General features: G+C 37.8%; 4 protein-coding genes and 1 long non-coding RNA gene across 6 annotated transcripts in view; 3 read left to right on the top strand and 2 right to left on the bottom strand.

Moving 5' to 3' along the window:
• The first annotated feature begins 3005 nt into the window (after nucleotides 1-3005).
• Nucleotides 3006-15971, top strand: LOC115918535 (replication factor C subunit 4-like). Of its 2 annotated transcripts, none has more exons than XM_030982057.1 (11): nucleotides 3006-3090; nucleotides 7461-7563; nucleotides 7893-7971; nucleotides 8897-8976; nucleotides 9468-9587; nucleotides 10510-10579; nucleotides 11286-11359; nucleotides 11664-11784; nucleotides 12778-12903; nucleotides 14074-14199; nucleotides 15122-15971. In XM_030982057.1, exons 2-11 carry the CDS (start codon nucleotides 7463-7465, stop codon nucleotides 15290-15292), a joined length of 1068 nt encoding a protein of 355 aa, XP_030837917.1. In that variant the 5' UTR covers nucleotides 3006-3090; nucleotides 7461-7462; the 3' UTR covers nucleotides 15293-15971. The 2 variants fall into 2 exon arrangements, with proteins under 2 accessions (XP_030837917.1, XP_030837919.1); XM_030982059.1 differs by lacking the exon at nucleotides 3006-3090 and adding an exon at nucleotides 4878-4919.
• A 1780-nt stretch (nucleotides 15972-17751) lies between these two features.
• Nucleotides 17752-26912, top strand: LOC582242 (FAST kinase domain-containing protein 1, mitochondrial). Its single transcript, XM_782202.5, has 7 exons — nucleotides 17752-17882; nucleotides 19903-22344; nucleotides 22790-22897; nucleotides 23530-23643; nucleotides 24085-24250; nucleotides 25715-25829; nucleotides 26493-26912. Exons 2-7 carry the CDS (start codon nucleotides 19962-19964, stop codon nucleotides 26718-26720), a joined length of 3114 nt encoding a protein of 1037 aa, XP_787295.3. The 5' UTR covers nucleotides 17752-17882; nucleotides 19903-19961; the 3' UTR covers nucleotides 26721-26912.
• A 6694-nt stretch (nucleotides 26913-33606) lies between these two features.
• On the bottom strand, nucleotides 33607-39339 carry LOC115922689. The gene is made up of 3 exons (XR_004063563.1): nucleotides 39186-39339; nucleotides 35574-35657; nucleotides 33607-34701 (listed from the first exon to the last, which is right to left on the bottom strand). It is a non-coding gene; the product is annotated as an uncharacterized LOC115922689 (long non-coding RNA).
• An 8227-nt stretch (nucleotides 39340-47566) lies between these two features.
• LOC755694 (DCN1-like protein 1) lies at nucleotides 47567-59147 on the top strand. Its single transcript, XM_030982056.1, has 7 exons — nucleotides 47567-47667; nucleotides 47782-47995; nucleotides 50649-50817; nucleotides 51468-51598; nucleotides 52335-52417; nucleotides 54713-54809; nucleotides 55415-59147. Exons 1-7 carry the CDS (start codon nucleotides 47665-47667, stop codon nucleotides 55489-55491), a joined length of 774 nt encoding a protein of 257 aa, XP_030837916.1. The 5' UTR covers nucleotides 47567-47664; the 3' UTR covers nucleotides 55492-59147.
• A 428-nt stretch (nucleotides 59148-59575) lies between these two features.
• The window catches only part of LOC115922489 (collagen alpha-1(IV) chain-like), a 25207-nt gene continuing 23834 nt past the window's right edge, over nucleotides 59576-60948 (bottom strand). Inside the window, exon 18 of the mRNA XM_030981416.1 lies at nucleotides 59576-60948. This exon is cut by the window's right edge and continues 1353 nt beyond it. The gene's annotated coding sequence lies outside the window, so the exon portion shown is untranslated.

Raw genomic sequence — 60948 nt, 5'->3', positions numbered from 1 at the left:
TCGATTGGATGACTGATAATAAGCTTTCTTTACACTTGGGAAAAACAGAAAGCATTTTATTTTGTTCTAAAAGTAGTTCTAAAAAGTCATTTGAATTCAAAGTGACACATAATAATCAAGCAATCAAGAGAAAAGAGTCTGTGAAGTATTTAGGCATTGAGTTGGCTAGCGCAATTTCATTTTCATCTTTAGTAGAATCAGTTGTAAAAAAAGCAAATTCTCGTCTGAAATTTTTGTACAGATATCAAAGTTGTATGGATTTAAAAGCAAGACGTACACTCTGTTTTGCTCTTATTCAATGTTTATTTGACTATGCTAACCCTGCATGGTATAGTAACATAAACAAGTCAGATCAAAAGAAGTTGAAGATTATACAGAACAAAATGGTGAGATTTATCAACTGTTCTGGTCCAAGAACTCATGTTGGCTACAGCGAACTTTCTAAAGCTGGTTTTCTTGAAGTCGACCAAAGATCAAAACAACTCGTATTGCATCATGTGCATAAAATATACCATACTAGGTCGAATCATTATATTCGATCCAACTTCGATCTTGTTACTGACGTACATGATTATAATACAAGAAATAGACGATTCAACTTTAACTTACCTGAAAGAGTAGGTAGTATTGGAAATTCGTTTTATTACAATGCCATAAAACATTGGAATTCCCTTCCCAATGGTGTAAAAGAAATAGGAAACTATGATCATTTTAAGAGGAAATTAAAGGAATACCTAATACTTGACAGTCAGAGAAGAGAAGTGAATGACATGTTATATGATTGAAATTTTTATTCTTCTGTCGGTTCATACTTTTTCATGTTGTATATACTTATGTTTTCGTACGTTATAGAATTTCTACAAATTCATCATTATTTTCCTCTTCTTCCTTCTCCTCTTTTTCTTCTTCTCCTTCTTCTTTTTCTTCTTGTACTTAATATCATTTCTATCATCAGTTTAATGTTGTTATTATTATTATCTTTAATAAGTAGTTCTTTTAATTTTCTTATCTGTCTGTAAATATTACTATTTTAACTTATTAATTTTATACATGTCTGTAAGGGACCCCACTGGAAATAAGCTCTCGAGCTTTCGTGGGTTATCCTGTTCAAGCTGACTTTTTTTGATCTGTTATTATTGTATATTGTTGTATGTTGGAAGCTTGTCGAATAAAAATCAATCAAATCAATCAATCAATCAATCCCCCTCTCTCTCTCTCTCTTTTTTTGCGGGGGGGGGGGGAGGCAAGTGACCCGCTCGGCCCCCCCCCCCTGGATCCGCGCCTGGTTAGCACACATCCCTTTCCCCCCCCATTTATTCAATTTGAAATGACAAGGAAAATATTTTACTTACTTTACTTACTTACTTTAATACACGATGTTGTAGGTCTACGATCGATGAGCAGGCATGATCCTATGTATATAATGGTTGGTTGGTTCTTCGTTTAGATGGCGCTCTTCAATCTCAAAGATTATTTGCGCCAGTCAATTTCGTGTATAGCTTTGGCGTGGGCTTCGGAAATCAAGCCCACGAGCGACTTTCCTTGGTGAAATGAAATTAATAGTGATATGGTTTTATATATAAAAAAAAAAAAAAAGCTGCAATATTAAAATTGCATAAAATGCACATAAAAGGCGAGATGGGAGTTAGTTGCAATTGTTCATGGAAAAACCGCAAATACTTCATTTTATATATTATTACAGGATCGACATAAGTTAAGGGGATCCCTGATAGCTTTAAAAGCTATCTAAAACGATTAGTATCGTATATGTAACCCAATAATTCACGAGTAAAAATTGGGTTAGACATCAATAATTGTTTCAGATTGGGGTTGTTCAATTTAATCCTTTCTTTTAAGAGACGTCTATCTTTGTCGTATTTTGTACAATAGAAAATAAAATGTTTAATTGTTTCATCTTCTTGACAAACTTCACAAAGACCAGTATCGTGTTGGTTAATTTGAAAAAGGTAATAATTTAAACTACAGTTACCTACTCTTAGTTGTTGTATCAAGCATTCTTCTCTGCGAGATAGGCCTTGTCTATGTATGGGCTTTGAAACGTCGCTATGCAAAGCATATAAAAATCTACCGTGTTCTGCATTGTCCCATTCTGCTTGCCATAATTTGTTATAATGGATCAAACGAGAGGCTGCCAATTCACTTCTTGTATTTGGTATAACTATGTCTATACACCTTTTCATGGCTCCTTTTTTGGCAGCCCGATCTACGATCTCATTGCCCCTAATATCGCAATGTGACGGAATCCATTCAAAAGCAACACAAACATCCTTAAACTGCAAAATATTAATTATGGATAAAATTTCATTTACAATAGCACATCTAATAAAGTATGAATCAATCATTTGTAAAGCTGACAAAGCGTCGCTAAAAATTACCACCGAAGAGGATTCAATAAAATTAATCCACTCTAGTGCCATTAGTATGGCCACTAGTTCTGCTCTCATAATACAGATATGGGATAATCTAAAAAATTTCACCACATTATAATGAGACACATAAAATGCGGCTCCTGTCTTCCCATCCTCGAGTTTAGAACCATCTGTATATATATGTAAAAACCCATTCCATGAATTTCCAATGCTATCTAGAACAATCGATTTTATTTCAAATGGAGGCATTTCCTTTTTTTGCACTTTGCCATGGTGTTCGAAAGACACTTCTGGTCGTGCTAACCGCCATTCTGGGATTTTCGGCAATAAGTTGGTTTGCCCTTCCACCACTACTTCGTCTCTAAAGGATCGCAGTTTAAAAGGTCCTTCTCCTATCTTCCATTCTAAGTTATTTAAATCATAGTCATCACCCAATACTTCTTTTGTTGGGTGGTTTAAAGTACTAGACAGTAAATAAACTCGAAAGTTATCATTTAACAACCTTCTACGATATCTCAGAGGCAGCTCCCCTGAAATAATAATTTGCCTGAAATAATAATTTCAGGCAGTGGTCTAGCTTAGAGGGCAGCATACACTTATTGGGCATATATTTTGATAATTTTCCCGGGAAATTTCTTACTTCTACTAAAAAATACGCAATTAGTCTACAGCGATTTGAAGCTTGACGTATTATTATTAGGTGAGGTCGAGTCAAACATGACATACATTCCATTGTAATGATTGAGATGGTTATTTTGAGTGTAATTCGTTTAAAAACGCATTTTAAAATTAACTAGATCTAGAGATCTAGATCTAGATCTAGACCCTTTCGTGTAATATTTTGAGGATCGGTCCCATATGTTGATATCCATGTTTGTCGTGAATGTTAAAGTGCTGTGAAACTGAAAGTTATGAATTTTTGAAGGTGCGATCAATCAAACACACATTGGCAGCTATGTGACGTATCTTGCGAGCTCCCCTCCCAATTGCCCTGTACTAAAATAAACTCAACAATGTATAGTCTAGATTCCCTAGATTCTAGATCTAAGCATAGGAAATTTAATGTTCAATCATTCATAATCATAAGATAGGCACATTCATGGGGCACTAGAGGGCGCTTTGCGTGCGTACGAAAATCTGAATGGCCTTGCTGCGGTGGGTCGGCAATAATCAGCCAAAACTTGGATATGGGAGGGTGGAAGGATATATCTTTTTTATAATGTTATCTGGTCTTACCCTTAACCATCCTATGTTTAATCTAGATCTATGTAGAAATAACATGCGAGTACGATAAGAGAAACATCGGGCCCATTACTGATGCAACTTTTAAAATATTAGCCTAGAAATGACCACCAAATGGAAAAAATTGACTTTTTTTCCCGACAAATCTTCATAAAATCTGATTTATAAACAAGTCACATCTAGGTACACTAATACAAATACGATTTTCTGAAAATTCAGGTATTCTTTTTTAAGTTTCTTTCAAGTATATTTCTGCGCATTGCAGCGCCAATGTTCTCCACTGCTTCAAAATCACCCTTGAAATTTTTTTTTTGCAACAAATTTGTTACAAGGTCCGCGAGTGTTCCCCGTTCCTTGCGTGTTGAAAGTTTGGTAATACATAGTTTACATTGACTCGCGCACGAAAAAATGGTCGAAAACAAAATGTCAAATGAAGAAATAAACAAGCTTTTGTATAGTTATAAGAGTTCTACCGAGGTTTCTTTGTCGATTTAATTTATTATATAGTCTCAATTAGAATTCAGAATTATCTCACTGAAAAGTTAAGAAACCGACGATGTTCTCGATCGTAGTTATTTTCATTTTGCCAGCAGCCGATCTAGCGTTGTTTGGGCAAAAAGCTAGGCCTCTGCCTTCCCATCGCAAACCTTTCCGAGTCCCGCTAAAATGGCGCGCTGCGGAGCTCCGAAGCTGCGTTGGTATCGCTGCAAACTCTCAGCCGGCTAGCTCCCCAAGACGGACCATTCGCGGTATGGCGAGATTGTGTGTGTGAGGTACGATTTTGGATTCGAGAACGCACGTAATGCAACCGTGCGCGTCATATTCAGCTGTCGAATGTCTACAACCAATTTTACATGTACGATTTTTAGTACAGATACTTGGTCAGTTTTCTTCTTATATCTTTGGTTTTACAACATTTAAAAATATAATTTCTTCAAATTTGCTCCTGACTCGGTTCAGACTAATTGTGTGATGTGTTTTCAAGTCAATTTTTTTTAATATATTTTTTTGCATGAATTTGCCTATCATAGATCTAATTCATACATTTAGAATTCACCCTAAATTTTCGGCGCTTGTTCAGAAACCTATCAAAAATTTGACCCGTAACTCCGGCGTGGAGATACCCTACTAAAACATACCAAAAATGAAGTAAATATTCATGAAATGTCCAAATAAAGATCATGAGTTAAATGTCATTATGTTTATTACCTGTTTCACTTTCATCAGTAGGGGTGCTGGTCCGAGAATAAGGATCGTCTTCATAAACGTGGATCGTCTTCCTTAAAGGTAAAGACCAGTTATGGTCATGCAATTGCATTGTGAAAGAAACGTTGTGGAATCGATCAGAAAAGGTTGATCATCTAGCATCTAGCATCTGCAAGGTTCTGGAATCATCAAAATGATAAGAAATTTGGCCCATTTTCCATAAAGTTACAAGCACTATACACAGAAAGATGTATATGGGACTACCCTATATCTTTCACAGATCATGAGAGAAACAAATTTACCAAATATATGAATTAGTAGGCGGTTTCCCGGCAAATTTGTTATTATCATGTATTAGTCAAAACATATTCTTTCACATGATTGGTAATGAGAGCTTCCATTTCATTTTTTGAAATTGGGGCGTTTCCAATACTGGTCTTTACCTTTAACACAGACCGATGCGTCTTCAAAAATAAGGACCGTCTACATTTTTACAGACGTTTCATATTTTTGATCGGCACATTGGCGATGCAAAAAACGGATTCTGCAATGATTTTCTTGATGCAATTTACATTGACATTGTACAGAGACTTTCACATTATAAGCAATAAGTCCTTGGGAAGACGAACAACCCATAAAAGTAGACGGTAAACTAGGGTTATTTTCCCCCGGGGAATCTATTTTTGGCATCGCCAGCAGGCCATTCTGTAACATGAAACCCCCAGAGCGCCGATGAAAAAAAACGTCCTCGAAAATGCAGACGACCCTTATTTTTGAGGACGCATTTTGTCCTCGTTTATGAGGATATCCTTGTTTATGAGGACGATCCTCATTCTTGGACCAGCGGCCCTACTGTTCATGTCAATTTTCTTGTTATTTTCTGAGTATTTTTCGGAAAAACATTGATACTAGTAATAGTAGACTTTTTCACAGGTTAGGTTTCACGGCAAATCAATGCACAATACAAGTGCATACTGATGTTGGGTTGTGAGCGGGTGCGTGCCTATGTGAAGTTTTCTACCGTAATGAGGAGCTGAGACATTACGGTAGATTAGGGTAGAGTGCCCAGTATTTGGTCACTTAAAGATAAACTCCAGTTCTGGTAAAAAAAAAGAAAATTAATTCTCACAGAATCAAACAAAACTTACACTGAATTTTCAAGATTACAAATAAATGACATGTGCCAAACTATTTTGGAAGAAAATGTATACTGGCTGAGTAATGAGCATAGAAAGACAAGAATATCAAGGTAGTAGTAGTACTAGCCTCGACACCATGTGTGTTGTCCCATATTTAGCTTTCTGTTTACAGTGCTTGTTACTTTACCAAGACTCGGTCAAATTTATTATGATTTTGATGACTCCAGAACCTTGCAGTGCACACCAATACTTACATGCTACATGATCAACTGTTTCTGATCCTTTCCACACCTTGTCTTTCACAATGCATCGCATTACCAGTACTAAAGTTTATCTTTAATAGGAAATCGCTAATATTTTGAATTCTTACTTCTTTTATTTGGCAATCTACCCATCAAAAGAAAAGAAATTTATTCCTCTAACAGGATTTTATAGTCACTTAAAATATAGAATGATGATAAGTGTGAGGGAATGAGAATTGGGTATGAAGCAAAATACTTCCAAAAGAAGACGGAGCATTTTTCTGCCCAGAATTCAGTCGCGCCGAATAGAATTCAGTCACGTGATTTGTGCGTGGTATCTCCATTGCCAAGGAGTGAAGCATATTTGCGCACAATTTCACACAATTGCGCGACAAAGCACTGAATGTCAATGCATTGACCGAATACTGGACGAGCGATACCGCATGGCAAGGGTATCGTATAAATACCTCTTGCACATCTGCAAGTGCGTCATTTGCAAATTCGCTGCAATGGAGTAAACACGGAAGTGATTCTCTTCACACACATACTAAATTCATTGCGACAGCACACGTAGTTGTTTCGCAATAGACTTCTACATATGGCTATGCATGTTAGCGCATGTGCTAACAGAACGCGGAAGTGCAGAAAGTTGTGCGACACTGACCAATTTCGAGCTAAGTTGGAGATCTTTCCGGGGCCCTAAATCTGATTTAATTTTGAGAGTTAAGAAAAGTTGTTCAGCTGCCTGATTTGTGCAAGTTTCGGGGCTCATAAATTATTTTTAAATTGTTACAGCTGTTGAAATGGCTGTCTGACCGAATACTGGGCACGCTACCCTACTTCACACAATTTTTTTAATTAGTTCTTCATATTGTTGCAAATAATTTTTTTTTTTATAAAACCTGTGCATCGATAAGTAAGAAAATGAAAATTTATGAAAATTTTTGTAGAGAGCTCTGCAAATTTGAGTACGTCGCACTGAATCATGACAGTTTTGTCAATTTATTTTCTTCACAAATGACAACTTAAAAAAATGAAAACTTTTCTATTTCTAATCGGAATATTGCTCAAGCTTTTACTAATTTGTTTCTCTCATTTTTCTCCTTTTTTAAAAACCAACTTAATATCAGGGTGGACTTCCCCTTTAAATCTAGTATCTTATTATACAACTTTATTTTGATGCTATCACTAGAAAAATAAAAGAGGATTCTGATAAATTATTTTTCCCTCTTCTGACCTAGAAATGGATGCTTTTCTTAAAGGAGGTAGCTTTAAATCCAAGGCTGCAGCGTCTTCAACAGGAGGATCCACTAAACAGAGACAAGTTCCTTGGGTTGAAAAATAGTAAGACGATTCTTTCATTTATTTTACACACATGTATCAAATTAATCTAGGTGTAATGTTGATGTTTATCAGAATAAGTGGGAATTTTACTTCATGTACCCTTTTCGACTGAAGTATTAAATTATTAATTTGGGCTTTCTATTAGGTGGCTAGACAATTACATAATATATTAGAAATATTACTGTGCTGAAAATATGAAGCTTTGATGAAAATAACAAAGTTTCATTGTTATAATACATAAATAGATATGTAGATAGATCAAAAGAAAAGCCTATCTTTGTCTTATTCTTCAATTTAGAAAGTTTTTTTTTTTCTTCTTGATATTTTAGCCGACCCAGGACTGTCGATGAAGTGGCTTATCAAGATGAGGTTGTTGCTGTTCTTAAGAAATCGTTACAAGGAGCAGATGTAAGTTATTTCAACGTCCAGTGTGTTCCTCCGAGTATGCAGGCACAAACCATTGACAGTTTGCTTGACCTGTGAGACTATGAAAACTAAAAAAAGTCCTACAGCACTCCTTACACCCTGTACTGTAGCTGTTCTTATTTGACAGAGCCAGAGACTGACTTAGGTTTGCCCAAGGCTTCATGGAATTGTATTAACCCTTTCCTGACGGGAACCTGGTGGTCCCTGTGTTAAACCTATGGGACCTTTACATTTCAGTAGTTAACGGGTTAAAGCGTCAATTAGAGTCTTTGCCTGCAGACTATGTTTCTCAAGATTAAAGGGATAGTTGAGTTCTGTTGCAGAGGGCGCTACACAAAATAATTTTTTGTGAGATAATGACAAACTGATTGTCAAATTTGAAAGAACATAATATTTAAATGACAAAATCATCTTTGTTTGATCAAAATCGGTTCAGAGACGGCTGAAATATAACGATTTCTAATACTTGTGTACCACCACAAATATTGGATATTTTGAAAAATTTGAGAAAACCGTTGGAAAAAATGAAATAACGCCTTTTACGCTGTATTTCAGCAAATGCTGATGTTGGGTTTTTTGTTGGCATTTTCGTGTTGCTTATATTACGCACAACCAGCCGGCCCATGTATTGTTATTTTTAATTAAATAATTAATTGAAGGTCACCATGTTTCTTTTAAAGTGGAGCTGAATTGGTATGCTCGTATTGGCTAAATTTCACGCATTCGGGGGTCTAAAATGACCTTCATAGCAATTTTAGGTTCTAAAAGGGTACTAGAAATGTCATAGATAAGAATAAGAGCGATAACCATGCACTTGGAAGGCATTTGCAGTCTGAAAACAGAACTCAACTATCCCTTTAATTGATTTGATTGAGATTATTGATTAATTGTAATGTTTATTCTGCAGCTTCCAAACATGCTATTCTATGGACCCCCGGGTACAGGCAAAACATCTACCATTTTGGCTGCATCAAGAGAACTGTTTGGGTGAGTTATCTGCAAAGTAGCGAATGCTGTGTGGCAAAGCTTCCAGTGGTCTAGAGAATGAGTGAATGAAATTGCTAATACAATGAGGAGATAACCCAAAGCTGTCATACACAAATTAATATAAACTGGACTATAAATGTTTTGGGGGATAGTTCACCACTTCATCAAACATTTTTCTGGATTGATATGTTTGATGATGGACATGCGTGTGTATGTGTAGGAGAGAGAGAGAGAGAGAAGGAGAGAGAAGGGGAGGGGGGAGGGAGAGGGAAAGCGAGTGAGATTAAAAGAAAGACAGACAGACAGACAGAGAGGGAGAGACAGAGAGAGAGAGTGGAGATTAAAGTAGCAGATGAAAAGATGGGGAATTGAAGAAAATAATGCATACCGGTATTAGTATCTTGTTACTTGATAAAGTTATTAGTACCGGCGATCGACAGAAAAAAAAAATGTCTAAAATCATATTTTTTAAATCTCTTGTTTTTGATCAGTACTGACATGTATCGGAGCCGTGTTCTGGAACTGAACGCCTCCGATGAACGAGGAATCCAGGTCGTTCGAGACAAGGTCAAGAAGTTTGCTCAGACAGCAGCAGGTGGAATAAGACCAGAGTATGTGTACAAACATTCGTTGAATCCCAGAATAAATTGAACCTATGGCCTAGTTCGCTATCAGTAATGTATAAAAGTTATAGCAAGTGTAAAATAGTTCATTATTAATTATTTAATAATACTGAATGGCCATGATTGTTATACAAGGGTATTTCCCACAAGCTGATTTCAAGATTTAAATATTTTCAATGCGAGTGTGAAAAGCCCTTAAATACTATTCTTGATTACAAAATCTAGTACATCACTTTTCCCTATAATAATAATAATAGGCATTTATATAGCGCCGTCTATCTAGACAATTCTATTCTGAGGCACACAAGAAAAATAGAAAGTATTAGAGAGTTTGGACGAGTGTCATAGTGCCAAGTACAGGTATTGTTCAAAAAGATGAGATTTCCTTGTGGATTTAAAGGTCTCTAAGGAAGTTATTCAAAAGAGACTGAAAAGGCCCTTTCACTACAGGCTACTCGCGTCTTGGGGATCTTAAGAAGATGTTGGTGTGATGATCTTAGACTACATTACATCCTTATGTTTTTTAATTAACTTTTATATTAAACACTGGGAGAAGCAACATGTTTAGTCCTTACCCAAGCATTTTGCAATGGCTGTGTGCATACATCCATCGTCTTAACTTTTGCATATTTAATTTTTTCAATCATTTGTGCAAACCATGAGATATGGAAAAAGACTGCACGATCATGTGGGTACTTTTTCACAACCCATCAGATTTTATTTTAAAATCGCACAGTCATCCGGTTACTTTAGCCTAAAGCATATTCTAATTGGCGCAAAACCCTTCGTACAAATGATCTTACGGTTCTCAATATTTTTGTTTCTGGTATGACTTGGGTATTACAGTAATTCATAGCTCAAATGATATTTCCTTTCATTCGTTGTTTAATCTTGTTTTGTTTCTCTTTAGTGGGAAACCCTGCCCTCCATTCAAGATCATCATATTGGATGAGGCTGATTCAATGACCTATGATGCTCAGGTATCCAATTCTTTTTGCTCACATGTCTTTCTGTAACTCTATACTAGCCATTCTCTTGGAGTCTGTTCAAAATTAGATCTCTTTTAAATTAAAGTCTACCAATCACCAACAAGTATTTTGTTCTGTATACTTTGTCATTGTATAATATTCAAAATAAGAAAGTCAGATATTACTTTCACAGAAAGATATTGCAAGTATAAATACAATCTCATTAACCAAAAAAGGTGACTTAGGAATAGAATGTTCGCATAGAAGAAGAGGGCCTGTACAGAACCAAAGTCTGAATTTGGTTCCTTGTGCTGAGTTTGATGTTATTCCTCATACTCCTTTTTTTCAAAGTCCATTTGATTTATTCTAGCTCTTTAATTTTCTTTTTTAGTTGATTGCTACACTTTAAGGGTTGACACCATGTACACTTATGGTAGAGATCGCAATGATAATAGGAATGATGTGGGATGACCAATCATGTTTTCTCAATGAAAAGTGTTGGGGAAAGGTTCAGATCTAGAGGCATACCGGTAGTATTTCTCTCTCTGAAGGCAAGGCCCCACATAAAGTTTTTTATGAGCTGAAAAGAGCCCTGCTTATTTGAAACTTGCCAGGATAGATTTAAAGACCTTTATAAGATTTGAGAAAGTTGATGTAATATGCTTTCTGGTGTTTTTTTTTATCTTACTCTTTTGTTGTTTGTTTTGTTATGTTTCAGGCTGCCCTCAGAAGAACAATGGAGAAACAATCCAAGAACACAAAGTTCTGCCTCATCTGTAACTACATCAGCAGGTATGTTTCTGTTTGTCATCATATTAAGAGTATTAATAAATATTAACCTGTTAACGTCTAAACTTTCTCATTCTCACTGAGTAAATACAGGAGCCACCTAGTTCTCATAGGCTATGGGTTAAATCAGCTATACATACCAGCTAAGGCATTGTAGTGAACCTTTCCAAGTGTTTGTTTTTTCATATTAAAGAAACTCATCTTGCTGATTAGAAATTGTCTTTATTGTCTTAAGTGTGATACTAGTTGTAATTGTTTATGTATATGGTGTGAAACAATCACCTAAATTCCATTTTGTTTGTAACAGGATTATTGAGCCTCTGACATCGCGTTGCTCCAAGTTTCGCTTCAAACCTCTCAGTAAACCTATCCAGGGGAAGAAGCTGAGAGAGATCTGTGAAGCGGAAAACATCAACTGTGGCGAAGAGGTAAACTTCTATGAAATCTTTGGGTAGTATTCTTGAAAGCGGACTAATTTTAGTCCATGGTTTAATCCTCCAACTAAGTATGGAATGCCAAGTGTCCATATGAATATATATTTGAATAATTTAATCTGTTACTAAATCAAAATAAAATGCAATAACATAATTAATAAACAACAATTTAACTATGAAATAAATATGTTATCATGGTAATTTAGGGACATATCAAATTATTCAAAAATATATTCATATAGACACTTGGCATTCCATACTTAGTCGGAGGATTAAACTATGGACTAAGGTTAGTCCGCTTTCGAGAATACCACCCTTTGTGATCAATTTGACTTCCATCTAGCCACCAAATTTGGCTCTTTGATTCCTATAACTACATTCGTTTGTCTCATTGGTTTGTATTTCTTTACGTTACTATGATTATCATTGACACTGTGTGATATTCGATACCTGTATGTACATTTTGTTTCAAATGCATATACCGGTTCTGTATGCAATCATACTACAAAGTGACATCAAATAATGAGTCATTTTTAACAAAACAGAACTGGAATGAAAAGTTACAAAAGGAATCAGTTCTGTTTTTAGATTTATCTCTGTGAATCCTACAAGAAATCACAAGGTTAGCTATGTGCAGTAAATCTTACAAGTAGGCATGGTGTCTTCTATTCAGTGTTTATAATCAAGATTCTGCATCTGCTGTAATGGTTGGTAAATTGTGGCTTGAAAATTGGAAATCTGTCCGACGGAGCTTAAAGCTTATCTGTACTAGTTTATAGGTGGGATTACACCACCCTGCAAGGTCACTGGACAGGTGGTTATCACATCAACTCAGCTCTCAATTAACATAAGAAAAAGAGGATCATGGGGGACCCATGGTCACTGATTATGCATTGTTTTCTATGTAGAGGGAGCAAGTAGCTACAAGTAGTACAGTGGGTCTTTAAATCTGTGGTTTTAATGTAATCTCCATTTGATCTCCCCCAGGCCTTGGAAGCCATTTTGAAGTTGTCAGAGGGAGATATGAGGAAATCTATCACCTTCCTTCAGAGCGTTCATCGTCTTCAACGAGAAGATGGCATCCGAGTAGAAGATGTTTATGAGATTGCAGGGGTGAGTGACAGGTGTCAATGGGGAGGGGAGGGGAAGGGACAAGGGGCTCTGTTATTGTAATTAGGAACTCCATCACATTCCTAGAGAGCATCCTTGGACTTCAGCGAGAGGGTGGCATCTTATTAAAAACTTGTCTACAGGAAAATAATTATATTTTGCTTATATCAGAAGTCTCCAAGCGCTCTACAATAAAGCAGCATAGTTACCTTGGCTTTAGCAGTGCACCTGTTACGCGCGCTGCGTTTCAAGGACTAAATTCCTACCAGGTCCCCATTTACTTCACCTGGGTGGAGTGTGGCAAATGTAGATCAATGTCTTGCCAAAGGACATTAGTGCCGCGGCGGGATAGCAGGGGTGATTCACAGGTGAGGAAGGAATCTTATCAGGGTTTTACTAAATGCCGACCACAGCTAGTGTACCTTTGATATGGAAATGTAATTTTATAGAGGTATCTATGTAAATACTGTGTTGCAAAGATATTGGCAAAAATGTGATGGTAGGAAGTAGATAAATAATGAAGTTGTGTCAGCTGCCATAAATTGGAAGCTTTTACAAAAATGTGATCTTAATTTTGGTATTTGTTATGTCCTGAGGAGGCTGAATAGAGAGGGAAAGGGGGTCAAACTTGAAATTTAAAGGGTTGTACTTCATGTTGATACTTTGACAACTAGTAACAAGTGGAAAGAAATTGTGCATGTTATAATTTGAAATTCAAATAAACAGCTTATAGATTAAAGATAAAGACCAGTTATGGTCATGCGATTGCATTGTGAAAGAAACGTTGTGGAATCGATCAGAAAAGGTTGATCATCTAGCATATTATTATTGGTGTGTACTGCAAGGTTCTGGAATCATCAAAATGATAAGAAATTTGGCCCAGTTGTCATAAAGTTACAAGCACTGTATATGGGACTACGCACATGTGCGCGACACGTGCACGACACTTGCGTTTATCTCTCACATACCAATAGATAAACTAATTTACCAAATATATCAATTAGTAGGCGGTTTCCCGGCAAAATTGTTATCATCATGTATTAGTCAAAACATATTCTTTCACATGATTGGTAATAAGAGCTTCCATTTCATTTTTCGAAATTGGGCGTTTCGAATACTAGTCTTTACCTTTAAATAATCTTGGATTCAATTTTTCGTTCTTATGATATCCAGGTGATCCCAGACAAGATGATAGACGATCTGATTCAGGCCTGCTACGGCGGATCGTATGAAAAGCTTGACGAGAAGGTCCAAGAACTACTCCAAGGTGGCTACTCAGCTTCACAGGTCGTCAACCAGGTTAGTAGTCCTCCAGACATCATCAAAATTGTCATTGATTAGTGTCAGTTTTTCTCACCCTATGATGTTGGAAATGTTATTTCCCTCATGGCCCTTCTCCAAACCTTCTCGGGGCTGTTTCTCGAAGCCGTCTAAACTCTTGGACATCTTGCTGAAATGTGTGTTATAGAATTAACATGCGTTTCTATGGGATGTCCACAAACTTTTACTTCTGACGGTTTTGTGAAATAATGCCCTGGTTACCAGCATCCGCCTGGGTGAAACCAGAAGCTCTCATATCTTCTTCTAGCATCTCCTTCCATGTTTTGTAAGGTCTGCAACAAGGTTTTGATCCCAACCTGGAAATCCATTGCTTTCAGAAGCCAATGCCTTTTTTTCCTTTCTGACCATACCGTCTTAACCAACCCATCTATGAACATTTGAAAGTACAAAACATGAACTCTCCTGCAAATTTGCAAAGTTATATCTGAAAAAATAGTATGGGTATTATTGATGTTCCATTGTTTTGCTAAATTGTTTTTGTGAAATTATGTTCTTGTTGAATATTAAATAAACACCTCATTTAGAGGCAAAGAGAAGGAAAAAATCTCAACCAACCCATCTTTATCTCCTATGAGATTTTTTGTCTAGCAAGACATTAATCTACATTTGCCACTCTCCACCCAGGTGTAGGAATGGGTCCAGTAAACCCAGAAACTCATACAAATTTTGAGAGTGGTCCAGCATTGTGAAATAACTTTAATTTTTGTAATTTACATTAAAAAATATTAAAAAAACAGCTGCCCTTGTGTTTTAATTCATGAAACCTGGGTTTTCCACCACCTGATAGGAAATAATTCCACAAATCATGTGGGAACCCATATGGGACAAAATACCTTGGACTAGCTTGACCCACTAAACCTCTCTGAATCTCTTGCTCCAGATCTTTGACATCATAGTGGACAGAGGTGAGCTGACCGATAAACAGAAATCTGCCATCGCTGAGCGTCTCGCTGTCATCGACAAACGGCTGTGTGACGGAGCAGACGAGGGCTTGCAAATCATGGATCTGTTCACATTGACCATGGATCAGTTCTGCACTGTACAGAATTAGGACATCTTTAGGGCTGTATGTGAATGGATTACAACTAGTTCTGGACATTGTGATGTATATCTACAACATCTATGTGCAGATGATTGTATACATTGCTCATGGAGCTGTATCTCATTTTGGAAAATCTTTTGAAGAGCAGCGTAGAGAACACTAATCGTCGTGGAAATGTTATTTTAAAACCATGACACACCTTGATAAATCTCACATTATTCATGTTTCTGCATTGTTGTCCATCAAAATGTGCTCTTGCTTTTTCAAGAGAACCAAACAGTCACATAGCTTGTAGTTATGAATGACTGTTCACAGAATGCCAAACTTAAGGGTATCTATATCATATGTTCATGAAATGTTTTGCTATTTCGCACACCGTCACTTAGATATCATTGTTGAAAGCTTATCTTTAAAAATGTGGATTGGAAGCATAAAATGTTGAATGTAAAATATGTCCATTCCTGGACATGTAAGATCACTTATCTTGCAAGTAAATCATATTTCATGTAGAGCTATGAGCTTCAGTCTGTCTAAAGAAAATATTGTGTTGTGATCATGGCATTATATTGTGAAAGAAACTTTCCAGAAGCAGTTAGGAAAGCTATATTTATGTATTGGTGTATATTGCTATGTTTTGGAATCATCAAGATGATAAGAAGTTGACCTAATCTTGCTTCAAAATCCTGTGCCCTGACTGAACACCAAAATGTGTGAATGGGGCTACACACACATGAAAGTTTGGTCCAAACCTCTCAGCTATTTCCCATCATATTTTGCATATAAAGAGCAATTATTTTCACTTTGTCAGGTGACATTTGTTCTTGGGGTACAAACATGATATTCTTCCAAACTATCTCATGGAGTACTTGACTTTTGTCACATGGTGTCGCAATAGTCTTCCTGGAGAGAAAGATATAAGAGGAAGAGAGAGAGAGTGAGAGAGTGAGAGAGAGAGAGCGAGAGAGAGAGAGAGAAAAGAGAGAGAGAAACATACAGACAGATACATAGATAGACAGAGAGGCAGAGAGAGAAAGAAAAAGAGGGGGGGGGGGCTGGGTGGACAGTAATAGGAAGAATATCTTTTTGTCTGATTTCTCAACCTACTGCGCTAAATGTTTGGATGGAATGGACTTCTAAAACAGCTAGTCTGCTCTTGATTCTAAATGTGAGAATAATAACTCCTATAGTCTGAAATTTCATGTAGTTTTACAAATGCTAACTCGAGATGTTCTGTCAGCTATGCAGAGGTTGCATGATAGATATAATGATTCCTTTCCATAGAAATCCCAATGAATTAGACTATATGTACAAATGTTTTTGTAACCATTCTTTTTTTTCTTCTTCTGTTTGTCTTTGTAAAATATACATGTAATAAAAAATAAAAGACACCTTTATAACCTTGTATGAAAAGACTTATTGTCCAATAAATTTTGTACTGATAGCTCAAATAGTTCAGAGTAAAACGTTCTATATAATTATAGGCATGCAAGATTGAGAGAGAGAGAGAGAGAGAGAGAGAGAGAGAGAGAGAGAGGGAGGGAGAGAGAGAGATTGAATCGGTTTAGTATGAGAAAATAAAAGTGAATTATGCAGCCCATAAGCTGAAACTATTAAAAAAAAATTAAAAGAAAATATACAGAATCATATACATTTAATCATTGTGGAGAGAGAGAGACGGAGGGGGTGGAGATGAAGAGAGGCTTGGGAAGAGGGGAAAGAGAGAGAGATACAAAACAAAGAAGAGAGAATTAATCTATAATTATAGAGATACAAATATCAAAATTAAAAGAAGTAATGATTTAATACTGTCTACTGATGAATGTATATACAGGCTTATGTTTGAATGTTTTTTTTTTTTTTGTGTGTGTGGGGGGGGGGGGGGGGAGGGGCTTCCTATGGGGTTTTAATCCATTTTCATCATGTGCTTTAATTACTTATAACTTTATTTATATTTGGGGGCTTGCTCGTGGAAGAATTTGTATTTGTTTAAAGGTCTAAGAGGAAATATGCTATAATTAGAAAGGGAATGCGCCATATATGCATGCATGAAGATAAATTGAAAAATATAGAACAGAACACAAAAATGCACTAAAATGTCTTGCAAGTTAAAATGAGGGGTACAACAAACAAGCAAAATAAAATGATCAGAAATCTGTTCTAGAGAAGATGAAATTGAATGAAATAGTAATTATAAGGACTGGCAGAATATTTTATGGGATTACGATTGATGGGAAAGGATTATCATGTACAGTCATACTATATGCATGTAAGGATCGTTTCTTATATGATAAATTTAAGTGAAAAACGAAGAGTAATACATAAGGAGCTAGTTGTCCCAGGGATATGTGAGTTTTCCCTGGTTGTCCGGACATTCATATGCAAACTCTGCGAGCTACAGGGTAGTAGTACACACGGTCACGCCGTAAAAAAGGGGAAACCCCCTCGAACGGCAGCGCACGTTTGCACGTGGTCTTCCAGAGGTCGCGAAGGTCACAGAACGGATTCCCAAGTTTAGAGCTACTGACTGGAAAGTTTGAACTATGAGGCAGATACGAGCATTGTAGATCTAGTTACTTTTCGATTGGAGATTGATGTTGATGTAAGTAATCATCAGATACTATCTGCATTGTTCTTAACTGTTTAATTTCGCTTAGTCTATATTGAACCGCGACAGTAAGGGAAGTCGCCCTAGTACCGTAGTAGTAGTACTAGTAGGAGTCAAACCACAATCAGGACATCGGCAGCCGGCTGGGCCAGGCGGGCTGGCGCGATGTGCTACGTCGACTGCGCTCGTATACGTGGGGGTGCTGAAAGTTGGATATCGGAATGAATTAGAATTGCTCTATTGTGCAGATTTACATGTCTTTTTCCTGGCTGTTTTACAGAATATAATTGTCTATTCTTACATTGTTTTCAGTCTTCTTGAATCATATTGATTTTAAGAAAAAAATGCATTCATGAATGATAAGAAGGGTTGTTTCATTTGTGTGTGAAGCCTTAGTTTGAAGGACTTTACAAAGTAAAAGCAATGTGAGACTCTTGGGCTTGGCCATAACTGTGCAATTCATTATTTTCTCATTTACCAAATTAGACCTAGCACTCACATGCTGTAAATTGTAGGTGGCTGTAGCAAAAGGAAATCTCTCTGAAAGTTTAGAGCACCCGGCCGGCCACCACAAAAATTGACCAAATATTCGTGAATTCCAGACAACTCGCCACAAAGACAGCTCGCCCCTGGACAAAATACCCTGGACATCTCGCCACAATACCCTGGACAACTCGCCACGGTCGAGTTATCCAGGGTGGGGTGCCTTTTCGGACAGCTCGCCACACTTTTTTCCCCTCATGATTTCTAGATCTAAAATCCCTCATCTTAGACAAAATTGTCATTTTATGTAGACTATTCATTATTCTTTTATAAACACAGTCATAACAGGAAACATGGAAATTATGAGTATTTTGAGAGCTGTTCTAAAGAAGAAAGCTGATTTTCCTTGCGCTTGCAACAAGAATCTATTGTTGACAAACCGGAGGCGTACGATCGCCGGATAACTTCTCAATTTTTAAGTTCATTTTTCTGTCTCAAGAAACTTTTTAATGGTAGGAATATGCTGTTATGTATCTTTACATTCTAATATTACCTTTTCTCTACCTCAGCGAAATTATCGCTCGCCTACAAGATTACACTTGATTGTGCATACGCTGTGTACTGTGACTGTGAGCTGTACCGTATGGGCCGTGTTATTCTTTGTCTTTGTGTTTATAAAAGCATAATGAATCATGAAAAATGACAATTTCATCTAAGATGAGGGATAGGAATCATGAGGGGGAAAAAAGTGTGACGAGCTGCCCGAAAAGGCACCCCACCCTGGACAACTCGACCGTGGGAAGTTGTCCAGGGTATTGTGGCGAGATGTACAGGGTATTGTGTCGAGTTGTCCAGGGGCGAGCTGTCTTTGTGGCGAGTTGTCTGGACCCCGTATCCCCAATGTTTGTAGCTCAACCAACGCTTCACCAATAAAGCTAAATCTAAAGGTAATATAATAGTAATACTAACCCTAAATCTAATCCTAAATCTAATCCTAACCATATCCCTAACTCTAACCCGAAGTGTTGGATTTCCATGTAGAGTCTACATATAGTATTGCTTGGTGGGGCATTCTAAAATTAAGCATAATATTATGAAATTTACCTGTGTAAATAAGGTGATTTTTGCCCTCATTTTTAAAAACCTGGCTGCTAGGACATAGATCTACATACTGGTATAGATCTATCTTGAACAGGTGTTGAAAATGTCACCCCCCCCCCCCCCCCCCTCACACACAAACACACAATTGTGGGGGTGTAAAGGGTCTGGCAATAAACAATGTAGTGATCTAGAAAATGAAATACAAATATAAATCAAACAAACAGGAAGAGGTACTGTAGCTGTTTACATCCTAATTATGGGTAATTGCTAATATAAATATGTGCAATAAGAAGATGATGAAGAGGCTTGAAGACATTATAAAATTCAAGAAAAACAAGTTTTATTATACTTAAAAATGAAATAGAGATTGGAATAGATTATGTGAACAGAAATCAAATTTTAAATGTTTCCATTTTATTTGTTCTTTCAGATTTACATGGAGGACATGACAGATGATTTGACGGAAAGCTTGTGAGCTGTTAAAGAGCGATGTCTTTCAGTGCCATATGTACCTCATGCCTGAGGCATCTTCAAAAAGCGGGCATCAGATCATGGGGCCTCTCATCCAACCAACTGATTCGACAAGTGCCTAACCAAAGAGCTGTATCTAGCCTTGCACATTCTGCAACATATGCAGGAGCACTGAGGTTATTGACCGTTAACTTATCAGGGATAGGGAGCATTTTGAAAGCCAAGCAACAGTACCGTGCTATATCTCATCATGCAGAACAGAAAGCAAGTGTGGACTTCTCACCTAGTATACATCTAAATTTAAGATTGGATTCTAGTAACAGCGTCCTAAACTTTAGGGATGGTGCAGACCTCCTGCATTCGCTCGAAGTCATTTCAGGTCACCTAAATGACATGACTCCGAAAGATGTTTGCCTCGCTGTGAACAAGCTTTGGGAATGTATTTGGATGGTAAGAGATGATATTCAGCTATGGTTGGAATATTCAGAGATCCTTCACAATCACCCTGTGTTGCCACAACTGTGCAATTTGATCCAAGTTCATGCTGCTGCAATGTCCAATGCCGAGGCTCTGAGCGTGCTCTACTTGATCTTGAAGTTTGCCGTTCCAGAGGTTACTAGTCCTGCAATCGATGCACTGTATTACACACTGAGTCTCAAAGTGCAATCCTTTGATCTCAATGATGCTGCTATGTTTGTCCGTTGCTGTCAGTCTGTCAAGGATGTCATCCCAAGGTTTGGTGTTGACTGTAGTGAAGCGGATGCCATCATGCAGAGTGTACTCGCCCACATCCAAGAGCTGTTGACTGATGACCTTGAATACGATGTAGTCCCTCTTCCAAGGCTTCTCCTGGGGCTCCTACACTGTAGCGTCGATATCACCCACCCCGCTGTCTCCAACATTGTTCAGAAAGTCTATCGCGTTATTGATGTCTTGGACAGTATTCACCTTTCACCATTATCCAAAGCTGTAATCATGATGAACAGACACCACGCTCCATTTGCGGGACTGATGACTTCCAGAATGTCCGATATACTTGATGATATCCACAGCCCAAGTGATTTTTCTCATTGTTTCTACGCGCTCATCACCTTATGTTCTGGAGACTTGGAGAATCGCATCACGCAACACTGCTTGAAGCTGTTTGTTGCAGGAGCGTCCTATGGGTTCAACGACATCAGACGCATCATGCAAGGAGCTGTTTTAATGAGGAGCATGGAGAATAGGGATCAAATCATGACTAGGGTTAGCCAGTTGCTCATTCCACAAGTCCCTGCCATTCCTGCGATTGAGATGGCCATCATCTACAGCAACCTGAGGAAAGTTTATTCCAGAAATTACGAGCTCAGGGAGCTTCTGGAGCAGCAAATGAAAAAGCAGTTTCTGGAGTGTTCTTCACCGCACCAACTCCTTGCCCTCATTGAGGTGCTAAGTCGTGACCCAGAACCTGATCTTATGGTCGAGCTGATAAATAAAAGTGCAGAAATAGTTCCATTTTTATCTTTGGAGCGACTTGGAAGGCTGTGCAATGCCATGGGGCGTATGAAAGTTAAGTCAGGAAGGTTTCTAGCTCTTATTGAAGATCATGTCTTGGAAAACATTGATAGTTTAACTAATGTTACAGCTATCAAGAATATATCACACTATCTTACAACAGCTAGGTCCACTAATACCCAGCTACAATCTATCTGTATTGAAAGACTTCATAATATCTTGGAGAAGACTCCTTCGCCACACATTGTAGTCTATACACTTGATGCCCTGAGCAATCTAGGTGTGCCTTGTAATGACATTGATCCTAGTGTGTGGGACAAGGTTCTCATCTTCATGCCAAACTTGAAGGGTCATGATCTGCGAAGAGTGTTCTTTGTGCTTTCCTCCTACTCTGATCAACTGTACCCAAGGGAAAATCTCCCCAAAGGTCTTCTTAACCTTCTGGAATTTGTAAGAAAACCTCTTTACTGTACCAACTTGGCAGATCCCACTAATAACAAAAGAGCCGCTAGTAAGAGTCTTTCAGCTTCCCCTATCCTTAATGCATCGTGGATCCGGGACCCTGCTTCCGCTGTTGCCTTTGCCAAACTGCTTATTCAACACCGCATCTACAACAAGTCCTTCTTGGCGGCAATTGAAGCGACAGCTCAGTCACAGATGAATGACATCTCGCCGTTCCATGTTCGTGACATCTTGGATGCGTTCACCTTTGGCAACTACCATCCCACATCTCCAACGTTCCTGGAAGACCTTTGTGCCTCCAGGGTGATACCCTACATGGCGGATCTTCAGCCTCAGAGACTGGTCAACATTGCACTCAGCCTTGCTGCCCTTCAGTGCTTTCCATTGGACCTACTTCAAACTATCTTCAGTCTCTGCTTTCTTGGGAGCATGGAAGAGATGTTTGGTAAGCCTGTTAGGTCGGCCATAAAAGATCATTTTGATTCATTTCACAGCAATTTTTATTTAGATTAAGAGTTCAAATCATAATTTTTGGGTACGGTAAAAATGGTCAAAGATTATCAAGTGTAGTAGTCCAGTTTCAGCAATTCTTACAATTTAGGAGGATCCATTTCCATAACTTTTGTACCCAAGATTAGTAACATGAATTAAGGTTACAGCTATTTTAACCTGTCACATCTGGTACATTCTTTCCTTCTAGTTTCTTCACAAATTAAGACATTTTGTTTTTTGTATGCTCAAGGAGTCAAACCTTGTTTCCAATTTTCAAGTTGAATTTCAAATGTGAATTTGATTTATCGACCCATCTGAACAAAAGTAGAGTCAATTTTGTATTTCGAAATGCAGATGGGATAACTGATGATTTTTTGCTTCATATGTATCTTGTACAGTTCCCAGAGCTCTGTCACATCAGCTTCGAGAGTTGAACAGAGCGGTGTGCCTTGAATGCCCTGAGCTTAGAGTGCCGTGGTTTAGCTCAGAGCAGATGTCAGGATCAGGTAGGGATAAAGATCAAAATATGTGGGACTTTCTGCCTACCGTACATGTACTTCAAAATACGTCTCGTGTGGGAATCTTCAGTTTATGGTTGGATAGTACAAGGGTTAGGGAAGCCAAATATTCATTGAAGAGAGAGAGAGAGAGATATAGAGAGAGATAGAGAGAAAGAGCTAGAAAGAGAGAGAAAGAGCTAGAAAGAGAGAGAGAAGAAGGCAGAGAAAGAAAAGGAGAGAAGAAGAAAAGGAGAAGGTGAAATAGATAACAAGGAGGAGGAAAGGAAAAGGAAAAGAGGAGTGGGAAAGCAAAATTTGAAAAGAAGATGATATGACTTTCACACCATCTCTCCCCAATTTGTTTTCTTGCATTTTTTTCACCAATTTGTCTTCAGATCCTCATATGAATGCAATAATTAAAACAAAAAACATGTACATGCATGTTTCTGAAATTCTGTGTGGTAATAACTAGTAATAGTATCATTAGAATTTGATTTTTTTTCTTTCTTTCTCATAATTTATGGAAAATGATACATTTACCAAGATCTAAGTGAGGGTCACCCATTATACATGTAGTTTCTATTTTGATCTTTTTCATACTTGTTGATCTAACTTTGATATTTGTTTTTGGTGAATAGGGAAGCCACAAGTACACGGGATCAAGCTGGATGTTGGATCAGTCCTGCAAGATGTCCTAGGAGGACCAGCTTTCTTGAGGAGAAACGCACAAACTCCCTATGCAAACACGAATGGTGATTATGCTGACTAGTTCCTGAGAATGTGTTCTCATGTACCCACATTCTTGTTAGCCTTTGGTTTTGTATAAAATTCTGATGAACTGTTGAACTGTTGAGAGTTCAACTAGAATTAAAGCTTTGGGTTTTTGTAAAGTCTGCAGTACAGATAGTCTGCACATTACAAAGTACCTTGTAAACAGATTTTGGAATGCATATTCCTTGAAATGAAATATACTTACTCATTTATACAATACCGGTATGTAGAAATTTACATATGGACTAGAAATTCCTCTTTCTTTAATATTAGTATTGTCTAACTTTGGTTGATACCCTTGTAGTTGTCACATGTGTTTGCAAGACAATGAATAAAGACAAATGTGTATTCTATGATTATTTGCTTGTATGATGCTGTACCTCCATAACATTTGATGTCTTCTTTGGTTTGTCTTCTACCAGATTTTGAGTGTATCTTAGACTATCAAGGTCAGCCCGTGACATATACCAGCCAGAGACAGGTCGATAAGCTTGAGATGAACGGGAAGAGAAATACCTTCCCTTCATCATCGGATATCCTGAAGAGAGAAAAGCATCAGGAAGGTCTTCTTCAAGACGGTGCTCAAAGGTGAACTACAACAATAGCACTGAATGATTTATCAAATCTACATTGAACAACGTACCAGTTGAATCTTTAAACCAATGATTTTCTTTATTGTAATAAGTTGTATTGGGGAAACAAAACAAAACAAAAAAAAAAATCAAAATTGTGATATGAACTTCCATGCCTTCCACTAAGCAAATTGAGATTGTGGTATACAGTGTATTCATGATATGCCCATCCTTTCTGTCCTGCTTAATTCACTGATCGGAGATGCACTTTATTATAGTATAGTATTAATGACTGCTTTGAGAGAAATAGTTGTTTTATTACGCTCAAGGGAAGGTTAGAATTGTGCTATTCCCCGAGGCTTGCCGAGGGGAATAGCCCAATTGTAACCTTCCCGAGAGCGTATGAAAACAACTATTTCTCGAATATTAAAGCAGTCATTAATACTTTTATATGCCGAAAAAAAATAGACTAAAAAATAAAAAATAAAAAATAATTTACATTTTTGTCGAAGACGGGATTCGAACTCTTGCGTACAACAAGAGGTGTATCGTAAACCAACGCTTAGACCACTCGGCTATCGCGCGCCATTAACATGCTTGGCAGTTTTCTCCAATATATACATTAAAATGGATTGAAAACGGCTCCGCGTGAGGGATGCTTCGCAAAAGCTCCATGAAACGGACCCTTCTTTTACTTTTGCAATGCATATTGGCACGAACTTAGATCAAGATCTATCGGCAGATGTTGTTTTTTTGTTTTTGAGAGTTAATTTTCGTCTTCATGTCAACAATGCAAGATAAAATTGTCGGTAAGATCGATCGAGATTCAATTGTATTGAAATTGCCGACCAATTTTTCGCACACGTATGGTATCCTCCATCGCTCAAACCATTTTTTAACATGTAAACCTATGGGGTAACCATGGAGACTGACCTATTTTTTTAATAACCATGGTTATTAAAAATATTGAAATGTTTTAAGCATGGTTACCGGGAATTTTACAGGAACAGTTGAAGTTTATGAATGCAATTTGACCAATCAGATGGCTGGATTTCTTAAGTGAGGTATATAATATTTGTTATTGTGAAACTATTTATTTCCTTCTTCATCACTATAAGCACTTAAGGTATGCCTTGATTAGTAATATCCATATATATCTCCATAATTCCCCCTTTTCTCCTCATTTTATGTGATATCTTGCATACCCTGTGTGCCTTTTCTTATCCATCTTTTTCCTCTTATTCTTTTTCTCCTTTCTCTTTTCCCTTTCCCTCACTTGCTCTCATCTTTGCTCTCTTGCTGTATGCCTCCCCTTCTCTCTCTCTCTCTCTATCTATTTACTTGTCTAACCCTCTGACATGATCACATTTCTCTTCTTGTCTGTTATGTGTATGATTACCGGTATGTATTTGTTGGGGTTTATCTTTCATTTCATGTTATACTCTTTCTCTATTTGTCTTCCCTCTGAAACCTGTTATAGGATCGCGATAGATGTTATTCGACCATCTCAGATGTGCTCCAACATCACACGCTACAGCAGCTGGGTTGAGATGAAACGCCGCCATCTTGAAATCTTGGGTTACGAGTACATCACTGTAAGTGAATCCATGAAGAAGCTTGTATTTCAAAATTTCATTTTCTATCGAGAGGCAAATTGTATTTCTATTTAAGGGTACAATTTTAAATATATACTAGAAATGCAATCCTGTCATAACGATGTGCAATGACGCCCATGTTTCTATGTCCAAACAAAACAGCTTCTTTTGGACTATCAAGAGCAATTTGTAAGAAGTCTGTAGCTTCAGTGATTATGTAGAGTACATACAGCAGATAGTAGATGTTGCTGCAGAATTATTGCCAATTTTATGAAACGGTAACTCAACGGTTTGGAACCAGAAGGGTGGTAACTCATGTACTTTCACACTGAGTTAATGCCCTTCTGGCTCTTAACAGAAATAAAGATTCTGTGTATTATGACTGCCTATTACAAATGTGAAAATATGTCATTTTAAGATCCCATTGTATTGTATCTTTGGCTGGGTGCGAGAAGGCCGTAGGCGCTATGCATTGTCAATGGCAGTAATGGTCTTTAACAGGCAGTCAGTGATAGATGCAATGCAAGTCACTTTGTGTTAATGGAAATAATGATATAATTATTTACATGTTAATGTTTGTTAATCAGTTTGTTTTAGGTGTCGGGGAAAATATATGAATATACATAATAATTTGTAGTACCGGTATATTGTACTCATTGACAGATACCTTATATGGACTGGAGCCGAGACCACCTGAATAGCTTTGAGGCCAAGCGCCTCTACATCTCTGAGCTATTGGGAGGCAATCTGTGGCTGAGTGCTACAGAGAACCAGGATGCAGGGAGACCTGGACCAGGACCCGGTCCAGGTTCAAGACCAAGAAAGACCGGTAGGACCAATGACATGGTGGACAGGATGTTACAGGATTGGGGAGAACAGGAGGAGAACTAGGACTAGATGGAAGCAGGCAATAGCTCCAGAAATCGAGAACTTAGATGAAAAAGAGTAGATGGAGGAAATGAAAGTTGAAATGCATTGGTTACACACATGTGTCTTGTATGAAATTGTTTTTATTTTATTGTATTCATGATTTGGCAAACTCTAGCAAAAATAGTGTTGTGTAACCGGGCTGTCCATGGATAGCACTCTATCAACCTGTCTCTGGCGATGGAAGAACTTAATTTAATTTAATTTAATTTAATTTAATTAAGGAACTTTACATAACTATCTTGATCTAAGGAGACACCAAGGAACGAACCTGTCTCTCTCACCAGGAGGGCATTTCACAAAGCTTTTTTTTAATGAAAAATGACAATAATCAGTGATAACTCTGCTGATAACCAATCAGAAGCAAGGATTTCGGTAGCTTATAACAAAAACTGTCATTTATCACTGATGACAAGTTTTGTGAAACGCCCCCCTGGTCCACATTCTTAACCATCGTTCACCTCCCAATTACACTGTGGGTTTCTCACAAAAATCTATTGTGCAATGTTGATCACTCACTCACTCAATCTCTCAACCTTAGAAGTACTGGAAAGAAGGTCAATAAGTGACACTTGAATGAATTTTAAAGCCCCACTGTACTACTTGTAGCTACTTGCTCCCTCTTTATAGAAAACTTCTCCAATCGGTGCCTGTTGGTCCCGCATGATCCTCTTTTTCTTATGTTAATTGAGAGCTGAGTTGATGAGATAGCCACCTGTCAGTGACCTCGCTGGGCCCTTCTGGCCGAACTAGTACAGATGGTCTTTAAGGTGACAGAAGGTTCAGTTGCACTGCCTTCGTAGTTGTTTCCATTGTAGATTGAGTCAGACTTTTTATTGGCCTCTTTGCCGTTTCTAGTCATATGATCTTGAAACAGCCAATGATTGCATAGTGGTTAAGTTTAATAGGGTCAAGGGGTCAGCTATCTGAATGGCTTTTGAGTGATATCAGCTGGTGATCAATCTAGCTACGTAGTTCATTTGTGTTCACGTACATTACCTGTGCAAAACTACGCACTTAAGTAATCTATGTTATATTTTCCTTTAATCAAACATAACTTTTATGGGTCCATGGTATCAGTTTGTGAGTTCCCAGTTATTTTACTTCTTTTCTTCAAATTGTAATAGTCTGGCTTGAAGCTATTTCCGGCCCCCCACGTCTTGATCGGAGGGATACCATGCGTGTTACCAAAATGTCAGGTAAAGGGGTACTTTTCACGCACCAAAGTTCGGCTCGTAGTACACAAAAGCCCGTTTTACACATCGGACTTAGGGGGTGTATTCTAAAGGAGGGAACATGCATATGCATACCCTAAATAACACTGAGTGTGGGGGGGGGGGGGAGCTATTAAGTGCATTTTATGGTAATTAATACACAATTCAACTTCTTCAGTTTGTACTTTCATAATCTCATTTGAGTCGAACAGCAGTATGTATGAGTTTTTGTGTGTGATTGATATCCCCATGAAAGTGATGTAAAGTAACTTTGAGCCAATCCCAGGTCCAGGACTTTCGCTATATTATTCTTGGACTTGCCAGACAGCACATCAATCTCAACTCAAAACTCTCTGTAAAAGGAACAATGCCAAATAACAATGTTAGCATGGTTTACAGTTAGAATTATATTGTGCTACAAATAGGCACACAATTGCCTCTTACACTGTATTTATTAAGCATGTATTTTCTGGAAATTCCGCACTTTTTAGTAAGGATAATTGAAGAAGAATGACTATTGACATTGATACAAAATCTTTGAGTATTTTAAGAAATGGAGATATTGATGAATGATTTGTATTATGATAATTGGTATTTGTTGTATTATGTGCTTTAACAAAGAATGTTATTTTGTAAATAAGAAATAATTTATTTTAAATATAAATTGCTTAAACTCTTATTCATTTGAATTGTTTGGATGTTTTATGTGTGCTCTGACTATAAACAAAGATGGGGAAAAGATATAGTTGATGAATGGAGTGAAGAGATCGATATGAAGGTTACATTTAGTGCATATGGTGGAGAGAGTGAAAAGTGAATGGAAATTAATGGGAGAGTGTATAGTACAAGTAAAGTACAAGGGCAGAGAGAAAGAGAGAGAGAGAAGATAAGGGGAAAAAGTTATTCAAATCTATAGGAGAGGGAGAGAGAGAAGGGGGAAGGAAATAGGGTATGCGACAGCAAGAGATCAGGGAAAGATGAAAGGGAGAGAGAGTGTGTGTGTGTAAGAATATATGAGATTGGCAGAGGGAGGACTTACGTGTGAGAGAGGATGAAGAAAAGGGGAAGGGTCTCTCAAAATTCTCCATGCTAAAACACCCCCATCCCCACACAATCCCCAGCACGGCCACCTTAATTTTCCGATTTTCTTTGTGTCACCAGATGTAAAGACACCATATCAAGGAAAAGATACGTGACCGACCGAATGATTGAATTCTCTTACTTTTGTGAACTTGAAGACAACATTTCTCAAAATGAAGCCAGTAGCTGTTGATGAAATGTTTCCCGAAGGTTCCGGGCCTTATGTAGATCTTGATGAGGTAATATTTCTAACTTTTTATTGTACATGTATTTGTGCTTAGACTGAGACTTCTTGATTGAGTTCGGGGCAAAGCTACGCGACTGACCGAATCTGAAGCATTACGATAACGTAGTGTATTATCTGCCTTGCCCACCGGGCCAGGCGTTCGACGCAGCACCGTCCAGTCATTTGTCCGATGACGAGCATTTTATTCTAGGAAGAGTAGACTAGATTAGATCAAATGTATCTTCGGTAGGTTTAGGAAGATCTTAAAAAAAGTTAAAATGATCCTGATGAAGGGTATGAATATTTGTGTAAATATCAGATGTTCTAACTTCTAAATCAGCAAAAAATTGGAGCAAATCAGAATTCGGCAAACTTTCAATCTCGGAAGTCTTTGAGCTTGACTTTGTCATGTTTGTGTGGCTTATCTCACTCTCAGACTTGGGATGTTAAAGGTAACGCTAGAGATAGACCGAAAGCTTCAGTCTCTCTAATCGTCGGTTGTTCCACTGATACTACGTCTGGCTCCACTAGACCTCCGATTATACGTCAACAAATGTCAGTTTTATTAGAGAAATGACCCAAATCAGACGGTTATTTCTCTCTACGCTAGAGAATACTTATTTGTTGGTTTGTAAACTGTCTTAAACAAAACTAAAGAGAAATACCAGTCCCTAAATTCTTACGCTTACACAAATGTAGAAGACCAGATTTTACCTGACTTGATTTTGTTCTGCATTTGTTAAAGTGTACTTGATCAAGTTGATATCAACACAACAACAGGAACTGACTTGACATACGATATCTACTAGTACTGGCCTGGTTTACCAAACATAATGTCTTACCCTAATCTTAGATGTACTATAAGTCTTTCATCTCTTTATTACAGGCTGGAGGAACAGCAGGTCTCCTGATGGATTTAGCAGCTAATGAGAAGGCTGTTCATTCAGACTTCTTTAATGGTGAGAAAATTCTGCTCCTCTTGATAGAAATAAAAATGTGGTAGAGACTAGAGTGCCGTTGTTAGAGGCAAATGGTATCCCCAAGCCCACCCATCCAACGATTTTCAAATTCATTTAAAGATCGCTCTTCCAGAAAGTCATCGAAATTATAATTATTAAACCTCAGAGTGAAACTCTGCTTACATTACACTTTCATGCTGTTTTATGTCCTCAGTCATCTTTGTGTCCTTTTGTATATTATATTCAATTAGAATGGCAAGTGCTTTCTTCCCTAAAATATTACTCTTATTAGACTCCTCCTAGATCCTGTATGAATGTGTCCACTGTCCCTCTTGTAAACCTGCCCCATTGTACACACCAGTAAACAATATTCTAATGTGGCCCGCTGAACTCATCTCATGTATTTAGAATTCGTGTTCTGTGTAAGTCCACTTTCACAGTGTTTAAACCATTCCTATATTTTTTCCCTCAAAAGTTGTGTTAAAACACCTTTTAGATCCCTTTTTTCTGTTCTTAGAAGAAAATAAAAACCATTATATTCTGAATATTTTTCCCCCTGATAGATTACTAATTTTTGCTTCTGAAGTTTGACAGCTGTGCATTATTATGTTGGGCTCATATTAAAATACCTCACTAAACTGTTTGTTTTATTTTCTCTTGTGTTTTTTTTCTCCAGATTTTGATGACCTGTTTGATGATGAGGACTTGTCATAGCACCTACCTTGAAATGCGCCAATGCCTGGACACTTGACATAGAACTTCATGTAACTACAAGCATGGCACTAGCAAGTACACAAAGTGTAGTTTCAAAAGCAAAGTGTCAAAGAATGTTTGCATTGGCTGCTGAAAGATGTCCTAGTGCTGGATGAGCTGATGGAAATGCTAAAAAATTACTCTTTTTAAGAATGAAAATGAAGTTCAGGAGATCTTCTAGATGTATGAAAACGTGTCTGATGGTATCAGTGAGCAGATGATCCTGATTGACATGGATAAGGTCTATTTGGATTTGTGAAGCAGTTTCTTGAAGATGTAGCCCCCTCTCTCCCCATCTCCCTTAGCTTGTAAAATGTACCTTAATTTACATAGCAGTAGAAAATTAACTACATAATGGATGAAAAAAACCATCAATATTTGCAATGAAGTTCAATACTTATAAGGTATTCTTGCATTTTTACTGTTTTTTAGGTTTATGGATCATTTTTACAGATAGGTTTTTGGTCCCCTATTTAAATGGTCCTGAATACAACATTGTACAGTGTCTTTGGTAATACATGTGTTTCCATCTGTTAAATACAAAGAAGGACAGACTAATTTACTTCATCGAAACACATTTTGTTAGCAGACACTTTTTATAATGTTCAGAACAAATCAGTTTGCAAGTAAGCAGGAATTGATAATTGAAAATTTGGACTAACAGAGGGTTATGAATAACATGAATCTATAGGAGTTGAGATGACTTGATATATTTATGACATGATTAGCGAACTACTTATTTTTTGGCGATTAATGTAGAACAACTCCCCAATTTGTATGCACAAGTATAATTTGTCAGTTGTCTGATAAGCAGGAATGCTAGTTTTCAGCCATAGCCTGACTCCAGGGCCCCAGCCTTCCCCATTTCAGGCTTTGGCAGGCTTCATTCGTATAGCACATATCAAAGTCAAACATGTCTGAGTCTCTCGTAAAGCTCAACGGGTGAAATCAGCTGATATCTTTGTATAAGTCGTAACTCATTAACAAACTTTAATGGTGTATTTTAATGTTGAAAAAAAATAGTGGCACAGAAGGTGTTAATCATCTTATTATCTATTTACTCCAATCCTGGGCCCTGTTTCATAAAACTTGTCATCAATAACAAGTTACAATAGCTGTTATAAACTACTGAAATCGTGACATTTGATTGGCTGAGACTAGATTTTTCATAGAAATTTAGCATTTGTCATTGGTAAAAAGTTTTATGAAACAGGGCCCAGAAGAAAATGATGTGAAGCTGTAAAGTTTTGGAAGCACATGTACCGGTATCTTTACCCATAGTTGCCACAGATAATGCAGACATACAGTATAGGGCTTGAAAGAAAACCGATCAGAGTCTGGAGGAGCTCGAGTAAACGGTCAAAAATTCAGTTTTCTGTCTAGCCCTGTACATACATGTTGTTATTTATCAAATAAATGTATTACAGGGACTGATAAGTCTTCATTTATAATCAGTTTTGTACTGTCCAGTTATTTATTTCTATGTACACATGAGAAATCAGAAGAAAATTTCCTTTAAAATGATTCAAACATGTAATAGAGTTTAAGAAAGTGTTATTTACAAATGCCTCACTTACATAGACGATGGAGAAATTTTCAATTTTTGAATTGATTTTTTGAAAATGAATAATAGAAGGAAAGAGAAGATAAAGAGATGGTTTCGTTAAAAAAAAATGTTCTTGCAGTAAAATGAAACCTTTGCAGGGAGAGTAAGAGGGAGTGAGGAAGTGGAAATGTGAGAGAGAGAGAGAGAGAGAATAGGGAGAAATAGGAGGAACAAAGTTAAATAGTTTGAGAAAGGAGATGGAGGAGAACAAAAGAAATATGAAGGAGAAACAAGAAAGCAGATGAAAGCAAAATAGAAAAAAGACGAAATGGAGAGAGAGAAAATTGAATGTTGTAAGAAAGGAGGACGGGAGTGATATTGTAGAAGTAAAAAGGAAGAGAGATAGAGGAATGGAGTCTATTAATTGAGTGGAGAGAGTAAAATTCAAGAGCATTTTTAAGAAGGGAGATCATTGCAATGGGATAAAAGTAATACAGATACATGATTGTTCCAGTTTGGTAAGCAACATGTATTAAAATGAACAAATTAATGATACAGTGCTACCTAATGTATATCTGTCTTCCTCGTTTTCATCACGTCTCTGTTTTTCTCAAGTTTGCTACTTCTCTTGAAACTTGCTCCACTTTTGTTTCATCTTCATTCCCTCTCATAGCTTGCAAGTTCTCTTTTTCTTCCTTTCTTACTCCCTTGCCATCTTTCTCACATCTTCCTCTTACTTTCCATTCTACTTGTCACTTCTCACTAATTTTGCTACTTGTTGCTCAATCCCAATTTTCAGTGTTTTTTTTCTTCCCCCATCTGTTTCTCAAGTCCTTTTTAATACACTATTCCGTCTCCTATTTTTCTCCAGTTCTCTCTCCCTCCCCCCTCTCTCTCTCTCTCTCTCTATCCCACCTTCCTGTCTACTTATCTATTTATACACTCCTTCACGTACCCCCCCCCCTTCTTTTTTTTTTACTGTCTGCCTCCCCTCTGATGCAAGGAAAACACCCTTTTAATAGTAAAATTCACACAAGAAGTGAAAATAATGAAAACAAAAACAAACAATAGCTATATTTCAATAACTATATATTTACTGGCCACATCAACATCATACACTCTCTTTTTCTTGAGAAAAGCAGAGAAAGTGTCCATATCAAATATGGCAAATATCCATCATATATTACACAAGGAAAATGTTTCACCACAAATGCACTTGCTAGTGTATAAACCCACATCAATAATATCCTCTTCCATGAACAACATGAATGACATAACAGCTGTTTGGAGCCAGTAGGGTGTTAACTTGTATTATTTTGTACAGAGTAAATGCCCTTCTGGTTCCAAACAGAGAATGTTAGGGTACATGAACATGTATTTGCCATAAAGTACATGTACATGAATCACAGCAGTCGCTGAGATTCCAGCTTGCACAGTGCACATGCAAGTACCCTGCCACATTAACAGAATCTGCGAGATATGGCTCTTTAGAAATTGATTGTATTCTTTGGTAGAATTAAGGGTTGATTCCTTTTCTCACTGTTTCACACAATTTTACAGCTATACGGCAGAATTTCCATTGAGTTAACCTCAAATTACATGTAATGACACAAATCAATATGGGAATTGCAAAAATTATAAGCTTAATGATAAATTTCTGTACTAAACCATTTTCTCTTGATAAAAGAGACTAAATTATATATATGGAAATAATGGAATTTATTTTCAAAAACAAAAGGGTTGCAATGAACATCCCACTTTCAGGTTAAGAATACAGGTACATTCATATGTACAACACTAAAGTTGACTAAACTATTGATGTTTATGTGTTGTTTTTTTCTTCAAATTGTTCTTTTGAAAGTACCTGATGTTAATTAAGGATGGACAACTGGGCATATTACATAGCTCCATAAGCTCACAAAATATCAATGAAGGAAGTAAAATGATTTATGTCAGATAAAGTGACTCCATGATGATGAACCATCATTTCCCATAGGCATGTTGAATTGTCAATCCACTGCATAAAAGGATGTCTCAGATCTGGTAGATATTTTAATGTTCTGTTGGGCAGGTCTCCTGGCAAAGCATTGTAGATGAAGGAGAGGAATTGCAAACAGCATACTGGAGGTGTCTACTTTACATTCACACCGGCTAATGACTCGAGTCCCTGTGAGATAGAAAGAGATAGATAGAGAAAGAGGGAGAGATAGAGAGAGAGAGAAGCAGGAGAGAAGACAGAGTCAGAGAAAGGAGCGAGAGGAAGACAGATGATCAGTGTCAGATAATCGCGCTTACTTATGTCATACAACACTAAATCCTATGAACAGAAAATACATTTTTTACACTGGCTTGGAGCCTACAGAAAATCTGTGTTTAACTAAAATTATATTATACTTAATATTAAACACTGGAGATAAACAGCAAAGATGATGTTAAAATTATTCCGTTATTATAACTCATGTATTTGTCCTTGTAAATTTTGACCTTTAACCCTAAAAAGGCCGGGCTATTTGAGGTCTTAATACGACCCGGGGGGGGGGGGGGGGGGGGGGGGGGGGGGGGGGGGGGGGAGCATTATGGCCCGGATTGGCCCCACCCCTAAGATCTCGTTCTAGGAAGGTCCAATTAATGTGAAAATTAGCACATGGTGATAGATTGAAGGATATTGAATAAGATGGTAATGTTTATTTTATTTTATGTTTATTTATTTTTTTTATTAATATTTTTATGATAATTTCAATTTTTTGGGGGAAATATACTTACACACAAACATTTGTGAGAATTACATATTTTGATAGACATGTGATGATATTTTGTCACCCAACACCTTAACCATAGGTCCCCCCATCCCCATAACAAATTTGGTATCAAAATGTGCAGGAGACATGAGGGAAAACACTAATGAAATTTCAGCGCCAAAGGTTCAGGGGTTTTGATGCAGCGGCAAAAAAAAAAATCGACAGGGGGGGGGGGGCGGGCCATTTATGCCCCCCCAGCCTTTTTAGGGTTAAGAAAGTCCAGAGGGCATTACATATTTACCTTTGCTTTCCAGTATTTGCCTGCAATTTTCTTATCTCTCATGATCATTGTGTAGTCGAATCGTGTGTAGGCTGTTCTCCTTGCCTGTTATAAAAACAAATTAATAAGGAGTGAGTTTACTCTACTTCGAAATAGATTCTAGACTCTTTCTTTAGGATCTTGAAATTTGAAACTGCAAAATCGATGACCATGAAGCATGATTCATGATTAAGGGCCAAACAAAGTTAAAACTGAAACTGAAAGTTAAAGTGAAAGTGGTGGCTAAAAATTGCTTTTGAGTTTTGATGACATAATTTGCACATTTCGCTGTCTACATTAGTCTAGATTCTGTTTTCACCTATCAGAATTCAATGATCGAGTCCATTTTGTACATCACATGGTCTTGATTAATGATTGCCACATTTTTAAACCCAGTCGGTTGATTGAGGAGGCGAGTTGGCTCAGTCGGTAAAGCGTCTGCCTGTCGAACCAAAGATCCCGGGTTCGACTCCCACCGAGGCGGATGACTGAAGTCTGCGTTGTGTGCTAACGTGCCCCTTCCCTTGTTCATAGACGCAGGAGGTTATGTCAAGTGGAAAACACTCCGTCCCTCGGATAGGACGTTAAATGGAGGCCCCGTGTACAGGAGAGTCACGTTAAGAACCCATTGCACTTTTCGTATACGAGTAGGGGGAAACCTCGGTGTAATGGTCCACCTGCACACCCCAATCAGGCCGGGCGCTAGTGTAGTTCCGTATCCATTTTGTTAGCAGCTTAATATCCATCATTAGCAAAGGAGTTTTAGCCCAATTTTTTACTCATTTTAATCATAATCATATAGACTAGGGTCTATCGCAATTTCCACCTGAATTTGGATCACATCCGACATCAGGAAGCCTCCGTTTAGGGCTTGGATGTCGACGTAGTCGCTCAGTACCGTCTCTACGCTATAGCTCCGCACTTCAAACTGAAGCTATCAGTCCAAAAATATGCAGACTTCTCGAATGGTTTATGTATTACGAGCATCCACGATACCATAAACCATACGAGAAGTTTGCATAATTTTGGACTGATATAATAGCTTCAGTTTGAGGTGCAGGACTACAGTGTAGAGACGGTACTGAGCAACGACGTCGAAATCGAAGCCCTAAACGTAGATCTAGGCTTCCCGATGTTGGATGTGATCCAAATTCAGGTGGAAAATCTTTTTAGTCTAGAGTAAAGGAGCCCGTTTTCGGCCACTTAAGACAAAATCCTTTTTTTAGGACCCTTTACTTCCTATTTATTATCATTTTTTGTTCAAATCATGAAGCAAATATTATTATTATTTAAACAAAAAAAGAATCCCAGAAAAAAATCACGAATTGCCATGACAATATTCATTTCAATTTTCACTGTTTTGGAGCCGGTTATCGGCCGAGCGTTTCAGTTTACGGCCGCATGTACAAAGTCAATAGGAAGCGCTCGCGCGCGCCGTGCGTTTCCGCGCTGATGTACAGCACAAGCGGGCGGAGCAGATATCCCACGCCGGAGCTCCCTGGTGCTCGCTTGGCCGAAGACAGGCACAGCGGTGATCGGAAGTTTGAATCTGAATTAGACAGACATATCGTGTGTGCGTGGCAGGGTCCGGCTGCATTGATTTAATACATGCGATGAGATACTTTTGAGCTTGCGACTAACACAAAATCGGGCTCTAAATCTGAAAAATACTTGAAATAAAGCGGATTTTATGGTACCCATATTTCTTACATACACGCGTAAGATACTCGATTTTTCAGATTTGGGTAGCGGGACCGCCGATTACATCGCTAAAATGTGATATTTTAGGATATATTTTTCATTGCAAATGTGGTTCTTCAGTGACACTGGCATGGTATGGTATGAGTGGGATATGTGTTAGGCCATGTAAAATTGATTACATGTTGATCGTCCAGATTTTTTGAAAAAGAGGAGGAGGGTGTACCATGTTATTTGATATTTGATATTTCAAAATGGCCGCTCAAAATGGCCGCTCGGTACATTTTCCCTGACAGTCGAGGCTATTTTTTTTCAAGATGGCCGCCGACAAATTTTTTTTTTTAAATCAGAAATAGAGCCATTTTAGCAGTGTTTTTCATGTTTTTTTTCTTTCAAAAAAAAAAAAAAATAACAAAAAAATCCAAAAAAAAATTCAAAAAAAAAAAAAAAAAAAAATAACAAATGACAAAAAATAGGAGGCGGCCCCAAAAAGGAAGCGGGCGGGGACGATCAACATGAAATCAATTTTACATGGCCTTATGCTATTATGCGATGTATTTTAGAGTGATTTTACCTTGCATCCAACCAATCGGCCGAAAACGGGAGCTGGCCGATTACGGGCTCCTTTACTCTAGAGTAGAGTCTCCGGTTTGCGGCATCGCCCGGTTTGCGGCCAGGGGTATTTGTTTTAAAAATAAAATGAATATGACTCGATAATAATCATTGAAAGCTACCATGGATTCCACGGTAAGTTCTGCTTTGCCGAAAACGTCCGTAGCAGGTGCTCCTGTCGGTACGGAGTATCCGTCAGCGATGTCGGAAATCTACGGCACCAGTCGCCGATGAAAATTCCAGCAGGTGCTAACTTTTTAGTTAAGAGATCGAGGCATGACTAGATCAATATTGTAGCTCTATTTGTCCGATATTTGTCCGATTGGAGGTGAAATTTGATGTTTTTGTGGAAGTATGATGGCTGTGGTCTGTCTCCTATCGCAGATATTTTGATTGTGCCACCGCATGGCCAGTTGCATGGGGTGGCCGCAAACCGGCACGTAATTACGTGTTTTTTCTGGTTTAATACACACATAACATGCGGGATCGTGTATGATGGTATGTGTGCTGATGTGTGTACCCGCTATGACCCGATAGTTTCTAGTAGTACTTACCCCCGGATGGGATGATCCATTCGAGGAAAAGGTGAAATTGTTTAAAACTTGACAAATTTACCGTAGCAACAGATAAACATGAGAATTTGGGTTACCCGTAGTAATTTGGTACATGCTTTCATCGTGACGTAGCGCATAAAGCTTTGTGACGTACGCGTGCCGCAAACCGGTAATGCGTGCCCGCAAACCGGGGAACACGAAGCATTTCGAAACGTGGTCAATGCTGACCACGCTGTGGGTCAGTTAGGTTATTTGTGACTTCTATTTAATAAGTAAGTATATGGACTCTTTATTGAGGGTATTGAAGTATTCTGTGAGTATTCCAATAAAAATAGAATCGGCAGTTCCCGCCGATCGGCCGCAGACCGGAGCCACTACTCTATATGATTATGATTTAAATGAGTAAACAACTGGGTTAAAATTCTCTTATTTAGAATGGATATTAAACTGCTAAAAAATGGATACGCAACTACACTAGAGTATACGGCATCTGCAAGAATCTTCAGTATTGAAGGAGGCAGATTATCTTGAAGAAGAAGAAGAAGATTGCAGTGGACTGGAAGTGACGGTGGCTCTGCTCTGCAGCCATGCCAGTCACCCCGGCTACGCGGCTTCACAGACTGGCTACAGTAGGATCGTGTGTCATGTCATTCACAAACAAGGCAAGCCATTGAACTCTTTTTCACATTCATCAAATATCACATTTTCCGACCTTAACATATTACTTTACCTTTCCGCCATGCTGCAATTTCTGTACAGTTATAGTAAGACCACCTACAGCAGTTACACATCCACAAATAATGGCCAAACCGGGGATTATTTCCCACCACATCTTGCCTAAATCTCCCGAAAATATGGCAAATACTCTTAGCTGAAGTTAGCAGCTTAATTTGAGCTCGATATCTGCGGATCGAACAGATCACATATAGATTTCTACGTTTGAGTCGAGTTTGAGTTTGAGTTTGAGTTTGAGTTTATTAACAACAAAATTAATAACAAGTAAAACATAATGTATCAAGCATGATTACATAAAATATAAGAATACACAAGATCGATAACATTACGCATGAATAATATAAATATTGTTTTACAAAGTATGTCGTACAAATGGAATAAAATATTATGTGTACACTTTTGTTGTTAAAGGGGTACCAGAAGTTAGCACAAGTGCTATAGTCGAGTCTGGTTCCCTGTCTTTGGCAAGAATTTTAAAACTATTTTGTTTTGTTTACTATACTACATTATATACATGTACATAAACTATATAAGTAAACAAAGAAATAGAATAGTCATTTAGAAATATTCCTTACTAATGTGTGTCGACTTCCGTATCAAAACCAAACATACAGTAATATAAGAAATATATCATTATCTAGTGATCTTTTTAGAAATTCTCTAATCTGAGATTTCTTTTTGCCATTTTAAGAAGTCTTAACTTTTGTTTAACTCAAAGTATTTAGATGTTTCGTTAACCCTTCCGAAAAGCATTTTTAGATCGTGTTCCTAAATCGTATGAGTATATTCCATATTTTCACGCCCATAAATGATATTGAGAATTGACCTTGTGTGGTTTTGCATTTAGGCAGATATATAGTTGTCCTTGTTCTTTGCCCCGGCCTTGTGCCATATACGTTGACTTAAAAACTTAAAAACTACTACATCTCCCCCCCCCCCGGCCCCTCCGGCTTGAAATAAAAAGATATGGTAATGCTACCACTTGACCCACAACTCATTATCGTTTGAAGCTACTTAATATTGAGCCTTGGCTTGGCTCAATTTGATATGGAGCTATAGGCTCTATATGGTTAACAAAACGGTCTTCATTTCTACGGTTACTATTTTACTTACTTACTTACTTTAATACACGATGTTGTAGGTCTAAGCCTGTTCATCGATCCAGGATTCTTCCATTGTTACTGCGATTTGTGGAGGGAGGAGGTTGTGTTTTTTTTAACATAAGATTCAAAAAGTGTTTCGAAAATATTGTATGCAATATATATAATATTTATATATGTGCAGTGGCGGATCCAGGGGGGAAAAGGTGTAAAAACACATCATTTTTTTACCCTTTTTTGGAGATGGGCCCCCTCCCCTTGCGCTCAAGGGGGGGGGGGGGGGGGAAGCGATTTTTCAAATTTCCGAGGGCCAAAACAAAAATTCAAAGTGCTCACTATTTACAGACTTGAGAGAGAGGTAGAGAGAGAGAGAGAGAGAGAGAGACACAGAGAGAGAGAGAGAGAGAGAGAGAGAGAGAGAAAGATAGACAGAGACATACATGCTAATTAACCGAAATTTTGGAGCATCATTCGAATTGTAGATCCCTCACGTTAAAATTAAATTTTTCTGTAATCTTTCCTAAATGTTTAAATTGGCAACACAAAGTTTGCATAAGTGTTGACTGTATTTCAGTTTCAGGATATTGCCAGGATTGAGGTGTTAGACAATCTCGTCCATAGATCATCGAGTCTGCAATTTTTATCCTTATAATCCAGGAAGAAAATGTATTTTTGGCAAGGGAAGGGGGACATTCCTTTTGCCCATCTCTTCTTAATATTATCCATCTCTTCTCAATATTATCACAAAGCCCCCCCCCCCCCCCAATTAGCACAGTTTTCATTTCCCCTGTTCTTCTTATATCATTTATTGATATTTCCGAATAGCAATGTTAGAAATAAACTTTGCATTCCTTTATCACTATGCATCCTAGACCTTCATCTTAGGCGTATATAGATCTGAAATTGGATCTCCATCTAAACAATTTAAAAGGTGACATTAGGGGGCAGAGAGAGAGAGAGAGAGAGAGAAAGAGAGAGAGAGAGAGAGAGAGAGAGAGCACTGCCATCAATTAGGGGGATCCACATTCTTGAAAGAATATGGGTTTTGTAATATTCGAATTGAGCTTTTCTTGAGCGGGTTCAAATACACAAACAAATTAGAATATATTCAGAAATATTATTATCATGAGACAGAACATACGTGCTTTGAACAAAGTAAATTTCTTTCCAGAACCTAGAATATAATGTAAATACTCTTTTTAATAAAATAGAATAACAAATAAAAATGTTTATTAAGTCAAAATGTCCTCCCCTCTCCCCTCCGCCTATTTTTGCAGTACCCCCTTGCAAATTTTCCTACCCAGCATCAGATAGGTAGATGCACAAGAAATTGTGAGTTTGAGAAAATACAAATGCCAAAATCTGCCGCTCGTTTGCTAATAGGCCTGTTTACTAATGATATGCGAGTGACGTCATAATCCCTCGCACCCTAGCGATTGTTACTACGTAGGGCAAGCTTTGCGTGGTGCGGCACGGTCGCCACATTGTTTTTCCATGCCCGCTACGCTATACACATACAAAGCCATTGCTAGCGACCGCGACGTTTTTTCACCCTAATTTCTACAATGGCATCGCCTTCGACATCGAGTTGTAGTTCCAGCAAGCCGTTTTCGCAGTGGACAGTGAAGGAGCTCACCGATTATTTAAGAAAGAGAGGAGTTACGACATCAGGGTACAACAAACAGAAACTAGTTCAACTTGCGACTGCTGTGGCCGATATCGCTTTGCCCCAAGACCCGGACCTTGCGAGCTTCGACTCCGCACGGTCGCTGCGGGAGAAGTTGGAGCGTGCGGGGTGCTCGTTCGACGACCCAATGAAAATCACCGGCTACACCGAGAACTTTGAAAGTATACCAGATTTCGGATTATACGACATTTTCAACTACCTGATAGTAAATAGAACTGACTACGACAGAAAGAAACTCAAAGCATATAAATCGTTTGAGGACTATCGTCTATTCTTAATCCATATTTTACACTTCTCCAGGTTCGTCTTTGGTTTGGGGAACGGGATGAAAAACACACCATTCATATGGGGTCTGTCTGCGTACCGTGAATCGCTGTTACACGTGCCGTAACAGCAATGCTTACCTCCCATTTTTGCGATATTTCGTCGGATTTCGGAAAATAAAATCGAAGATTTGTCATGTACAACTGAGAAAAACTATATTTATTTTAATTATATACCCTAAGGTTGGAAAACAAACAGTTTTAAACGAAGTTTATTAGGACGATGATCAGCCTTTTTTTCCTCGCATTCCCCACATCGCCGTATACAAAGTGTGTGTAGCAGGGCCGTAGCAGTCGACACTGCGCTCGGTTTGTTTGCCAGAGCTTACAACCGTGTGCAAATTTAAAGGTCCGTGAATACATTAGTAAACAGGCCTATTGCTTCCTCGCTTGTACAGTTAAGTATAGATAAATATGGGCGGTGAGGGGCACAATATTACGTATATATACGCCAATTAATATTTACAATTTTTGTGTCATTTTAAATTGTTATTTTTTCTCATATAGTTTAAGGTGGACCTATAGCAATTTTTTATCAAAATAAAGTTGGTTTCGAGCAGGCGCGTACGCAGGGGGGGGGGGGGGGGGGTGGTTGGGGTTAACCCCTCCCCCTCAGTTTTTGTTATGTGTATGTTTTTGGGAACCCCCCTCCCCCTTTGAGTTATGATTTTAAAAAAAATCCCAAATGGATGACCTTAAAGAGCTAACCACCCCCCCCCCCCCCCAACGGAACGGAATGTCGATCGGTCAATTTTTCTAATTTCGGGACAAAAAACAAAAAAAAATATGTCCTCTGTCCTCTGCACTTCTCTGCTATTTTATGATATCGTAAAGACCTCAAGACGTTAGTGCTTCTAATGCCTCAGTCACACCTTTGCGTATTTGGCTTGCGTATTGCTGCGTATTACCCGAACGCAGGCAAAGGCAGTCATTCCCAATAAAGCGCAATAAAACGTGCTCCCTACGTACTCAATACGCAGACTAGCGCAAATGCCTGCGTTGCTCGCTCGCTTGTTTTAAATTTTTCTAAACTATCGCAAGCAAACGCAAGGTCAAATCACATACGATCGGATACGAGTGGCAACCAGTGAATGCGAGCGACAGCGAGTGGCTTAGCGCAGGTATACGCAATGAAACGCACCTCTTTTTTCGGAGCACGTGTCACTGCCTATAGCTACGTTTCCGGCACGATTTACCTCGCTTTAGCTCGTTGTCGTACGCATGCTTGCGCGTATTGTTGCGCTGTTGCTCGCACACCGCTCGCAGCAGCAAGAACCCTTGCGATTGCCGCTCGCTGCGCTGCGTGTCTAGCTCGTACGCCGCTCGCTTTAGCTCGAAGTCGCTGGTTGCCGCTCGCTTTAGCTCGCTATCACTGCGATTAGTTGCCTATGCGCTGCATATCGGGGCGGGGCGCCTCACGGGTTGGAATCATACCGCAGTCAACATTTGAAGAAGATACACAAGAAGATGCAGAAAGCCAGTCATTGGTCCAGTCATTGCAACAGTCTTTTTGTTGAACTCTTAGGAATAATGTTTTAACTGAGATTTTATTCTTCGCGAGAACTGTGATAACTGACAAATTAAACTGTGAGGAAACGGTTGCTGAAGGTCAGGTAATGTCGTCAATGCCGAGGGTTTGGGCTGGTGATATCCAGAGCATCTGGCCTGCATGACTCCAACATTTAAATCTTTGACTCCTGCCAGGGAACAGAACTAGCAGCCCAGGACCAAAATCCAATTGAAACCAGTTGAAATCTCCAACTGGTTTCAATTGGTTTCAACTGGTTTCAATTGGTTTCAATTGGTTTCAATTGGTTTCAATTGGAATAGAAAATTTCCAGTTGAAACCAATTGCCGAACTGGAAATGGGTACTCATTTCCAGTTCAAACCAATAAGAAGTGCAACTGGAACCAGTAAGATAATTTTTCCAGTTACTCAATTGGTTCCAGTTAGAAGTCATTTCCAGTTACCCAACTGGTTCCAGTTAGAAGTTCAACTGGAAACAATAAGATGATTTTCCTGTCACTCAATTGGTTCCAGTTAGAATTCATTTCCAGTTACCCAACTGGTTCCAGTTAACATTAATTTCCAGTTAGAAGTCATTTCCAGTTACCCAACTGGTTCCAGTTAGAATTCATTTCCAGTTACCCAACTGGTTCCAGTTAAAATTCATTTCCAGTTACCCAATTGGTTCCAGTTATAATTCATTTCCAGTTACCCAACTGGTTCCAGTTAGAATTCATTTCCAGTTACCCAACTGGTTCCAGTTAGAATTCATGTCCAGTTACCCAATTGGTTCCAGTTAGAATTCATTTCCAGTTAGAACTCATTTCCAGTTACCCAACTGGTTCCAGTTAGAATTCATTTCCAGTTTCCCAACTGGTTCCAGTTAGAATTCATTTCCAGTTACCCAATTGGTTCCAGTTAGAATTCATTTACAGTTACCCAACTGGTTCCAGTTATAGCATTCATTTTCAGTTACCCAACTGGTTCCAGTTAGAATTCATTTCCAGTTAGAACTCATTTCCAGTTACCCAACTGGTTCCAGTTAGAATTCATTTCCAGTTACCCAATTGGTTCCAGTTAGAAGTCATTTCCAGTTACCCAACTGGTTCCAATTGGAAAATATTTCCAGTTACCCAACTGGATCCAATTGAAACCAGTTAATTTGCATATTATCTGCTTGTGTGCAGATCAATGTTTTATGTAATTTATGTTGATTTACAATGTATTTATTGATTAATTTTTATTTGCAAGTAATGCATTTGTTTTAGATAAATATAAAGAATAATTAGCAATGATGAGCATGTTCATTAGTAACATATTTGTTTAATTACACAGATTAAAAGTTGATTAGTAAAACACTAACCATGTACAAAATACATCAAATACAAACATATATAACCAATGCCTTCCTTGTTATGTATATTATATGATCTGCATATTATAATGCCCTTTACATTGTACTTAATGTAGACACATATAACAATACTTCTGTGTTGACATGAGCGATAATTAGTGCAAGAGCTAATTAACTTATAACTAATTAAGTTTATGCCAACTGTAAGTTTCAATTGGATCCAATTGAAACCAATTGAAACCAGTTGAAACCAATTGAAGCCAACTGGTTTCAATAGGGAAATTGGAACAACTGGTTCCAGTTGAAACCAATAAGGCAACTGGAACCAGTTGGCAATTGGTCTCAACTGGTTTCAATTGGAACCAGTTGGCAATTGGTTTCAACTGGTTTCAATTGGAACCAGTTAGCAACTGGTTTCAATTGGAACCAGTTGTTCCAATTTCCCTATTGAAACCAGTTGGCAACTGGTTTCAATTGGTTTTGCTCCAATTGGTTTCAACTGGATTTTGGTCCTGGGAGGGCTGTTGTAGTAGGCATTTATATAATTCCTTTGGACCTGTCATGACCTGCCTGAGTAGCCGAGCGACCTGTAGCCGGCTGCCTAAGACTGACTATAGGGTCTGTTCTCCTCGCCATGAACCGGGCATACACGGCGTCCTCCCCGTCCATGGCTGAATTCTGGATGCAAGGGTAGTGGGTTCTCATCAAGTTGTGCAGGCATACACATGCCTGTACCATATGGTCCTGACGGTTGAAGGGGTTTGTCGGAGAGGGGTCAGCAGGCACTGAAATCGGTTGGCAAGAATGCCGAAAGCTTGCCTGAAGAAGGTGTCCTGCTTCTCCAGTCTTTCATGTAGTCTCTGCTCTAACATTTTAGGGTTACTCTCAAAAAGTTAGTGAGTGGCTCTTGGTCCTCGTCTTCCAGCTCCCTCATCAGTTGGTCAAATTGTCCCTGGTCCTTCCTCCGGCAGATCCAGGACCGCACCCAACAACTCCGGGGATACTTCGTTGATGCAGCTGAAGCAGCAGCTTCCCTTGCTCATAATCTTTATTCGCCTCTTCTTCCTCCAACTGAACAAAAAGCTTAAGCTTTTGCAAAGCAGAGCTCTGCTGCAAGGCCATTGTTGTCATCAGATTTATTTTTCTTGTAGATGTAGAATCTTCAGAAGCTAAGATGTTTATGCCCAGTCCCGCAAAATAACTAGTATCTATACATATGCCGCAGCCCGAGCGAGCTGGTACGCTGTAGCGCGAGCTGGCACGCATCAGTACGAACAACAGACGAGCTAAAGCGAGCGAACACGCAACAAGACCAACTTGTGCGAGCGGCTAGCGAGCAGCAAACGAGCAAAGATCGAGCTACATACGCAACATGGCGAGCAAGCTGCGTATTGAATCGTACTGCTATGAGCAACAGCGAGCTATAGCGTGGTCATAGGCAACCGTAGGCAACCGTAGGCAGTCTTTGTACGATCATCATACGAGCTACCTACGAGCTAGATACGCAATAGTGTGACTGCTACCTTCAAAATTGCTGCGTATTGCTGGGCACGGCTGCGTATTGATATACCCCGCATAGCGCAGCAATACGCAGCAACATACGCAAAGGTGTGACTGAGGTATAAGCGATGTCTGGACACCATTCTGAGATTCTGAGATACATCAAAATCCAGTTTCACATTTCTATTACCGGTTTCTATTTTTCCTTTTATTTTGAGAGGGGGCCATATAGGGTCACAACAAAGTCAGATTATTGCATGTAGAAGTTTAGCATTTTTATAGTACTAACAAAGATAGTCATTAATTCAATATAATACTACAAAATTGTTTTCTTGTAAATTAACGCGGGCAAAAACCATCTACTTTCTTGAAGACAGGATTTATACAGATGTATGTAACTTGGTAATGTGCGATGAAAGCGTTTCGTTAATTCAAATATATACTATCCCTTACTTTTAGCCTACTTACTATTATACAAGCTTTGATTTTTAGTGGACCCCTTAGTTTCCAATATGATTTGTAATGTAAGTTGTTGGAAACAGAAATAAAATTGAATTGAATAAAATTGAATTTGAATGCTGAAACTGTATTTTAAAGCACAAGAAATCTTTCCTGTAAAATAATTGATATCGTGAGTTTTGTCTTGCAAAATGGACTGGAAAAGATTTCACCCCTCCTTTGAAAAGATTAGTAAACATTATATTTTGGATATTGGGAGGGTGAACACTGCATTTGAGAGCACCTACAAGCTGATAGATTGATCGCAAAGTTATCAATTGTCTTGTGAAGTCTTTTGCCCCCTACCCCTGTTTCGGTCGACATAGAAATGGGCCCTATGTTATACGGCCGATACATCGCTGGACGAATTGTCCAGGATACGTCTACATTGCAACATGCACAAAATGAATTGCATGTAAGAACCAACTGCTCTAGAAGAAACTACGTGATCGCGGGGCACTCATCGTGAGTAATGTCAAATTGATTGTCAATTAAAACCTCCGAAATGGTAAGTAGATGTACTTTCCTTATTCCTATATCATTTATATGAAGTATTTCATGTTTTTAGAATCCTTGTTTAATATTACAACTGATAAATCTCTCTAATTTGTCTCTTTTACAGCATAAATTAAAGTCGTCGCAGAGAGAGAAAGTTCGGCAGTTCATTGCGTTCACAAACACGGGAGAGAAGACTGCCATTTACTGTTTACAACAACACGACTGGAGGCTTGATATAGCTTCAGATAATTATTTCCAGAAGCCAGATGTATACTATAGAGAATCCAAAGCAGCAGTTGACAAAAAGACTCTTGAACAACTGTACAAAAGATATAAAGGTAATTATTGACCTTGTCTTGTCTATTGTCTGTAAAAAAATGTAATAAATAATAAGAAAATCAAACAAACATGACGAGCACGACTATGAATATTGTCCACTGTCCAGTTATGACATGTCGTTATTGAGCAACAATATTCAGCGCTAGTTCAGAACTGTGACCATACTTTGGACCTGTGACTCCGGTGTGGAGATATCCTACTAGATCTATATAACATGCCAAAAATCAACTAAATCTTCATCAATTGTTGAAATATTGGTCATGATTTAAAAGTCGTTATCTTTCCTAATCCTGATTCCTACCTGTTTTGTGTTTTAATTTTTAAAGTATTTTCTAACAGTTTTCACGGCAAACCGCTGCACAACACAAGTGCATACTGACAGCGAGATGCGTGAAGTTAGCGACTGTAATCTCAGATCCTCATTGAATTCATGCAAGTAATTCACGTTATGATGATGATCATCATCATTACGGTCGCTAACTTCACGCAGGCACGCCCCTGCTCGAAACCAACCGTCGGTATGCACTTGTATTGTGCAGCCTCTTGGGTTTACTTTTGACATTAACTATGCAAAATATGTGCTGTAGCTGTTTACAAATTTTGCATTAGTCAAACTACTTTAGGGGGTCCCAACAGCTACAGATACAGATTTTGCAGAGTTAGTTGTATTTCATAAAAGAAGAGGTGGAATAATACACCAGTTTACAGTTGTATCAGTGCGCATGCGCAGACAGTTGACCTCGGGTCATTGGCCCCGGAAGCGGGGCCAATAACCTTTGACCAGTGGTATTTATGCGTAAATTAAGATTGCGCCCATGCAAATGATGATGTGCGCGCACAACGGCAGCGCGTAGGGCAGTGATATTATCAAAATTTGCATGGGCGCAATCCTAATTTACACATAAATACATGACCTCTTGGTCATTGGCTTTGTTTAAAATGGCGCACACAACTGTAAACTGGTGTATTGTTTGAAATGGAAGTGTCATTCTAAATTCTATAGGAGCATCAGTCACCCTTGTTTTAGCATAAAATTTGAGCCCTGCAAACCTATACCAGGAAACAGAAAAGAGAGCCCTCAGATTGGATAACCCAACTTGAGTAGTGTATACAACACGCCCTTAACACTGAACATAATGTGGAGACGAGTCAGCTCATATCACTGACTTGAATCTTAAGCCTCGTGAAGGAAGATAGGTGAATGAATTCCTCTGGATTAGGAGGCTTAATCCGTTGATAATCCTGAACTAAATGGGGATTCTGGATCATCCTTGTCACCTGTCTTTGACCCCAAATGACCTCTAGGCAGCAGGCTGCAAGAAACTGTGCAGAGAAATCGTTCATTTTTAATAAGTTCACAAAGGAGTGGACGAAAGCTTGCCTGCTACATGTACATCTTAAAGGTTGCTAGAAGTTTAAACTACGTATTTGTCATGGCCTAGATGAGAAGTCACCAGACTATGAAGCTCATGGTTTTGCATATATATTCAGTGCAGGAATTAAATACCTGCCATTGCACTAATTTCCTTAAACATAACATTTCACCAACATGATTTGATGCTCTCTACCCAGGTGGGTGAAGTAATTGCGCTCCCAGGAGAAAGAAGGTCCACAAAATAATACTTGAACACTTAATAAATAATAAAATAATATTTAATTTTTATATACCAGTAGCGTTTAATATAAATGTCTCTAAGCGCTTTACAAATATACTATTACCCTGGGTAGTTTAACTAAAACCAGGGTAAATAATATAATTCTCGCTACCCTAAATAGGTACGAAAATCTCGAAATTCGCGAGACGAGGTAATTTTCACTCTCTCGGGTCGTCACTACAAGTTCCGGTATAGAGTCCCATCCCAAGTCACGGCCTTCATCCACCCCCATTTTTCAGGGTTCTTATGCTTGGAATCATGAGCCCAGCACTGTGCAGCCTCACAAAAGAAAACCATCGTCACTGTTGTCAAAAGACGCAAAAAACAACGAATGAAATGTTCAAATAAACGTTGAAATATTTGCGAAAAAAAAAACAAGACCGAGCAGACGACATATTCGGTGCATACACGTTGTGTGGCGACGGCGTTTTACGTTTGCGCTATCGCGCGCCTGCACAGGAAGCTGTAATGTCGAAAAGCTATCCCATAATGCAATGCGCGTTTTCAGGATTTTCCCCGGATCTCGGCAGAATCGCTATTTGGGGTAGCGAGAATTGCAGCAATGGCCTTCAAGGAAAGCAATATTAATCCATTGCCTACTGTAGTACTGGAACCGGGTAGCTCCTGTATGGGAATCAAATAATTCAGTAGTTAATGGGCTAATGCTAGTGAGGCTACCCTGCTGTTGCTTTCGGTGTTGCCATCCTCATTGGAGCTATTACCATTAGTAATACATCTGTAGTATCCTTCTCATTAGTGTGACTATTACTATTAGTATTTGTTATTATTTTTAATTTTTTTGATGCAGGGCTCCACACTTACATTTTTGGAAGGAGGACGGGATTGGAACTTTTTACAGTCTGTATATACTAATTTTCAAGATGTTGGGGGTGCGGACATAGATTGTGTGCGCCCCCATGTGTCCTGGGTGCCTGTAAGTGTTCATCCCTGTTAATGTCATTATTATCTCATTCAATCATGTATTGATTTATTTCAGATCCACAAGAGGATGATAAGATCCTAGCGGAGGGGGTAGCTAAGTTCTGCGAGGACCTGAACCTCGATCCTGCCAGCAGACCTGTCCTCATCATCGCATGGAAGTTCAAAGCAGCCACCCAGTGTGAATTCACGCGTAAAGAATTCACTGATGGCATGACAGAGTTAGGGTGAGATTCAATAAATGCTATGATTTCTTCGGTGGTTGTAGAGGTTTTTCCCTGATGAGGGAGCCAGAACGGCATTAAGCCTGTGTAGAAGGTGTAACTTAACCCCCATGGCTTTGAGCAGTTGATGCGCTTCTTGACTGTTTTTTTATATGAATTTTGAAAATTATTTTTTGTGGAATCCGATTGTTTACATTTTGCTGGTCCAAATAATGTTATTTGTTATTACTTAATTTTATTATAAGCGTTCAAACCCACTTTTCTGTCTGTAATTAACTTTGATTAAAAATACAGAGCAGAACCAAGATAGCATTAAAATTATTTAATTTCCAACATGTAGAAAATATTCATCACCCCTGGACTAGATACCACAAACCTAACCCTTACCTTTGCCACAAGCCAAATTGAAACCCCAAACATTAGCTATATATTTGACTATAGAAAACCATGAGAAAATCTTGGCCTACTGTTTATGGTTATTCTTTTTGATATAAAGCCAGAATGGACTGCATGAATACAAGGTTAATACATGGTTATTTTTCCATAATGATACTTTGTAATACATGTTATATTTTCAGGACTCCTCAACCCTCTCTCTCTCTCTCTCTCACCCGCAAGCCTACTGTATATTTTATATTTTGTTTTTACATCAGGTGTGACTCAATACAGACGCTGAGACTAAAAATACCTACGTTGGATAATGAACTCAGGGATACGTCTAAGTTCAAAGATTTCTACCAGTTCACATTTAACTTTGCTAAGAATCCTGGCCAGAAGAGTTTAGGTAAGACTTTCATAGATATAAATCATAATCATTTTACTTTCTTTTTTCATACACTGTGGCATATTTAAATGAGGGTGCTTTAATAGTAAGAATTATCCACACAAGCTGTTTCTTTTGAACACTATAGACACAGAATGCAATAGCCAAGGGGCGTGGGACTATTTCAAAAGTTCTGAGGGTGGATAAATATATTGATGCCTGAACATATGATCTGATGATCTTTATTATTTGTTTTCTAAAATAGTGATGAATATCTTTGTCATACTATAAATTACCAGTGCCTGCATTCCATATTTCATAAAAATCTCAACTTTCAAAGTTAGATGTAGACAACGAACTGACCATTCATGAAAGCGCTCATGACTTGTTACGCCTTGGTCGAATGTCTGCTCTCAACCAGACGAGTATTAAAGGATTGGTGACATCATTTTATGAAGTACCTATTATGAGATTCAGTTGGATTCATTTACAAACAATCAATACAGTGCGCAGTCTCCATTTCTTGAAGTGCATTCCGGCCATCAAGCACCATTTTTATACTTACACCATTTCATAAATGTTTTGTTTTATTACAGTGTAACCTCATATAAGATAACCTATGTGATGAAGTTAATGCAATTGAGATTAGAATGTACTTTTTTTGGTGGACAGTTGCTAAAATCGATTTTGATTTATCATTATTGATTTACCAATAGAAGCCATTGGACCTTTCTCTTTCTATCCATTTGTTATCTAGATCTTGAAATGGCAATTGCATATTGGAATATAGTACTTCAAGGAAGATTCAAGTTCTTAGATGAATGGACGCAATTTCTCAGAGTAAGTACAGTTAGCAACCTTGAACCTTGAACCTTGAAATGATAATACCTTTCAGCAGCTCCAAGAAGCTATTGAAGAGTACCTGTCGATAAAAACACTACATTTTATTGTTATATCAAAATGATGTTACAATGAGAAACATTGTTCTAATTAAAATGTGTCCTAAAGGAACCCTACAAAATGTGATCTTTTTAAAACTCCAATACATCTCGAAACCTTAAAGCTAACTACATCAACATGTTCACTCCTTGAAAACTTTTCATCAACTTACACTACACGGTATTAAGTAACATGCACCTGCTTAATTTCATTATCATTCATAAATATTTTGCACTGGTAACATCAATATTACGTTACTTGTTAGGTAAAAATCATCATATTTGACTTTGATGTATTCAGAACAAGCCTATTAAGTTTAAACCATGCTTGTACTTTAACAAGTTCAACATTCATTTCATCAACAAGAGAAGACACATTTTTTATAAGCCATTGATATAGTAGTATCATCAGCAAACAAAATGAAGTTTCATTTATCAGAAGTATAGCGAATATTGTCAATATATAACAAAAATGAAAGAGGAGCAAGAAAGGAGGCCAGGGGATACCCAATGCCAAGTAGATTGATATTCAAAAGAGATAAAATTATAACCTGCAAATTGTTTTTGATACTGTAAATAATTTTTAGCCAGTCTAATGTGATACCTCTAATACCATACATAGATAATTTCCTTAATGGTACTTTATGGTTCAAGCAGTCGAAAGCTTTAAATAAATCTAAAAATAAGCTCACTGTGATTTCCTTGTTATTAAAGGCCAGATAAATATTGTGGAGAAACTGAATCAAAGCAGATGATGATGAGCGTGAAGCTCTAAAGCCATATTGATCAAAAAATAAATATTATGCTTCTCAATAAATATGATTATATACACATCTCTCTAGAATTTTCGAAAACGAGGGAAGAACAGATATAGGGCGGTAATTGGAGAACGACTTTTATGAATTGGAATAACCTTGGCTATTTTCATTTGGTCAAGAAAATGCCCAGTTTGTATTGAATCATTAAAAATGTTGCAAATAGAATCACAAAATGTATGTATAGTCTTTTAACAACAGGTACATGTGTATGTACCTAGTAGCAGTTTAGCTAGTGCTAAACAAGTTATTTTTTGCTTACAATATCAGTGACTTTAGCAGATTCATAGTTATGGTTGCTTTACAGGCAGTTAGTGTGTAGTCTTCCAATTTCTTAATAATAGAACTTAAGTCCGCCTGTCCATTATAGGCTTCTTTGCATCGCCTCTATATAGGTTTCTAATTTGGTCCAGTACCTCTTCCCCCATCCTATACAAAATAGATAGATGTTAACCTTTTGACTACTGAATTCCCTAACTCCCATAGGCTTAATACATGGACCACCTGGCTCCGAGAGACAGTGGGTTAATCAGTAGTGTCTAATCAGAGAAGTAACAGACAATACATGTAGCTTATCTAGCTTAACAATTAAAACTCTGTGAAGTCATTCTTGTGCACTGCGATATGTGCTGGTATGGAAAGATGACGCAGGGTGCAATGTCTCTAAGTATTTCCTGATCTAAATCTTTCAAGGTTTGATATAGGGAAGTACTTGGTTCATTAAAATATTTATATTTCCTAACAAAATTGACAATATATCAAAAACAGACTTCCTGAACAAAAACAAAAAGCTACAGTGAAATATGCGTGGGCACCCACTTACCGGTATATAAAAATACCACCTTTACGATTTCCCTTGAATTATGTTTGCCACTTAAATGTATACTGAAGCACTCTGTATGTTATTATAAAGACAACTTCTCTAGTCTCCCTTGAGTGGTCTCTATGAAGAGGTTTCATCAATAGAGGCATATGTTCTGGAGTTTTGAAAATACATTTACATAGGTCATCTTTTATTATAGGGTAAACATGACAATAAGAGGGTTCCGTCCACCCTATCGGGTTATTAGATGGAAAATATGTATAAAACCATATATGCAAATTATATATTACTTAATAATCCATCAGCATCAATTATATCTTTTACTCTAATTTAAAAGCAATGCTATTCATATGATGTATGTCGTTATTGTTGTTGGTTTAATGGCAATTGTCCATCCCTCTAATGGCTATTGTCATGTTGCAACAACAAATTTAATTTATAATTCTACACCAAAATATAGAATATAGAGATGTGCAATTTTAGAATTTTGAGTAAGAAAACACCAGGCATGTTGCGAGCAGTTTCCTAATTTTTGAAATATTTTTTTAATTTTTATTAGGAGCATCACAAAAAGTCAATACCAAGGGATACGTGGAACCTCCTGCTTGATTTCAGTAACATGATTGCTGATGACATGAGCAACTACGATGAAGAAGGTAAGTTTCAGGCAATTTTGGGGTAAAAAGGACAATATATGAAACATGAAACATTTTAAGTCCACTAATTTATGAATGATTTAATAATCGGGAAGAAGAAGGGCCCTACCCTTTTGTTGCAAGCGGGCTGTTTTTCCTTTGTGTGAAAGAAGAATACATATATCTACTTCTTAAATAGTCTTTCCAATTGAACAGAACAAAGTAAGGACAAAATGTTATAACAAGATATCAAAATTATTTCTTAAATACCGTAGCTAAGATACTGTTTTGCTTAAATTTTGTCCTTCTTCTGTCATGTATACAGTTAATGAAAAATTTAATTATTTTACTCTCCCCCAGATGAAAGATCACTTATTTCAAGACCACATGATTTACATGCACATGTAAATAACTGTTGAAATGCAGAATTGAGAAATAGATTAATTAATCCAATCAACTCTTTGAAGTTTGGGATAGAAGGCCTTATTAAAATATAGTTATCATTGGTGTTCTATCACCTCCATTACTTTGAGTTATTCTTTAATCTTGAAATTATTATTAAAATCTTTGATGCATTTTTTGCCCCAAAATTATGATTGTTTTGCCTCTCTTCATTTGTTTTTTAGGTGCTTGGCCAGTTCTAATAGATGCATTTGTAGAGCATGTTAAGCCGTCAATACCCTGTAAAAGTACGGTAGTGTGACAGCATGAAACATCTCTCCTCCTTCCTGCCGCCAGCCAGCCAATCAGTTCCTCAACAGTTACTTTCACGCTTGAATACCACGCCGAAGGATGAACGATGACGCCTTGCACGGGACGAGAGACGTAGAAAACACCTGGAAAGATTTGTGTGAAGTCGTCCGCGGAAAGGCATCGTGAACACTGTGCGTGAGGTTGCTGCATAGCCTCTATGGTTTTCTACAGAATATGTGTATTATAGAGAGCAAGTATGCCATGCTTTATACAGTGTTTGAACTTTTCTCGTGTGAAAGCAAGCTGCATGATGTTGAGACTAGAGAGAGGAGTAAATCATGTTTATATTCAGTATTGGGAGAGTTGTTGGTGTGCCACTATTTAACTGTTAAAGGACTAACTTTAAGGATGTGTCTGTTCTTGCTACACAAAACATCCTTTTCATGTTGAGCATGCACCAAGGTCGCGGTCATTGTTTTTCAATATTTTGTTCCTTCATTGCGGCCCGTGGTTTTAAAGGAAAGGAAGATTTTTATTTATCTGATTTTTGCATCCAAATGTATCTGTACTATTCTTTGTAAGTTCAGCCATCTTTCCAGTGCGGATGAGCATTTGCATTGATGATTTAATGGCCGGAGCTGAATATTTTTGATGAACTCAGGCCCTGTCTTTAATACAAAGAGATGCGACCGATCCGGATTGATCACAAGTCCTCCAATCAATCTCAAATGTACAAACTTCAATCTCTTGAGTACAGAGTTGTAATTGTTATCAAGTTGCAATCAATTTGAATTAATCACTCCTCTTTGTTAGACAATGCTGGTGTATTGTTTGGATCAGAATTTCAGTTATTGTTCAGTTTAATATCAGCAATTCTGGAAACACCATCTGTTTCCAAATGAATATACCCGTATGCCAGAAGCAGCCAGACGATGCAGGTCCACCAAGTCGGCGGCATAGCAAAGTAAATTGTGTTTTGGTTCATATACTCTGTAGGGTTTCTCTTATCTTTACATGAGTTATCTCTTTCTTCTTTCATCCTCTGTACTCTTCTCTCTTTTCTCGAACATCCCCTGTTTCTCCCTTTTGCTTGTTTCTGCCCTCTTCTGTTCTCTCATTTTCCCTACTCTTTTATCTTCAACTGTCCTCTCCTCTTTTCTGCCCATATCTCATCTTCTTTCAAATTCTCTCTTTTAAGATTTGTTTCATAATCATATTTCTGTTCTTCCATGGTGTAATTTAATTGATATTATTAATATGTTCAGGGTATCAGAGAACGTTTGTATATGGAGGAGGGGGTCAATTTGGTCTAAAACATGAAACTTTCAAGATTTTCACAAAGAAAAGTCCTTGTGGATTGCAAAAAATAGAGTGTTGTGGCAATTATGGAATCGATTCTTTTGCTGCATGAAACTTTTGCAATAGACCCTACCGCCAATATGGTGATAGACAGTAGAGGGCTACCTTTCTTCGACACTACGCAGGTGAGAACATGCACAGATACGATACTGGTGGATACGATTATACAAGGTTTCTTCTGATTTCAATTAGAACAGTGTCATCAAATTCCTGATTTTACTAAAGTATTGTTCAGGTTTCATGAACTACCCTGATGATTTTATAAAAACTATGTAGGTAACATCATAATCTGTCGCTTATATTTCATTGGCTCCTAAACTATCATTTCTATCGCACTTTCCAGTTTTCGACCCAATGTATTTGTATGGGACCTGGCAGTGCCTTTTCTCCATATACCTATGGTCAATGCTGCCCTCTGTGGCCGAATACCTTAGCGGTGATAGTGAGAATTCTTAACCACTTTTGAAGTTCTTGCACATGAAAGTTTCAGGTCTTCATCACTTGATCTACTCTTCAACTTCAGTTTTCATTTTTCTACATATACAGTCGACAGCGTCAGTCCAACTGTGTAAGAACAAAGTCCTTATAAAACAATAAAACAAGACCAGCAAAGTCACCTTGTTTTTACAATCTTTTATTTCATCATTAATCTTTACTACAAGGTTCCACTTTATGAACAGCCATCGTAAGCTCATCATATCCTCTTCATTTTACAGGTCATACACTGTCTTGCGCAACTCATTGCATTCTGTTAACAGCGGTTGTTTTAGCACATGTACATCTAACTTGGGAGGTCTGTGGAACTAAAAAAAGTCATGCATTTTTATGTTATTTTGTTAACAGGGATTGCTTTGGTACATGTACATCTAACTTGGAATGTATGTAGTACTAAATCAGTCATTATGCATTTTCATGTGTGAATATTCTGTTTTACAATTGGTTGGTCATCATTTTGTTGCATGTAAACAATGTTTTTTTTAAAGACATCATAAAAACATACAACATGTACTGAGGTCATTTTTCATGCAATATTCCTTTGTAAATGTGAGTAATTTTGAATTTCAATGCATGTCGCTGGTCTGGTGATTCTTCATTGCCATTTCAAATTGAGAGAAATCCTGTTTATTTGAGTCTGGCTTCCAAAAACGACATTGTTTCATTAGACAAGAACCAGAAAAGCATTCAAGACACATAGTAGTAGGTTTTCATGGGGAATTCGACACCATTCGGGTGTTCACCTAATAACAGGTGTTGTCAGTCACCAAGAATGGACTTCACTTTTATGACAGACTGGTCTTGTGTAATGTACTGTGTCATAGCCTACACCTTAGACAACATGCACATTTTTTGTGACTCCTTTATACATTATTCTGAGAATAAGAAATGTAATGTGCATTGGCGCTCTTTTATTGTGGCACTAATGTATGTCACCCATCATTGAGCCGAGATTGGTTAGGACCAAGGGCTCGTTCATATGATGTTGTAATCCACCATAAAAATGAAGAAAAAATAAGTGCTGCAGGTTTTTTTAAATGTGTAGATGAACTTGCAACAAACAAAAGTACTACTTGTATCCACTTAGCTAGTGTTATAAGATACAGAAGTTTGCAGCATATTACTCTTTACATCATCACAAAGAACCTGCCATGCTCTTTTCCTTTGATCATTTATTATTCAAACTGGAAAACGGCTTTAGAATTTCCTAATATTCATCGTGGAAGATCACTCAAATAAAGATTAATTAAAAATTAATTTATCATTTAACTTGGTCCCTTGAAACTTTAGACTGCTAATTATCTGTATCGAAATAGCAACATGTGTTATTTATGTTGACAACATCGTGTATCCGTGAAACCAATAGAGAATCGCCTCTTCAGCTTGATATGTAGAATTTCAGTTTAGAGGTTGAAAACAAACGCATGCTTAGAAGGAGAGATGTATCAAACAAGTCTTTAGTTGTATTGTACAAATGTATAGTAAGAAATAGTTTGGGGGATTCCCCAAGCTTGTTAATTATATCATCATCCGATTACTGCTGCAGACTCTGTATTCCCTCAGTGCAAGGGATTACAGGAGAGATCTGCATTTTAACATAACAAAGCTAGAAAATGAGAATTTTATCTTTTAGATATCGGTAGTGTAGAAATAGTAGGAAGGATGATATAGTAAGCTAGAGAGAGATGTTGGGTTGTGTATGCATTCTATATATTTGTAGACACATGTTGATTTTGGTGATGAACATATAAATTGAAATGTTATAGAGTGTGTATAAATATAAAAAAGAATGATTTCTACATTAATATCATAGATGCATATGTGTCTTTGTTTTTAATTTTTAGTCTCTTGTCTCTTGATATGTATATGAAAAGGCCAATCGAATCTTGTTTTATGACTCGCACATTTGCCACTCCTGATGATGAACAGTCAAACTGTCCGAAATGTCATGCCTCTCTCTCTCTCTCTCTCTCTCTCTCTTTCTCAGCATTCATTACATGGTTCACCAGTCTTTTTCAGGACTCCTCTCATTTTCTCTTCCCCTCTCACACTACATTATCAAATAGTCCTTCATGGAAAGTAACCAAAAGAACGCTTCTCTCTCTCATTCTCTTTTCTTTTTAATCCCCTTTCAAACCCCAATGCCCTTTTCAGGACTACCCACATGTCAAAACTGCAAACTCGAATCTTATACACACCACCACGCAAAACACAACCTTTAAAGATCATCAAACATCACCTTTGATTTGTCATTTACTTTTTATTGTATCCAGATGCAATAAATGACAACATCATAACTGAGACGTTAAAAACGGCAATAACTTAGATTATGACCAATGTCTGAACAAATTGCCCAACCCACAATGAAAGATAGCGAAACTGATTATCATACTCTCTGGCTGCTTGATATATCCCATCACACAAACACATGTGCTATCCTCATAAAATAAACAAACTATGTATATGATATACAAGGAAAGGTCACTATCGAGGCAAAAAAATATGTAAGTTAGGCAATAAAATGGCAGACGCCAAATTAAATGAAGCTTTTGTTCTAGATATGGAGGCTCACACATTCTATCAAACTGGATTGTACTTTAAATTAAACAACTAAATGAACTATGTGGATGCAAGTAGTAACTCTGTTCTAACTAGCTCTTTGTACATGATTCATAAATATATTCATATAATAATTGGATACGACAGAAGCAACACAAATCTATACAAGGTTCCTCTGTGACTGTAGGTGTTACATGAGGTTATGTCCATACCTAAACTATAAAAACACTAGAACACGAGACACTGTCTTAAAAATTCATTCTAACACATTTTGAATTAGCATCGTTCCTCATCTTGATAGTTAAACAAAACGCAAAGAAATAAACCAATATTTGTGATGACAGCTAGTCTGTGAGGATACATTTGTACAAAAACATATCACATGAATATCGTTAGCACCATTTTTGTCATTGTCTTACAAAAAATACACACTTCATATGCAGCAGGTATGAAACTTTGCATAGTTCACAATATTCATACATGTATTTGAACCTGTGGTTGGCAAGAAGACATGATCTACAAGACATAATACAATTTGTGTCAGTGATTTTTTTTATGTTTCCTTTACAGTTGATAATGCATGATTTCATTTGATTTGACAATACATACTAGTAACTATGGCAATACACAGGCAAGATTGAGCATCAAAATTCACTGGTCTTCTCTTGACTAAATGTTTTTTGCAATGCCCCACCCTTTTAAGTCTGAAATATTTTTATCATACAGGTCTTGTCATAGAGGTTAAAAATTCTTGCCACGGTTCGAGTAAGAGCTTATCAGAATAAATACACCCATTGGAACGTATCCTGCCCTCACGAGCAGTAAAAGATCTACAACTAACACACAATTTTATCTTCCATAATAGTCAGCCAATAATGCATGATATAAAAAAACAAGCAAGAAAAAGAAGGCACAGATATTTTATAAAAGGGATGGCAATCTTGTTATAACAATGTACATTAATTACATGTATAATTCACAAGCTAATAGCACACACTACAAACTCAGAGAAGATGATTTTATGAGAAAATAGAAGTGATGTTTCAAAACAATT

The sequence above is a fragment of the Strongylocentrotus purpuratus genome, unplaced genomic scaffold, assembly GCF_000002235.5.
Source record: "Strongylocentrotus purpuratus isolate Spur 01 unplaced genomic scaffold, Spur_5.0 spur5_scaffold_12, whole genome shotgun sequence".
Classification (NCBI taxonomy): Eukaryota; Metazoa; Echinodermata; class Echinoidea; order Camarodonta; family Strongylocentrotidae; genus Strongylocentrotus; species Strongylocentrotus purpuratus.
The sequence above is the reverse complement of the archived record's forward strand: the minus strand, read 5'-3'. Positions and strand labels throughout refer to the sequence as shown.

Coding starts and splice junctions, on each gene's coding strand:
- LOC115918535 (XM_030982057.1), top strand. CDS start 7,463: ATGGATGCTTTTCTTAAAGGAGGTAGCTTTAAATCCAAGGCTGCAGCG. Junction 7,972..8,896: donor AATCGTTACAAGGAGCAGAT/GTAAGTTATTTC, acceptor TTTATTCTGCAG/CTTCCAAACATGCTATTCTA. Junction 11,360..11,663: donor ATCTGTAACTACATCAGCAG/GTATGTTTCTGT, acceptor TGTTTGTAACAG/GATTATTGAGCCTCTGACAT.
- LOC582242 (XM_782202.5), top strand. CDS start 19,962: ATGTCTTTCAGTGCCATATGTACCTCATGCCTGAGGCATCTTCAAAAA. Junction 24,251..25,714: donor CTTCAAGACGGTGCTCAAAG/GTGAACTACAAC, acceptor AACCTGTTATAG/GATCGCGATAGATGTTATTC. Junction 25,830..26,492: donor TGGGTTACGAGTACATCACT/GTAAGTGAATCC, acceptor ACTCATTGACAG/ATACCTTATATGGACTGGAG.
- LOC755694 (XM_030982056.1), top strand. Junction 50,818..51,467: donor GATGGCATGACAGAGTTAGG/GTGAGATTCAAT, acceptor TTTTTACATCAG/GTGTGACTCAATACAGACGC. Junction 51,599..52,334: donor TCCTGGCCAGAAGAGTTTAG/GTAAGACTTTCA, acceptor TTTGTTATCTAG/ATCTTGAAATGGCAATTGCA.